Source organism: Xiphophorus maculatus, chromosome 3, assembly GCF_002775205.1.
Source record: "Xiphophorus maculatus strain JP 163 A chromosome 3, X_maculatus-5.0-male, whole genome shotgun sequence".
In the NCBI taxonomy this organism is placed as follows: domain Eukaryota; kingdom Metazoa; phylum Chordata; class Actinopteri; order Cyprinodontiformes; family Poeciliidae; genus Xiphophorus; species Xiphophorus maculatus.
In genome coordinates, this window is record NC_036445.1 from 33,320,850 (window position 1) to 33,391,911 (window position 71,062).

A 71,062-nucleotide genomic window follows, 5' to 3' on the forward strand; every position below is an offset into this window, starting at 1 on the left:
TTCAGATTTTTCTCACTTTTTTTTTCTGTGGTTGAAAATCATTGCTCCATATCTCAAATCCATTAACCAGCCACTCTGTGCGTCACAGCAGTGCACAAAGCATTGATTGTGTTAATGTGACCAGGACCGGCAGAAGCGGTCCTGGCATGTTTGGCGCCCTGGCCAAACCACTCTTCCGGTGCCCATCCCAGAAATCTCCACTGAGGACCGGTTTGTTTTCCAGAACGAACAGCACAAACTCTGTCATAATGTTCACTTGTATCATATGTGCACAGCACCAGTGGCTCGTTCTGTTTCACTCTGCGCCACACTACTCTGAGCTTGGATGCGACGCAAAGTGCACCGATGTGAAATAATACAGCCGATAGAAGTCCAGAGACCTGCTGAGGAAAGCTGCTATCAGGGAAACAGATTTTATTCCTAAATGATTCAGCTCCCATCTATCACCTAAATCTCTCCTCCTAGACTGATAACTACTGCAAGCTTGTAGTGACAGCTTAGCAAAATTCCACCACCTGCACATTATACTACTTTTGGCAATGCTGCATTCAAAAAATGTGGGAAATTCAGTATAAAAGAGCTGCACAGGATCCGTCAAAGATCTGCATGTATATACTGCATATAGAAATCCATCCATCCATCCATCCACCCACCCACCTTTCTTTCTTTCTTTCTTATCCGGGGCCTCCTCCCGGTGGGTCGTGCCCGGAACACCTCACCAGGGAGGCGTTCAGGAGGCATCCTGACCAGATGCCCGAGCCACCTCAACTGGCTCCTCTCGATGTGAAGGAGCAGCGGCTCTACTCTGAGTCTCTCCCGGATGACTGAGCTTCTCATCCTATCTCTAAGGGAGAGCCCAGACACCCTACGGAGAAAACCCATTTCGGCTGCTTGTATCCACGATCTCGTTCATTCGGTCATGACCCAAAGCTCATGACCATAGATGAGGGTAGGAACGTAGATCAACCGGTAAATTGAGAGCTTTGCTTTTTGGCTCAGCTCTCTCTTCACCATGATGGACCGGTACAGTGCCCACTTCACAGCAGACGCTGCACCAATGCCACTGTCAATCTACGGCTCCATTTTTTCCTCATTCGTGAACAAGATCCCGAGATACTTAAACTCCTCCACTTGGGGCTGGACACCCCCCCCGCCCCCCACCCCACACACACACACACACACACACACCCTGACCTGGCGAAGGCACTCTATCCTTTTCCTGCTCAAGACCATGGCCTTGGATTTGATCCTATAAGGCCACCAAAACTGATTCCCTCGGGCGTGCCGTGGTGGCGTGGGGGTTGGCGCGGCCCACGTTTGGAGGCCTCGGGTCCTCAACGCGGCTGTCGCGGGTTCGATTCCTGGACCCGGCGACGTTTACCGCATGTCTTCCCCCCTCTTCTTCCCCCTTTCCTGTCAGCCTACTTCATGAAAAGGGACTCTAGAGCCCACAAAAATACCCCCTGGAGGGATTAAAAAAAAAACAAAAAAAACTGATCCCCTCAACACCTTGGCTGCGCCTAGAATTTCTGTCCTTGGCGGAGTCCAACTCTCACCGGTAATGAGCCCGACTTACTGCCGGCAATGAGGACCAGACTCTGACACCGGTCATACATATAATTATCCAGAGTAATATTTTTACTTTTCCTGTCAACTTAACATCCTTTATTACAAAAACACGGTGGACCGCCAGTGGGCTGCCTCGGTGCCCTGACCACCGGGCTTAGCAAGTTTTCTGGAGGAAACCCTGACACTGCTCTTCTTGAATCCGAGGTTCGACTATCCGACGGACCCTCCTCTCCAGGACCCCTGAATAGACCTTGCTAGGGTGGCTTAAGAGTGTGACCCCTCTGTAATTGGAGCACACCCTCTGGTCCCTCTTTTTGAACAGGGGAACCACCACCCCAGTCTGCCAATCCACGGGAACAGCCCCTGATGTCCATGCAATATTGCAGAGTTGCGTCAGCCACCACAACCCTACAACATCAAGAACCATAAGGACCTCAGGCTGAATCTCATCCAGGGTCACCCTCACCCGGTACCCATCAGCTGCTTCTGGAGTCCCACAGGCCGAAAAGGCAAGATAGGACTCCTTCAGCCTGACAGCATCTCTCATTGAAGGTGTACACCAACGGGTTCGAGGGTTGCTGTCACAACAGGCATCAACAACCTTGCGGCCACAGCTCCAATAAGCCGCCTCGACAATGGAGGCACAGAACATGGTCCACTTAGACTCAATGTCCCCCACCTCCCCAGGAACGTATTCGACGTTCTGCCGGAGATGGGAGTTAAAGCTCCATCTCACAGGAGCTGGGAACTGTTGTGAGGTTCCCAGCAGACCCTCACAACACGTTTGGGCCTGCCAGGTCTGACCGGCATCCTCCCCCACCACCGGAGCCAACTCACCACCAGGTAGTGGTGAATGGACAGCTCCGCACCTCTCTTCTCCTGAGTGTCCAAGACACATGACCGCAGATCCGATGAAACAATGACAAAGTCGATTATCGAACTGCGGCCTAGGGTGTCCTGGTGCCAAGTGCAAGTATGGACACCCTTATGCCTGAACATGGTGTTCATTATGGACAATCCATGATGATCACAGAAGTCCAATAACAGAACATCACTTGAAATCAGATCGGGGGATGTTGTTCCCCCCAACCATGCCCCTCCAGGTCTCACTGTCATTGCCCACGTGGGCTTTGAAGTCCCCCAGCAGAACAAGGGAGTCACCACGAGGGGCACTCTCCAGTACCCCCTCCAAAGACTCCAAGAAGGGTGGGTAATCTGAACTGTCGTTTGGCCCATAAGGACAAACAACAGTCAGGACCCATTCCTAAACCTGTAGGCTGAGGGAGGCTACCCTCTCATTCACCGGGGTAAAACCCAACGTACAGGCGGCGAGATGGGGGGCAACAAGTATGCCCACTCCAGCCCGACTCCTCTCACCATGGGCAACTCCAGAGTGGAAGTATGTCAAGCCCCTCTCAAGGAGACTGGTTCCAGAACCAGAGCCATGCGTTGAGGTAAGACTGACTATTTCTAGCCGGAACCTCTCGACCTCACACACTAGCTCCGGCTCCTTCCCCACCAGAGAGGTGACATTCCACGTCCCAAGAGCCAGTTTCTGCAACCGAGGATCAGACCGCCAGGGTCCCCTCCCTTGGCTGCCACCCATCACACACTGCACCCAACCCCTTTGGCGCCTCTCATGGGTGGTGGGTCCATGGGAAGGGGGACCCATGTCTCCTCTTTGGGCTGAGCCCGGCCAGGCTCCATGGGTACAAGCCCGGCCACAAGGCACTTGCTATGGCAAGTGCCCCACCTCCAGGCCTGGCTCCAGAGTGGGGCCCCGGTGACCCGCATCCGGGCAAGGACTATAAGTTCAGTACATTTTGATTGTACGAATCTCTAGTTTTACTTCTAGTAAAGAAATTCTGATTAATTTTAATATAACTTTTTAATATTTTGGTGAAAATTTGCACAGACACCTAATGACAGAATGCAAATCTGATTTCATCAGTAGCAAACTTGTCTTTCAGCATTTCCTGGATGTGCAGATGGTTGGAAAAAATCAGTACAGCTCCAGTCTTCTTCACTCTCATGATACGGACACACGCGCCACTATAAACATGGCTGTTGGTGATGGTGTGATTGCTGCTGGACAGGATGGCACATGCAGCCTCATGAAGTTTAAACTCTGCCAGCAGAAAGAAGAAAATGCTACGCATAGAGATGGTATGGTTTACAACTTTCTGATGATTACTTGCTGTTTTAAAAAGACAGTTAAAACATACTTTGAACTAAAGGACTGTTATCTTTCCCATTTGGAGTCAGAGGTGGAATTACCTTTTAAACTTTTGATTGTGATGCAGAATTTATTTTCTTAATTTACTTTTGGTTGTTTGTTTTTTTTGTGTCTGTGTGTTGCTTTTCCTTGATAAGTCTTTAATAGACCACACATCTTTATATAAGCCACCATATATAATGGTTTGTAATCTGATTGAAAGTTAGTCAGAGTCTTTAGTGTGAAACCTGAAATAATTTTAACCTTAACTCAAATGTGGTTCAGTAAAAGCTAAGACTTTAGCAACATTATTATTGAAATGAAACAAACAGTGCCACTGTATTTCACTCATAAATGGATCTACTTATTTTAAAAGACTCAGTGGAGGAAGGGCAACAGCCTCACATGCATCCTTTACATTGGTGTATAGTAAATCAATTATCCTGTTTTTCCTGGTGGGACAGTTGACAACCTGGTGAAAAGTAGCCAGAATGAAATCCAGGGTAACACAATTAAAATCTCTAGATATTATTATGAGGGCCTCAGGGTGTTGTGACAGGTTGTATCCTTTGACAGACAGCAGCTGGCTCTGCCCTCAGAAGAATGTAAACACAAATGGAGATCATGTGACTGAACTCTCGAGGAAGATGGTAGGGATGCAGGCTCACAGCTATCAGCTCCAGATCAGGGCAACACACTGCCTTGACTGTGACAGCCAGGGTTACGAAGGTTACTTAGATGATCAAAGTGCCACCCCTTCTTTTCCACATGCCAGACCATTGTTAGGTCCATCTCTGGATGGCAAAGTCTGTCCATATTTTTTGAAAGGATACATGTCTCTAGTAGGGATGCTCCGATCAGGTTTTTTGCTGCCGATTCTGATACTGATCATCCATGAAGCAGATCTTTGACGACCAATCTTTGCCGATCGCCTGGAATGGCTGTTAATTTTTCGATTTAGGTATAAATGATACTATGTTATCTGGCAAAATGATAACATATCTGGCAATAAATTCACCTAATTTAGACATAGACATATTTTAATACATATCGAAAATCTTTTAAGTTACAAGCTGCAGCTTTAAGCAGATGCTCTGTGTGAGAGTTCACTGTCTGGTGGAGGTTGAGCGGCGCTCCATCTGTGAAAAATTACTACCTGTAGCTCGTAGTGGCGGTCCAAAAGCGAGAGCAGAACCAGCATCTTACGCTGCCAGCCCTTAAACTTGAATTATTTTTTGGGTTATTTGTTTAGCTTTCTGACCATCATGCTAATCCGGGTTAGGGTTAGAGACGGTTAGAGAAAGTTACTTGGAATCAAGAAAAAGTAGTTTCTTGGATTTGTTTGTTTTTTTCCATCTCCCCTTATGGGCTCCATATTAATTAGCACATTTTCAGGATCCCTGTTTTTGCTAAGAATATTGATTCATGCAAAGAAAATGCACAACTATATACGAATACACAACGATCAATGAATATATTCTAAAGTAAGTCCAAACCCGTTAAACTGAATAATAATTATATTATAAAAACACCAAGGGAACTGGGCCTGGTGTCTCTGGGATACCTTTGCACTGATGTGGGTTCATTTGTTTGGTTGCGGGGCTGTTGGCCAAGTCTCCAGGTTGACTTGTATGCTCTCTTTTCTAATTTCCCTCCACTACTCCTATCTCCTTCTTTCCCTTTAAGTCTTTCCCCCACTTTTTTCCTCTCTTTTCCAACTCTGTGTCCATTGCAGTTGAAATAAACCCAAAGCAACTTCTCTCACCAGCCACTTTATTAAGTACACCTTCCTAGTACCAGGTTGGATCCCCTTTTGCCTTCAGCATCCTCCATGGCAGAGATTCAACAAAGTACTAGAAACATTCCTCACAGTCTGGTCCATAATGACATGATAGCATCACACAGTTGCTGCAGATTTGCAGATCCAAGATGCAAATCTCTCATTCCACCCAAAGATTCTCTACTGGATTGAGATCTGGTGACTGTGGAGGTCATTTGAGTTCAGTGAACTCATTGTTGTGTTCAAGAAACCAGTTGGAGAGGATTACTCAGGTAGGCTGTGGTGTTGACACGATGCTCAATTGGTACTAATGGACCTTAAATGTGCCAGGAAAATATCCCCCACACCATTGCACCACCACCAGCCTGAACCGTTGATACAAGGCAGGATGGATCCATGCTTTCATGTTGTTGACGCCAAATTCTGACCCTACCATCTGAATGTCACAGCAGAATTCAAGACTCATCAGACCAGGCAACTTTTTTCCAATCCTCTATTGCCCAATTTTGGTGAGCCTGTGTGAATTGTAGCCTCAGTTTCCTGTTCTTAGCTGACAGGAGTGGCACCTGGTGTGGTTTTCTGCTGCTGTAGCCCATCCGCCTCAAGGCTCAACATGTTGTACATTCAGTGGTTATTTGAGTTACTGTTGCCGTTCTATCAGCTCAAACCAGTCTGGCCATTCTTCTCTGACCTCTGGCATCAACAAGGCATTTGTGCCCACAGAACTGCTGCTCACTGGACATGTTTTCTTTTTCTGACCATTCTCTGTAAACCCTAGAGATGGTTGTGCATGAAAATCCCAGTAGATCAGCAGTTTCTGAAATACTCAGACCAACCAACCATTAACCATGTCACGTTCAAAGTCACTTAAGTCACCTTTCTTCCTCGTTCTGATGCTCAGTTTGAACTGCAGCAGATCGTTTTGGTCATGTCTACATGTCTGCATTGAGTTGCTGCCACTTGATTGGCTGATTTAACATTTGCTTTAATAAGCAGTTGGAAAGGTGTACCTAATAAAGTGGCAGTGAGTGTGTGTGTATGTACTTATATGCACTTAATCTGCTGCGGCTGTATAGTATATATTACTACACCTTGATTCAAGCGTTGCAAAATTTTCAAAACATCATATTGTGTTTTTTGTGTTATGTTGTTAAGAGTGTTATTTCTGCTATAGGTAACACCCTTGAACTTAGCAATGCCAGACGGAGATGTGGGAAAGCTGGCAAAGGTAATCTCGAGAACCGTTCTACTACTGGAGACATGTCTGATACAAGGAATGAGACGGTTCAGATCACAGTGACCAATATAGCTGAAGTGCTGTCAGACCTAAACCCACATGACCCTCTTCAGAAAGTTGTTAGGTTCAGTCCTGACATGAACCTTCTGCTGACCGGAGGCACCGATGGATACATCAGAATTTGGGAGGTAAACTTTGATCAGTTTTTAAATGTGAAAATATCCCCACATTAGCCAGCTGACGTTTTTATGTTTTAGAATCTACTTTAGGTAATCAGAAACCAAAAAAAATCTTTTGGTTTTTCAAAGAATAACATTTCAAGATGGAAAAAAGCATGTTTTTTTCCATCTTCCAGTTTTTCTCTTAATTTAGCCCAGAACATTTTAAAAACTTGCCTTTTAGGTCATGAAATCATATGAAACATTTGAAAATCAGACAACAGCTTATCTCTATTTATTTATTGTCCAATCTAGCAATAGCGACAAATTCAAATTATTTAGATAAAGAATAAAACAAACAAAAAAAATTCTTCAAGTTTCTTTTGCTGACACAACAAAAATGTTTAATAGTTATGCATTTACTAACAATGGTATTAATAATGTAAATAATAATAAACATTAAATATGTTTAGCAGGTTTTTGTATAAACTTTGTAGATGCCTAAGTGGTGTGTTTTTGTTTTGACCTTGTCACTTTGGATTTTTTTTTAAGTTTCCATCCCTTGAGAAAAAGTTTGACTTTAAAGCACATGAAAAGGAGATTGAAGACTTGGATATGAGTACAATAAGCAAGGTGAACTGTCAATTGCTCTTAATATTCATTACTCCGAATGTAATGAATGATCAAAATAAATGTTTCCTTTTGCAGCAACTTGTGACTGTGGGGCGAGACTTTGTCTGCAATGTGTGGAGTGACAACCAACTGGTCACAAGTCTGAACTGGCTTGAAACCATGCCTCAAATTGCTGAAAAGACCTATCGATATATGGCCTGCAGGTGTGATAATAAGGAAATGGGAAAAGGGTTTCTTCTCTTTAAAGGTCCTTCTAAGTTGTTTTCATGTCTTAGGTTTGGAAATGGTGAAGATGAGAAAGATGCCATAAGGCTTTACACAGTGCAAATCCCTCATAAACGAGACAAAAAACCTCCTCCGTGCTATATTACCAAGTGGGACGGCAAGATCTTACTGCCAATGTTAACATCTCCCTGTGGTACTGAAGTTATCTCCTGTCTGGCTGTGAGGTAATTGAACCAGGACAAGCAGAAGATGAAGATTCCATTTTTTGGGAAAAAGTTGTACTATAATTATTTCTGACGTGTTTATGTTACTGGCATCATGTGTGTGTGTATATATACAGTATATATGTACTGTATATATCGGTGGCGTGCGGTGAGGTTCATGGCTGGTGAGGCACTGACTTAGTCAAAATCATAAGACCCCCTGCATGTTATTGTTTACATACGGAAATTTTGCGCATGCGGACAACATTGAAGGGCAAAAAGACTATACTTTCACATGCCATTTATAGACGCGCTGCCACGGTAGAATAATTCCGTTAACTCAATGAAATTTGGAAATATAGATATTAATTTAGTGCTATGCTTAGTGCAGCAAAGGGCAAACCCGTTGAAGTACAACTCAAACCACATTTTTCTCTCTCTCTGTATCAGCCAAGCTACACGTAGACTCGTTGCGTTTAGCTTCCCTTATTTACTGTATGGCTAGCTCACTGTCGCTTACTCTGTAGACGCGGAGTCACAATGTGTGGGATCATGAGCGCCCCCTGCCATGAGGCAAGAGAACTGCAAAAATTCAGCGATTTTGAAGAAAAAATATTCAAAATTGCTAAAATAAAAAATAAATGAAAAATAAATACTTCACAGTAGAAAACACAGGGTGAAAATAACAATATAAATTATCTTATCATTTATATAAGATGACACAAGGTATGATGACACACCGCACGTCACACACACAAACACAACACATGCGTGTTTGTGTGTACATATAGAAAGTAGATCAATCAAGTGTTTGAGGATGGCAGATGGAAAATGTAATCTTTGACTTATCTGCAACAGTGACTCTGGGAGGTTTCTTGGTCTTGGAACAGTAACTGGATCAGTAGCAGTTCATATTGCTTTTTCTCTACAGGTAACATAAACATCATACTAATCTTAACATATAAAGTGTATGCATAAAAGTTTATTTGTATGTCAATTTTTGCAGAAGCTGTACTATGTTCATGAGTCACATGGCATTGTTGTGACAGATGTAGTCTTTCTGCCCAACTTGATGAAAGGCCAAAATATCAAAGGGAACAACAAAGCAGCATTGCTGAGTGTAGCTGTGGATAGTCGATGTCAAGTACATACTGTCACCAAAGAAAGTGAGTCTGGCATTTTAAATTTTTCATTTAAAATGCATATCTCTGAGCTACTCATTTTTTGCTGTAAATTTTTTTCCATTTATCTTAGGGCCTATCCCTCCCTGGCTTTTCTTCTGTGGGCTCGTCGTCGTGGGAGTGCTCTTAATTTTGCAGTACCTTTTTCCAGTGTTGCTCTAAATGATGCATAAACCTCTGACAAATTGTCAGCATTAGCAACTACTGGTTTAACAGTTTTCAATATGGATCAAACCCAAACAACTGTATATTAAGTAAATTGTTTGTTCTGTGAATACGGTTCAGATTCACTTTACTCTTTGAGAAACAGGCTTTATGAATGGGTTCATGAAAATGTAGAATTTGTACAAAATGTAAAGGAATTATTTTCACATCTTTGTAGGAACACACACACAATAACCACTATTCGAATGTTTTCCATTATTGTAGAGATTTTGAGAGGAGAAATATCTTTATTAGATGGGCCAACTTAGAAATTAAGTAATAACTTTAAGGTTTAGTTGTAAATATACTGTGTCTTCGAATAATTAGTATGTACCGAAAATAGCAGATTTGAATTAAGTTGATGTGACCACAGACAGTTTTATTAAAAACATTATTGATTGTATCAAACACATATGTTGATATACAATCATATGTGTTTCAGTAATCCCCATATTGGTGTTTTATTTAAAAAAATTTTTTTAAAGATTAAATAAAAGAATCAGAGGCACAAAATTATTTCTATATAATTCTTCTTCCAATCCTCCTGATTCTTGTAATATTTTTCACATCTTCAGTAATTCGTTTGATTCACAAGAGATTTGTGGACAATGTTGACCACAAGATGGGGAAAATGAAAGGGACAAGACCTAGAAACCTGGACTGATCAGTGGTTGGGAAATTGTATTCAAACATATGTTGACTTTTCTCAACATACAGTAGCTTCTTTTTTACGATTAGCCTGATTTAAAAAGCATTTTTTTCAAAATTCAAAACTCAAAAATACTTTATTAATCCCAAAGGGAAATTAAATGTTGTTGTAGCTCATTAATTTAGATTCTTTCTACAAAGTTATTGAAGATGGTGATCGCTGTTGGCAGGAAAGATCTTCTGCAACGCTCTGTACTGCACTGAATCTGAAGAACAGGACCAGAACTGAACCAGCCTTCTTTATCAGGCTGTTGAGCCCAATTAAGATGGCTGAACCACAATGTTTAGAATTTAATTGAGTGGTAGACCTGTGACACCAAACCTCTCTGTAATATGGGAATGCCTTTCATGCAAATATGTGTTTTCTGTAAGAATATTACCTCTGATTTCAGTTTATTCATATGAGAACACTGTTGCGTAGAAAAAGCTTCTGCAATTGTAACGAGGCTCAGATGTTTTCACTAAACATTTTCTGTTCAGTTTTTATTGAACAAAAAACAGCAAAAGTTGAATAACAGCAACAGCCGTTTGTATCCTAATTTCCTGTTTGAATTATGATGCGTTTGGTTTGAAGCGAAAATTTCTTAGCTCCTCAGCGCAAAGGCAGCGGATAAAACACCAAACAAGACAGGTTATAAAGAAGATAACCTCATAAAATGTATCTTATTAGCAGCTCGCTTAATAAAGACAAAAGGAATATTTATCATGTAAGCATTTGTTTACAATATTGTGTGAATTAAACTGCATTTGTTTAATTGCAAATTTTAACTTAAAATAACTTTTACAAATTAATTTTAGTTTTGGCATATAACTAAAGTATGTGAAGTATACTTTAGTTATACTTCAGTGGCTTGACTTGATTACAATATTTTTGTTTATGACCAATTTTTCGAATACCCTCAACTCTGCAATAGTCTATTAAAGGCCTTTCTGCCAAACAGCGGCGTTCAGAAACACAATTGAATGGTGAAAGAGCCAATGTGGGTCATTCTGAAATGGATAATGGTAGTTTCTACTGTCATAATATTAAAATAATAAAAGTACTTGACTGAATACTATTACTTTTTTGGTGATAAGAAAGACTAAAACTGATAAAACAAAATCACAGACAAAACACATAAGTTTCTGATGAGTGTGAGCACAGACTGAACAGATAAGGCTCCAGGTTTAACTAAGCCTGGCCGTTAGCCTGGTCTGGAGCAGGCTAACTTCACAGAATAAATGACCATGGTAAGTTGTGTTACCTCTTTTGTGAAACCAAATTGAGTTTTTGCACCAGGGATGGTGCTGAAGGCCAAGGAGGAATCCAAAACTAACAAATGGATGTCCTGCTTTCCATGTGGGTGAGGGCTCTGTTTATCACCAATGAAACAGCATCAGAGGTGGAGCAGTTCTTCCTATTGGCTAACCCTTACCCTAACCACTTACTTGATGTGATTCATGACTATCCTCTTGTAGCACTTCCTGACTACCGATGTTAAGGCTATATGTTGGTAGTCAATCAGGCCTGTCACTGTGGAGCACTTGGGGACAAGGACAATAGTCTTTAAGCAGGTGAAGACCGCCAGTGACATGGATGTGTTGAAGATGTCTGCCAACACCTCAAACAGCTGTAGTGCACAGTCCCTCAGTACCCGCCCTGGGATGTTGTTGGGGCCTGCAGCCTTATTGGGGTTGATTTCTTGGAGGAACCTCCTCACATCTGCTGTGGTCACATAGACAGGTGTGTTACCAGGTGGTGGTATAAGTCTGGTACTGAGGGTGGTGTTAGGATCCTTAAAGAAGGTGTAGAACTTATTGAGTGAATCTGACAGTGAGCATCTTGGGCATTGTGCATCCCTGATGTTTTAGTCTGTCATGTTCTTGATGCCCTTCCACATCCGCTGGGGGTCGTTGGTGGTGAAGTGGCTTTGAATTTTCTTGGCGTATGTGGCTTTGGCCCTCACAATGCCTGCAGTCAGTTCTTTCCTAATGCAGCGTCCCTAGCTGTCAGCAGAGCTCTCACCTCAGCATTCAGCCAGGGTTTCTGGTTCACATAACACCTTACTGTCCAGGTGGTGGTGACGTTATCAGGACACTTAGAGATGAAGCCCAGAACAGAGGAGGCGTATTCCTCCAGGTCCACCTCTCCTTCATGCATTGTAGAAAGAGTCAGGCGGCCTCTAAATTGTCACTGGTTGCCATAGTTAAACGCATCTTGCTGTTTTAACGACAGCTAACATATTGTTAGTTTACTACAACGTTTTATCACGGGGGGGATAAAATTAGTTAAGCTACAAAATTAACATTAGTGAGCCATTAATGGCCTGTATGCATTACATGTAGGTGAGTGGATAATGACAGGAGAAAATAGCCCAAACTTCAGTGGCAGGTGTTATCACTTACTAGCAATATTAAAGCAATTTTGTTGGCAGAGAGAGTATTACCTCTCAATGAGATATGTGGAGTCCCTCTGAATAACATGTCCATGAGAGCAAAGGCACCTTAATAGGGTTTTCTTTAAATGTTAGTTTTCATAAAAAAAGAAAATACAGAAATTTTATTTTGCTGGCAATGGACAAATAAAATACAATAATTCCTTCCAATTTTGGTCAGGATTAGCGGGAAAATGAAGATATAGTAGCATCCATCAAGGCACGTGATAAACTAAGCTTTCAGAAATTAAATTAAAAGTGCAGCAGTCGAACCATCACATACCTGCTACTCCATGACAGCGGGCATTCTCATTTTGTGTTTTGTGATGTGTGAGGCACATGTAGCTCCTCTGAAGCCTGTCACTATTCCTTGTAAAGATATGACTGCTGCAGTGGATGCTAGGAGGATGGACAAGTTATTGAGGAAGGAGTTACAAATGGATCTGTCTAACCTTAACCTCTAACCCTGTCTTTTGGACAGACAGCCATTCTGTTTTGAAGTACGGTAAAAATTAGACTTCTAGATTCCAAATCTTTGTAGCAAACTGAGAGTCAGAGATGTTGAAACTGTGCAACACATCTTAATGAATGTATGTAAATACTTCAAGAAACCATGCAGATTTAACCTGTAGGGTTGCAGAGGTTCAGATTCTTAAAAACTGATGAATGGATTTCTGGTCCAGATTTTTTGTGTGAGCCTGAAAATCCCTGAGATCTTGAAAGACATTTCAAGATCCTGAGGTCAAAATACTGGTGATGAATTTTACTCAAGCTGGATAAGATAGTCCGGTAGAGAGGCTTTTCCTTATGACTTAGCCTTAACAGGGCTGGTAGTGGCTTCTCAAGTGTAACACCTTGTTGCTGTTTTTGTCACATTGAAAGCTGTTAAGAGAAACACTTTCTGAACTACATCTAAGTGATGAGCAGCTGGAACTAGTTGTCAAGATGAAAGATGACAAGGCTCAGGTACCAAAGAGTCTCCTATGCTTAGAAGATATGATTTAGATATGGTAATAAATAGAGGCATTTATTACAGTTTGAAATTAATATCTGTAACATGGCCAGATGTGAAAAAAGTGATGTGCTGTGAATACTTTTCTGATGCACCATAGTGCCGAAGTTTATTGTTTTGGTGTAATGTAATTTTAAATGTCACATCTTTAGCAGAAAAGTGTATGTAGAAAATAATCCTTATTATCAGAAATAAAGGCTTGACATCATCACTGTGTCTGTAGTGAATATATGTAGTGAATCTAATGACTGACATGAATAAATTTGTCAGTAAGATAAGTTGATTGAATATGGATGCATATATAGCGATGCATTTAGTAATTTAGAATTTAAAACGTTCGTTCAGTAAATTAATTCACTAAGTCAATCACATTATTAATTACCTATAGACTGACCTTTTAACGACTTTATTTCTTTTGATTATTTTTCACTCATGGACTTAAAGCATTTTTAATCTGACAAATGAGCCTCATCAGAACATATTTAAATGTATTGAATATGAGTGTTTGAATTTACATTTCCGAGAGACTAGAACGTCATGTTAGAGGGAGGAGCCCTCTAACCCGTACCAAGATGGCGACGGTATTGCCGCATCGTTCGTATCAACAGCAGTAGTCAAGGCGACATCACCGTGAACATCTTTGAAAGCTTCTGCTTTTCCGTTTTCAGCTGAGAACACAGATGCGGTGCTAAGTCATAGTGACTCTCTCTTTTACGTTTATTTTCTCTCACGGAGTTATTTATTTTGATGAATAATATTCCCTCCGTATGGCTGTGTTATTGTAAACTGCAGCATTTCAAGAGGACTGCGAGAAGCCTCGTTATTCTAATGGTAATTATATTTAGCACAAACAATGAGACGTGATCTGGCGTTACTGAAGGTAAGTGGAAGTAGGAGGACATATGATGTACATAATTTCCCAAATATCCAGAACAGCTTATAGAAATGAAATGTGTCCTGCATTGTCGGTTAATGGAAACATGCAATAGAGATTGGAGAATAAGGGGATGAAGGAGAAATCCTAGTCAGAGGAGTGTGTGAAATATGTACATGTTTTAATTGAGAGGCTGTTGCAACCGAAGATGGGGTTGCCTGTCGATAAGTAGTGAAAAAAGTAAAGTAATGTATAGGCTCTAGGTATGCAAGAATAGGATGTTAGATTTTAGACGTGCTTCCACAACAAACCTGTGTGAGGGAGCAAACATGTTGCTATGCAGGCCAACATCCACATGTTGTCTATGTATACAAAATTATTGCAAGAGAGATACTTTATTCTATCTATCTATCTATCTATCTATCTATCTATCTATCTATCTATCTATCTATCTATCTATCTATCTATCTATCTATCTATCTATCTATCTATCTATCTATCTATCTATCTATCTATCTGTCTGTCTATCTGTCTGTCTGTCTGTCTGTCTGTCTGTCTGTCTGTCTGTCTGTCTATAGACATTATCTATGCTACAGCTATTGTTGGATGGGTATAAATATCTATTTGCTAAACTTTCTGTCTGTCTGTATTCAGGCATGGAAAGATGAAGAAGGAAACACTATTCAGTTCAGAGAAATGATGGAGAAACAAATTCTTAAAAAATAGACAAATATGGGATATAGCATAAAGTCACTTATGTTGATGAACTTTGAAGCATCTAATCAGTATTGATTCATCTTTCTGATAGACGATAGAGCTACCCTGTGCTGGTGACGGAACATTGATTGACTGCGTTGGACTAAGAGGACACCAGTGCTGTGATGCAAGAGTACATCTCTCCAGTGCTGTTGTAAATTGTGAGAACACTCGATTGTGTGTTCTGAGAAGAATCAAGATTACTCTACAAAGAGAGAAGCGATACATTTGAACATTATTTTTATATTACTCCACTGCTGCAGGACAACATGCCTTATATTCTTTGATTAAAAAAGACTGAAAATTTTGGCTCAGAGTTTTCACCATGCCTCGCAATCAAGCTTTTTCTGAACCAGAGTACTCTGTGGAGTATTCGGCAGACTGCTCTGTGACATTGCCTTCTGATCCGGGGCAGGCTGTTGGACGAACACACGAGGTTACAGTTCGAAATTCTGGATCCTGCCTTTGCCTGCCACGGTTTATGCGCCTGACATTTGCACCAGAGTCGTTGGAGAATCTCTACCAGACCTACTTCAGAAGGCAGAGACATGAAACACTTTTGGTGCTGGTTGTGTTTGCTGCTCTTTTTGATAGTTACATCCTCATCATGTGTGCAGTGGTTTATACCTCTGAAAATCTTGCATCCGTTTCTGTGGCAACTGTGGGATTGGCAGGAGATATTCTTCTCTACCTGCTGTGCCGCTTTGGGTTGTTACCAGACCGGATCTCAAGGCGTTTTGTGCCCTATTCCCTCTGGGTCCTTATCGCATTACAGATATTTTGCCACTTGGGTCTAAACTATGCTCGTTTCCACCAGGCTAGTGACACAGTGGGTTGGCAGGCCTTCTTCAGCTTTTCTTTTTTCCTTACTCTGCCTTTGAGACTAACACCCATTGTGCTCATCACTACTGTATCCTGTGGGGTTCACACCCTGGTTCTTGGAGTCACCATTGCTCAGCAGCAGCAGGAGAACATCCAGGGCTCAGCGCTTGCCAGACAGGTAATACTTGAGGGGGGAAGACGGGTCAGTGAGATTGTCTCACACTAGTGTTTCTCAATTGTGGCTCTTATGTTCTTGTGTAATTGTTTTAGATGTGTGTCTGTTGCAGAACAATTGACTCAAATGATTGCATGACCCCCTCTGCATGCACTTGATTGCATGCAGAGGAAACACCTAAAACATGCAAGGCAGTTGTCCCTGAGGACGGGGATTGAGAAATGCTATTGTAAAATTACATGAGTTAATAAATGTTCTTCAGTGATAGACAGGTATGAACTTTTGTGCAGAAATAATTACAGTGTTCTTCTGTAATTTCTGTGAGTGACTGAGTTTAATGTTGCACTTAAAATGTGGAGCTTATAATTTGTGATGATTAGATTTAGTTATATGGGTTTTTGTGACAGACAAACATGGCCTACACCAGCTTTTCCATGCAGGGTTGTGGGGATGCTGGTGCCTATCTCTAGAAGCTCTGTCCAGTTGGAGTTACCAGATTCAAAAGTGGCAGAAGTATTCAAGACATAGTCCTTAGTTGAGGTGAGAAACGGGCCACGGTCATAAACAATAGGTCAAGGCAAGGCAAGAAACCATAGACAGGCTCTCAGGCATTATACAGTCTAGCAGAAAATGTCTGGCTGGAAGGAGCATATTTAGGTGGAGACATGGGAGAGAGACAGCAGGCAGTAATCAGACACAGGTACACATGATGAGAGTAATAGTGGAAAATAAGTTCGTAGGGTTGTCATCTTTCAGAAATAAAAATAATTAACGCTTGCCACAGCTTCTTGGGGGCCAGAGCTATTCAACTCTAACTCAGTGGAGTTCCCAGAGCTGTGGTACGCTTTATTTTATGTCTGTGTTTTTTGTAAAGGAGTGATCAAGAAACCAATTAGTCATACACAGAGGTGAGGAGCGAACCAACACCCTGTCTTGGTTCACAGTGTAAGTTGCAGTAACTGGATCCACCTGGTTTTCTGAAACTGAAAACCCAGTGTATGTACATCCCTACCCTTGAACTTACTCTGCGTTGGCTCTTACCCTGCTTTCTGAAACGGTGCCAGATGGCTGAGGTGGTTTTGGAGACAAACAAAACTTGGTTAACAAGCACAAACCCACATATATTCATCTTCTTGCTGGAAATGTGATTGTATAATAGACTAATTAATAATTTGAAATAAACTGGAACAAAAAATTATAAATGTGTGGTCTAGGAATGGGAAAAGCCAGGTAGAAAATCTGGAAACAAGTTGGTAAAGTTGGGAATTGATTCAGAGGCAGCCCGAGGTATTTTTTAGATCTCAAATGACTTGTTTTAATTTGAATCACCATTTGGTCACTAAGATTAGAGAAACAGTATTTGTTTTCTAACAACATTTCATTTAGACATTTTCAAGAGTAAAATATGATTGTGAATTTTCCACTCAGCTGTTCACATTTTAATTAAACATAGCTAAATATTAAACTTACTTATAAACTTTATACCATTACAGTTTAGCCATTGAAAGTATTGCCATTAAACACTGTTTAAAGAAGAAACAACACTTGTCCTGGCTACTTCTAGTCTATGAACTGCTGAACTTCAGAGTTTTTGCAGCTGCTTCAGGAGTCACTATTGCTGTTGCCGTCGCTCCCGGTCAGCTCTGGTGAGCTCTGGTCAACTGTGGCAAGAAATCTTTGGCAAAAACTTGCTGATGGCTTCAAAAATGTGGGCATAATGTTTCCTTATTTATGTCCAACTATGTCCAATTAATTAGAAAACAAAAATCCCAAAAATAAGCACCCAATTCTTGTTTTTTTTATTTTTAAATACTCCACTATGGAAATTTAAGAATAAATAAAATCCTTGAAAGCAGATATCAATGATATTCTTGGTCACAGTGATTGCATGTACATCTCTGCTGTTTGTCCCTATCAATTTTTGAAAATGTATTTATTTATTTTTTGTAATCTGCCCAGGATTGAAAATGTTATAAACAGATTTAACACAGATTATAACGTTAATAGCAAAAGCAGCCTGTTCATTAGGTAGTTAACTATATCGTATCATGAGATCAGAGGGAGCTTCGCCACATTGTCTGACATACTTTCCTTCTCTATCTCATATGGGTCCATCCTGACTGCAATAATTTTATTTATGCACTTTGGTTGAGTGTCCAGATATTTTCTTTTCTGTTGCTCTCGAGGCCATGGGCCATGGCTATGCATTGCGCAAACAAACGGTCTTAGTATACTAAGACAGTGTGGATCACTTCTGTTCAGACTTGTGGGAACTATGTATAGGGCTTCTTGTAGTCAAATAGTTCATAAATACATGTATATTCATCTCATCCTGAGTTCTAATTTCAAATGTCTCTTCGTGTTTGTTTTCAAGCTACTGGCCAACATTGTGATCTATATTTGTGCCATCACCGTGGGTGTCACATCGTACTACATGGCTGACCGGAAGCATCGAAAGGCTTTTCTGGAAGCAAGACAGTCACTGGAGGTTAAACTTAACCTAGAAGAGCAAAGCCAGCAACAGGTCAGAAGACCTATAGACCCTTTACATCTGGAAATTTTGCATATGGGCACAATGCTGGAAGGAAAAAAGACTGTTGCTTTTCATGCCAACCATAGCCATGCTGCTGCGGTGCAAAATGAAACTGAAGATGTAGGTATTATTAATTAAGATGTAGGTATTAGTGCAGCGTCACGGCATTGGAAAAATTAACTCAGAAAAACTTTTGGAAGCAGTTGCATACTGGACCAGAGACTCCTACGCAACTCTTATGAGCCTGTCAAGTGCTGCAAATAAAGCTCAACCATCATTAAGGTTTTTGTTTTATGATTTCAGCAAAGAACATTTCCCTTGCATGTTTTAGTGTTGAGTGATAGTTATGCAGTCTTTCTTTATAGATTTCATAATAAACATGAAGTTGAGTTTTACACCATTTTCGTTCGGTCCTTTGGCAAAGTTGTCTTGCAGATCTAATTGTTTGTGCATTTCTCCATGGAGATTTCTTCCTACCAGACATGACCTTCATTTCAGTGGGAGCATTGAAATCAATGGTACCTGAAATTTTAGAATGTAAATTATCTATCAACTCACCTATGTGGTTACAGCTTAAAGGCGAGGAGGAAGAGTGGATTTGATGAAGTGTTTCTGCTGTGTTGTCTGTGAAAGAGTGTTTTGTGATAGTAGCTGATTGGCTAAGAGAGTGAGCGGAGATTGCACTGACAAAGATAACGGTGTCATCTTTGTCAGACAGGGCGACAATCAGTTACAGATATTGGAAATATTCACATCCTTACTGATATCCAGGTCCAGTGTGTGACCTCAATTGTGTGTTTATTTAACAAACTGAATTAGACCAAGTTTTCAAGTATATCACGCAGCTTTGTTGCTAGGGCTAGGGTTAGGGTTAGGGTTTCTTCTTCTTCGGGCTTGTCAACATGGATGCTGAACTCTCCCACAATTGTTAAACAGTCACTATCAATGTATATATAAGATAAAAGCTCATTAAAGTCAATGAAAATTTTTTTCACACATGTTGAGCTTTTGCACAAAGTTAGCATCAGAGTTTGTGTATGGGTTTTTACCTCAATTCTCAGATACTCAAAGGAGTTAAAGTGGCCTATTCTGGAGGAAGACAGGTGTAGAGCTACTGTCTGAAATCTCAGACCTCTGATGCACAGAGCAGTGGATGCTCTGGGTAATCAGAACCAGGTGGTTTTGATAAAGTAAACTCTGCTTTGTGAGCACTAAGAACAGAAGTAGCTTTGATAACTTGTTGATTCATACTATCCATGAATTTGACAAACTCAGGTCCAGAAGAAGACATTTCTTCAGAAGTGGACTGTCAGAAAGTGAAGAGCTTATAAACTGGGAGCATGATTACTGGACTGAATACTGGTGGCTGACTGGGAACAGGCTGCAGCTGAGGGTGGAGACCAGACAGGTAGAGTGAGGGAGGGGGGGTACTGACACAGGAGGAGAAAATATTAACCAGGAAACAGGCAAAACATAAATCTAGCTGTAGTAAAAATATAAACTAAATACAAAGATGAAACTACACACACAGAACTAAACCTATGTTTAAAGATAATCTAAAGGCAGAAACTAAGGCTGAGGACAAAAATAAACAGTGATGTAAAAAGCAAATATTAAAGAAACCTGAAAATCGATTCAACCCTAGATCCTGGAACGTAGTTGTTTTCAAGTTTATTGTGCTTTTTACACATTATAAATACTTTATAGAAGGTTACACCTCTACAGGGGCCTGTAGAGGTCAAAGAGAAAGAGAAAGCATGGAAAGTCAAAGTAAATCAAAGTATGTGTTCAGTCACAAGTATGGTCCATGTCTGTGATTTATTGTCATGGGCTCTGTGTATTTAACCTTTCTAGGAACGTCTCCTGCTCTCCATTCTTCCCAAGCATATAGCTGATGAGATGCTTCAGGATATGAAGAAGGAGCCCAGTCAAAAAGAGATGCAACAGTTCAACACCATGTACATGTACAGGCATGAAAATGTCAGGTAACTTGGCTGTATGTTGCGGTAAGTCTGTCTAAAGCAGTACTTCTCAAATAGTGGGGTGCGCCCCCTAGGGCAGCGGGCTGGGGGGCTGAGCATCTATGGGCGTCAGAAGAATGACTTTATAGTTATCCTCCTTTCTCACGCTTGTCTGATAAATAAGCCTCCAGTCACTAGGTGGCAGCAGTGTTCAAATCAATCAACAGGCTGCCTGTTCAAGCCAGTAGAAGAGGTAGTCTACTGGTGCAGAGCTGAGGATAGAAGCTCGGATGTTTGAAAAACATCCACCGCCATAGAGAAGAGATGGAGAAGTTTGTGACAGTAAAAGAAAACCGTGGGTTATCTTTTCACTGAGGGTTAGTAAAGCAAGCATGATGGAGTTTAGGGGCCAGACTAATAATTTTTTTTAACTACAAGAATAAAGTCATAATATTACGAGAACAAAGTCATATTACGAGAATAGATATACTACAAAGGAGAGAAAAAATTTAATTTTAATAAGAAAAAAGCTTTGATAGTTATGAAGATTTGATGTGACCAGCTCAGCAAGACTGGTTATTTGAAATAAAAAGTTGTTTAAATAATCGTATCAAAGTCCTGTGGCTGATGATTTTATTCTGATGTGTTAAAAGATTAAGTATATAATTATTTGAAAAACCAATACCAACTGTAACTTCACAAGACCCTCAATATTCCTCATTTTATCACAAATGTGGTGTAGAATTCTCATGAAATTACAACTATATTGTATTATTACAACTTTAGTGTCATATTTCAAACAAACAAGCAAAAAAAATCTCTTAGTCTGGCTACATCTTTGTAAGCAAGTAACTGTAGCGCTCAGAAAAATGAAGCCTATTTACTGTGAATGTAAAATGTTCTGCATGTTTCATCTCCTCTGACAAACTGGAATATAAGTAATATAGTTGCAAATTTTGCACAAAAATGTTTTAAAAACTATATACTTTTTGAAAAACAAGCTGAAGAAGTTGAAATTTATTTTTTTACAAAGTTTTTCTCTTAGACTAAAAATGTACGTCTCAGGGAATCATTTGCACTTTTTTCTGTTGAGAATCTCACAGATTGAGCAGTCTTGATTAAATGTTACTGTTTTAGTTAATAAACTGAACTTGGAAATTGTTTGGAAACTTAAAACAATAAAATGAGCTACTACTTCTCATTTTAGCTGTTTTGATACTCTGGTCATAGAGTGGTGGAGCCAGTAAATACAGATAAATTAATCAAATTCAGTTATTCAATATCTATAAATTGAAGCCCAAAGAAAAGAGGTGGCTATATTTTTTCTCATCAATTATTTTATGAATGCTTATTTAATCACAGATGTGGTCTTGCCCCTCTTCTTTACTTTTTTTCTCATGTAGCCATGGCAGCTTGACATCATGAATGCCTGTAACACTGTGGTACATCCTGCCAGCCAGGGGGAGACTCTTCTGTCTCACTTGCTTTATAGAGTACAATGTAAAACTCATAGCATTTTGGGGAAGTGAAATGGTAAAGTTGAAGCCCTTGTTTGCACATAATATATTGTGTTTATTTTTTAAAAAATCAAGCATTAATTTTCTTCCTAGAAAAAATGGGAAAAAAAACCCTCAATTGGTAAAAAGCTATTTGCAGTAGCGATAACAATAAATGGAATCTGCTAATCATGTTCTTCTGACTGGCAGTACTTCCAGTGTCTTGCTAGATGCTATCAGGGTTTACTATCGATAAAACCAAGGCCAGCTGATAAAGTAATGAATAGTCTACATTTTGTCAACCTTTCTCAGCATGTATTCAGTACCAACCATGTGTCCTGCAATACAGAATATCTAATATATAGCTATTATGTTAATATTTTTAACAACTACTACAGTTCTCTTGATGGAATAGACCTACTGTACTGACTTGTGTCAGTTCAATGATTCAACTTTTAACTTAGGTATACAAAATGCAATTTCTTACTAAACATTGCTATTATTTCCACATTCATGCAACAAACCTAGAGTAGTAATTAGTTTCAGTTGCTATTTCATGAGTAAATTATTTAGAGGCATGAAACATTCTTCTTTTGAGAGATATTGCCTATAAATGCTGTGCATTTCACCATAATATGGAGCTAAAACAGTCTCAGTATCCACACATGCACAGGATGATTCATGCACTTTTTTTTTTCCTGTTTTGGGTAACTTTTGTATAAGCCAATCACATGAACCCATTACAAAAGCTCTGTCTCTGACTGGTTGCTGAAGATTCCCTGTTAAAAAAAAAGACATTTGTGGATTGAGCCACTTAGAAGAATCTCACAATTCACACACAAATGCAGCGAAGCCCACAGGCCAGAATTAGTGTGTAAATCAAGATGTATTTATGTTTGCATCAAAAATCTAAGTGTGAATCCTTCTGTGCATTTGTAAATATTGTTTGTGCACATATGAATCATTCTGTGCATTTGAGTTGTTTTGTTCATTCATAAATCTGATTCTGTGCATGTGTGGAAAAATGCAATGTGCATTTGTGACTATTGAGATTGTTTTAGCTCCATATGTCGTAGTACTTTTTAGTTTCAATAATGCGTCACGGGGCGTGCTGTGGTGGCGTAGCGGTTAGCGCGACCCATGTTTGGAGGCCTTGAGTCCTCGACGCGGCCGTTGCGCGTTCGATTCCCGGAACCGACAATATTTGCCGCATGTCTTCCCTCCTGTTCTTCTCCCTTTCCTGCCAGCCTACTTTCATATAAGGGACACTAGAGCCCACTAAACACCCCCTGGAGGGGAGAAAGAAAAAAAAAAATTTTAATGCGTCACTCCAGTGGCTTATGAAATGGATTATGTTTTTTTTTACTGTTTACATCTGTGATAATGAAGAACATAGGAAGAATATGGATTACTTATAAACATTATTTCATTTAACAAGTAATCCCATAAATTGGTATTAAATATTGTATTATCATGCCATAAATGTTTTTAATTCTAAAAAAGTGCAAAAATACTCAGAGATTTGTGCTCTGGAGCAGCATGTTGTAGTAACATGCTGTCTTGTGTGTCTTGTTGTCATGTAGTATTCTGTTTGCAGACATTGTGGGTTTCACCCAGCTGTCGTCATCTTGCAGTGCCCAGGAGCTGGTGAAGCTGCTCAATGAGCTTTTTGCTCGCTTTGACAAGCTGGCTGCTGTGAGTTTCCTGCTTTCATATTAGCTTGGAGATTTATTTTGTTTAATTTATGAAAACGGTTTAAGTTAAGATCAAATTTTTTTTTACATTGAAATAAAATACTACACTTTTGTGCACCTCAAAAAAAAAAAAAAAAAAAAAGCCAGCCTGATTTTTTTTTTTTTCTGTGCATTTTTCACATATTATGTTTCTGCTTACAGATTAAATATCACAGATTAATCAAATATGTCATGCTCCTCTTTGGCTGGTTTGCAAAACTTCTAATTACAGGGGCAGAGGAAGCATAAGAGTTGAACATTAGATTATTTTTTAATGTAACTCCCAATAATTGCAGAAAGTCTATCTAACCAAAATTTCAGCCAGACTAATCCATGTTGTAATGCACATTGCTTTAACAGTTTTCTTACCAAAATGAATGTCACTATGCAATATTGTTTATATTAATTTGCCTTAATTCATCCATATTCAGTCTTCATCAGAGTAACAAGGCAACTTTTTATCAAAGCACATTATATATAGCATGCTCTGATCTAATTGCAGAATATAAAAGTGAATTTAAAAAAAAAACAATGAAATTGAAGAGAAAGTTTATATAAAAATGCACAAAATGAAAATGAGGAAATAATCCAAATTTAATAAAATTATCATCTGGGTTAATAGCCAAAAGTGATGTAGGTGTGTAGGTAACATGGTGTTCACACTTTGTTACAAGGTGCAGAGACATTTTTTTTTCCAAAATGGAGGAAATGAAAGACATTATTAAAACACAGACAGGCACTCAAAGAAATAACTGTTCTTATTATACAAGCAGAATTAAAAAAAAAAAAACAACTAACAGAAATACAGGACCAATAAATATACTCTCCTAAGTAATTTCATGTGAAGTGCTTAATAACATTACTTGAACTCAAATTATGTAAGCAATTTTCAGGACACATACAAATCTTTGAGTTCAGTAAGCAAACAATCACTTTTTGTAGCTTTTGAAAAATTTTGTTTTGGCATAACCAATCATTCCACACAAAAGTCATCTTTACAGTCAGTCTAAAATATCAATAGGGTGGCATGGTATCAATCAATGTAGATTTATTTATGCATTTATTTATTTACGAAAAACGAACACAAGGATTAGTGAAGTAGAGGAGAAGATGGAGGAGAGAACCCAAAACATGGATGAAGTGATAGCAGAGCTGCTAAAGTTACACATGAGTCTGGAGGATAAGCTGGTGGACCTGGAGAGCCGATCTAGGAGAGAGAATGTCAGGATCTATGGTGTCCCAGAGGGGGCTGAAAAGGTGATTCATAGAGTGGGACAGATTAATATCGCAGTATATTTGGCAGGGAAACAAGGCTAGAGTGAGGTACAGAACCCTGCAGTTAAGAGAAAGAAAGAGAAAGGTGGACTGGGTCTTCCCAATCTACATGTCTGTTACCTGGCAGCTCAGTTAAGACCAGTGATTTGTCTATGCTCTCCATCTTATGATGCAAGATGGAAAGATATACAAGGCACAACAGTGGAAGGAATACCTTTAATATCAGGTACTAAAGGATTTACAAGAGGGGCTGAGTAATGCTACAAACAATGCTAGATTATTGGAGAAAGGTAGCTTAACTTTGTAAATGAGATATTCAGATAAAAATACTCATATGGTGCGCCTTTGATTAAGCTTTTAAACTAAACCAGATTGATGGGAGATTTAGAGGATGGATCCAAAAAGGATTAACCACTTACTATACGTTTACCCAGAAAGGGATGTTTCAGAGTTTTGAGGAACTTCAGAAATCTAATGGCTTGGAACAGGATGACTTCTTCAGATATCTGTAAGTTAGGGCCTATTTCAATGAAAATATATGTGACAATTGGGAAACAGACAAACCAGGACTTTTTAATGTGTTTTTGTCTTTGTTGAAGTCAGAAACATGTTTCCATACTATATGATGGTATTCTGTCTTCTAAACAAGGTGACACAAACTACACAAGAAACAAGTGGCAAAAAAAGGAAATTTATCTATATCATCTGAAGGCTGGGAACAGATCAACAAATTACACTGGATGACCTTGAGCTCCAACACATGGAGAGAATTCTGTTGGAAAATCACGGTTTGATATTTTGTAACTCCAGTTCAGAAAAAGCATCGGGGCAGCGGAGACACATGTTGGAAACTCTGTGGATCAAATGGGGCAAATCATCATCATATCTTCTGGGGTTGTCCAGTGATTAGTATTCTGGGAGCAGATATGTGTTTACCTAAATAACGTCTTTACTGAGAGAATCCCTGAAAATGTGAAGCCCTGTACTTAGGAAACATTCAATTTGATAACTGGGCTCTGAAAGATAAAAAAACTGCTGTTAATGCTTCTGGCAGCAAGCAAAAGACAATCACTAGAAAATTGTTAAAATCTGAAGCACCTAAAGTTGAGGACTGGTTCAAAATTGTACAGGACATTTACATTCTGCAGAAAGTTATTGATCTCTGTTCAAGGTCGAAGGGAATTATTTTTCAGGATCTGGTCTAAATGGACAAACTATGTAAAACCAATAATCCCTTTGAACTACATATGTCTGTCATATGAAAATACTGTTGTGCTGTATAATGTACGCTGGTTCTGACTTCTGGCAAACCTTTAGGAGAAAACTTGATTGTGTTTTCTCCTAATGTAAGAAGGGTCGGACCAGACCCCTCCACTCGTGTGTTAGAATTGTTTGGTTATTAGATTACATAATAAAAACACAGCCATGCTACATAGAACCAACAATTAAAACATAAATCCTGTAAAGCACTTTGTATTGCCTTGTTGCTGAAAATGTTCTATATAAATAAAATAACTTCTACCTTTACATTTAGTCAAAAAACATGCAGGGTAGCAGGTGGATAAAGGGGCTGTGTTATGCCAGAGTCATTAACTATTGTTCATCAGTCTAATGCCTGAGGGAAAGAGACTGTTATTGTGGTGGGAAGTTCTGGTCCAGCTGGACCTGAGAATAGGAGCTTAAACAGGTTTTTTGTCCAGGGTGAGAATGGTCAGCTGCAGTCTGACCTGCACCACATGGAGGTGTGAGGTCAGAGGGTGCAGCTGATTACCTTTTCAGCAGTGGGCACAATGAGTCCATGTAAAGTCTATGTATGTCCCTGGTTAGTGTTAGTGTACCTTAGGGTAATGGTTACTGGGGAAGGGCACTAGCCATCTTTCAGTACTGCACAGGGCAGTATGAAAAGATTAATGGATTCATCAGAAACAACAAAGAAAATGAGGCAACAAACATGTGGGCAGCCGCAGAAGGAGGGTGAGAAACAAAAAAACATAAACAGAGTTCAGGAGGGTGAAGTCAATGGAGTTCAGATGGATGACCAGAGCATCCAATTAAGATCCTCTGGTCTTAATTGGATCCTCTATGGATGATGGCTGTGTGGTTGGGGGATTCCACAAAGAGTTTATGGGAGTTGTCTCATTGAGACACATTTTGGGCAGACCAGTCAGAGGTCGTCCTGTGGAAACACAAAGTTCATGCAGCCGTTGGAACCAGCAAAGACACCTCTGAATGCCTCCGCTGGAAAGGCAGGGGCCTACTCACCATCACCTTAATCTGTAGTCCTTTCCACAGATTATCTGTCACCATACAGTCCAGACTGTATGGTGGATGTTCTCAAATTTGTCGAAACAAATATTATAATTAAAAAACTGCTTTAACTCTAAACCAGCCAGGTATGTTAATGTTTTGGGCTTAACTGTAACTCAAGCTAATAGAACAACTAAAAGACTCTTTCATTTTACAGAAGAAAAGACATGTCCAAAACAGATCAACAAACATTTTAAATCTTGGGGAAAATAAAAAGACTTTCACTTCATTTTTCAAACAAAATAGAGAAAACATTTCCTTTACAAAAAACAAGGAGACTTTTACATCACATCATCTATAGCAATAGAGAAGGTAGAGAAAAAACCCCAAAGATGTTAAAAAGCCTGTGTATGTTTTAATCTGGCTCTATCTCCAAACACTTAGACAGACAGACAGACAGACAGACAGACAGACAGACAGACAGACAGACAGACAGACAGACAGACAGACAGACAGACAGACAGACAGACAGACAGACAGACAGACAGACAGACAGACAGACAGACAGACAGACAGACAGACAGAGGTGTGTGTATACGTATTCTCTTTCTCTGTTTAATTAAGATCAATGTACATTTCTGTCAGAAATATCATCAATTGAGGATCAAGATCTTGGGAGACTGTTATTACTGCATCTGTGGACTTCCAGAATACCGGGGAGACCATGCTGCCTGTTCCATCAGGATGGGCCTGGCTATGGTGGATGCTATCTCGTAAGTGCAAAAAATTATTGATTCTAATTTCCATCTATTGGAATACTTTTCTGGCTTATTCTACAACACAGCATTTTTTTTAAATTTCATTAATTTAAATGTTTTGATTTGTCTCTTACACTTCTTGTTTATTGTTTTGTTGTCAAGATGTTGATCTCTAGCATTGATAGCTAGTCACATGACACAGGATAATAATTCCTTTATACGTAAAATTATCTCATTATCTAATAATAACAAAAGTCATTTTCACATTATACCAAACTTATTGGTGAGCAAAATTAGGAAATCCTTAGATTGGGAGTGAATGAATTGATTCTAATTTAAACATCGGAGATGGTTGATTTCTGTTCAATATAATTCTATAATGCCTCTGGGCTTCAGATCAGGTGATTCTGGTTTGTCTTCCTGTTGAGCTTTCTGTGGCTGCATAGTGACCAGGCTTGTTGGGATTGGTGTGGTCTTTTAAAATGAAGCTTACTGAATATTATATATATATCCATATATCCATATACCCATCCAGCCATCCATTCACATATACTGTATATATATATATTTCCATATCTGTAAGGATTTGGGTTTTTCTCTGTGTTTTTGAGTTGTCTGTGTGTTTATTTTGAGTTTTCTGTGTCCTCTGAGTAGCTGTGCTGTCCTGTCTTCCCTTTGATTGTTCCCAGGTGTGTCTCGTTCCCTGATTACCTCTTGTGTATTTAATGTCACCTGTGTCCTTGTCTCAGTTGGGGTCTTGTCGCTGTCGTTTGTGTGCCCAGTCCGTCTCTTCCTTCGTTTAACCGGCTGCTACTGGCGTTGAGACCTGGTGTCTGCTTGGCCATGCTGCCCGGTATTCTGGATTGCATTGGACTGTGTTTATTCTGGATATTCTTCATTAAGTCTTCATTTCATCTACTTCAACCTGGATCTACGGCGTCTGCCTCACCACCACACCCCACAGCTCATGACGATATCCATATTTCCACATTAGGGTGGTTCACAATGATGCCAAATACTGTCCATGAATGATGACCTGGTGCTGTTTCATGTCAGTCATCTGTCCATCTATAATGGACTTTGTTGGTGACTTTGCCCTCAGTGTTATATTGATCACTCTGATGGAAAGTTATTGACTCTTTCCAAGCTTAAAGAGATCATTGAAGAAATTGATTAGGATGCAACACTTTGGTCAGGCTAACATGTATTCAGTGACACAGGATGGCATCTCTAATATACCCTAATATTTTTAATATAAATTCCTAACAGATGTTAGATAGTATGAATCATTTTTGTTAACTGATAAGAGGTGTTAGAAACCGAAAACATATCAAAAATCACAAGAGAACAGATTTTCCTCTAATAGTACCATCAGGTCCATCAGCTTTCTGAGGGCTCACTGCCCTCAGGGTTCTCCATGCCTCCTGTTCACTGATGGTTGGGCTGTGGAGAAATTGACAGCTACAGTAATTCGCCCTCAAAATGGGCAAAGAAATGAAAGAGCTCCTCTGCCAGTGAAGTATCCCCAGAGATTTTGGTGGTGTTGTTTGATCTGAAGTTGGTGAAGTGCTGGACCCCTTGCCACACCTGCTGGCTGTTGTGCATCTGTATAAAGTCCTCGATTATGAACTCTTCACTAGTACTCCAGTTAGTTCATTAGTTTGTACGTTTGTTACATGATATGTTATTTGGCTAATTTTTGTTTAAAATTCTTGTTAACTTGTGTACACTGCTTTTAAATGTATCATTTTTACAATGAAGGATTGCAGACGAAAACTAGCCTTCATGGCTAATTCTTGCATATTTTCTAATGTGTATTGTCCTATAGATGGGGAAATAATAACCTTTCATCCATTGTTGGTTCAAAATGTATTCTAGCTGTTTTCAGTTTTTGGATATAAGAAAAGAAGCTTTTGCTCAGGAACTTTCTCTTTTAAGGTAACCTTCTGTTTAGCATACTTTTTGTGAAACTACCCTAGGTATGTCCGTGAAAAAACCCAAACCAATGTTGATATGAGGGTTGGAGTGCACAGTGGAACAGTACTTGGAGGAGTGCTGGGACAGAAACGCTGGCAGTATGATGTTTGGTCTACGGATGTCACAGTAGCCAACAAAATGGAAGCAGGAGGCATTCCAGGGTAAGAGCAAGTTCTGTTCATATAACCTGAGGGTGTCAAACTTATTTTCATTTCAGGTCATATCAAGAGCATTAATGTCCACAAAGGGCTGGTTGTGACAGAATATATCGATAAAACTAACCATTAACCCTCTTGTGCTCTTAACTGACCCACTAATTGAGACCCCACAAGTTTTTTACTCTGTGCTGGGGTCACACTGACCCCATGTGTGCTTCTGTGAGGTTTTTGTTTGTGTGTGTGTGGTTTTGGAACTTGATGATCTGACAGGGCAACTTCCCATTTCCCCGCTGTCTAACATTTTCTCCTGAGCGTTACACTGAGACAGCATTTTGTAGTGAATGGCACAAATATCACAAACAAATCCATCTATAGTCAAGAAAAAAATAAACACAACATTTTTGTTTTTGTTCCCAATTTTCATTTGATGAACTCAAAGACCTAAAACATTTTTGATACATTTTCTATGTTGTTCACAAATCTGTCCAAATTTGTGATAGCGAATTCTCCTTTGCATAGATAATCCATCCCAGCTCAAGATGCTGAGTAGACAACATGATTATTGCACAGGTGTCCCTTAGGCTGGCCACAATAAAAGATCACTCTGAAATATGTTGTTTTTTCACAGAGCTGAATGCCACAAGTTTTGAGGGAGCATGCGATTGGGATTCTGACTGCAGGGATGTCGAGCAGAACTTGATCGACAAGAATGAACACAAATGTTCATTCTTTTTTTTTTGTCTCCCCTCCAGGGGGTCTTTTGTGTCCCTTGTATGAAAGTAGGTTGACAGGAAAGGGGGAAGGAAAGGGCATTAAGCTTAGTTTATTATTCAAATTAGCTTAGAGGAAAATCCTACTTTAGGAAACCCAGCAGAGCATCAAGTCATTGACTTGAAGCATTCACTCCTCTTGAAGTGAATGCTTCAACAATACTGTGGACAGTCCTGTGCAATGTGTTGTTGACTTTCCAGAGAAGAAACCACCAGTAGAACCAGAACCTGACTCAGTATTAACTACCGAATGGGGATTGGAAAAGACAGAGCAGATACACAAAAAAGCAGAAGCACTGATCCTGGAATCCTTTCTATGTTATAGAGAAGTCAGAATGTATCATTAGTAGGAACGCCTTTAGTGGTGTCACCTTTAGGAGTGATGTCTCCTCTGTGAGAGAAACACATCTTAACAGACGAGCTCTGAGATGGTTTAAAGGCAACACATACAGGAAAAGCTCAGCCAATGGAGACAGCACTAGACAGGGGCAAATATGTCATCTGTAGAAGGACACACTAGCTGTGACACCATCCTCATCGTGTCACAGCTTAACAGAAAGCCAGGTCGGATGGCTTTCTGAGAAAATAAGACAACAGAAAACATGTCCTTCAATTTGATAAAGGTGTACTAAAACAGTGGTCCCCAACCACCGGGCCGCGGACCGGTACCGGTCCGCGCAAGAAATAATGAACTACTTCCGCATCTTTTATTTTGAAAAATCCTAAAAAAAATCCTAAGAAATGAAAGAGCTCCTCTGCCAGTGAAGTATGCCCAGAGATACTTCACTGGAACTATATACCGTATTTTCCGCACTATAAGGCGCACCTAAAAACCCACAAAGCCAACTTGCAGCAGAATGAGTAACAAAACAACATTGGAGTACTGCCCCCCCGGTTCGCAGCAAAATTGCGAAGGGCTGACCGGTCCGCGCGACTAAAAAGGTTGGGGACCGCTGTACTAAAACACAAAAGGGCACTTTTTTTTTATCACACCAGACACCAAAAGGGCAATTTTCTCTCCAAAAATGGTTTTTGGAGTGGTAAAACATACAAAACAATAACTGTAACAAAAAAAAATCTGATGTTTCATTCTTTTGTGCTATTGGATTAGACGTGTTCACATCTCACAAAGTACCATGGAGTGTCTCCATGGAGAGTTCGATGTGGAGCCGGGAAATGGAGGTGATCGCTGTGACTACCTGAGGGAGAGAGGTATTGAGACCTACCTGGTGACTGTTCCTAAAGATCCCCTGGGAAGAAATGGAATCAGTCCTGTGGTTAGTTAAACATCCAGACACTCACAGCTAGTATGTTAATGTTCAAACATTTTCACTGTTCTCATCACCAGTATGTACAAGAAGACAGGAAGGAAGAGGGATGTAATTTTGAAAATGTTTAAACATTTTTCTTTTAAAAGGCGTGAAATAAGGTTTTGGAACTATATACCGTATTTTCCGCACTATAAGGCGCACCTAAAAACCTTCAATTTTCTCAAAAGCTGAGAGTGCGCCTTATAATCCGGTGCGCCTTATATATGGACCAATATTGACCCACAACAGGTCTCGCAACTACGGTAAGCAGCCGCTGACTTCATTTTCCCCCATAGAAGAAGAAGCGCGCGGTGCACACTGGGTTTTGTGTAAAGACACCAAAATGGCTCCTATTAAGAGACACGCTTACGACGCAGAGTTTAACCTCAAGGCGATCAGTGACGCAGTAGAACACGGGAATAGAGCAGCAGCGAGAGAATTTAACATGAACGAATCAATTGTTATAGTGGAAGTGGATATATATTGTGATTGCACTAACGTTTGATTTACCGTAACAGTATCAGACTGTTTTTTACGTGTTTATTGAATCGAGGAAAAGTTCCCCTCCACTATATGTTATACCTTGCTGTTGTTAAAAGATAAACTGTGTCACGAAAATACCACGTCACTGACTACCTCCGGGAAAATAATCAAACAGCTGTTTATTCATTTTGGGAATGAACGGAGTTTTCAGAACGCTGGTTTGTAATCTATTAATAAAGTTTGACTGACCTATCTGACTATTTTGTTGACATTCCCTTTAGCGCAGCTCCATCTAATGGATGCATAACGTAACCCCAGCCTCTACTGTGGCGTCTATTCTATGTGTCTTATAATGCGGTGCGCCTTATATATGAAAAGTTTAAAATATGCCATTCATTGAAGGTGCGCCTTATAATGTGGTGCGCCTTATAGTGCGGAAAATACGGTACATACAGTACATATATTTAGTTGGTAAGTTTTCACTCATAATCACAGAGGACCCACTTTTTGCTTTTTTCTCAGAAGCTGTCGGTAACCTCTTCTAATGGAAATTCCCCACTATTAATCAACACAACAGAGTGTAACGGCAGCGTGGAGGCAGCCTGCAACACACCTGAAGAACCAGAAGAGTTGGACACAAGGGTAAGCAGTCAGGTCAAATATAAAAGATTTGATATTTTGATCAATTTGATGATTTTTTTTTCCTATTATGTATGTGAGAACCTGCTCTGAACTATTACCAGAGGAATATGGTGTAGTATCATCAGCAACTAAAGTAAATGTTAACAATTTAGATTAATTTCATATATCATTAATGTAAAGTAAAAAAAGTTTAGGGCACAGGTAGGGCACAGGCCACAGGTAACTCTTAGTAAATCAGAATGTATGAGACTTATTTGTACATTGTCATGTTCCGTGTTTTTCTGTGTGTTTATTTTGAGTTTCCTGTGTCTCTGAGTTGTCCTGTCTCCCTTTGATTACTCCCAGGTGTTTCTCATTCCCTAATTACCTCCTGTGTATTTAGTCTCACCTGTGTCTCTGTGTTTTGTCGGGTCCTTGTCACTTGTTACGTGTTTCTGTTTGCTGGTTCATTTGCCACGCGTTTATTCTGTTGCTACCGGTGTGAGCCCTGGCTTCCTCTCAGCTGTGCCGCCAGAATCTTGTGGACTGTATGGAACATTATTTATTATTAAAATTACCATCTTTACTTCAACCTGGGTCTACAGCGTCTGCCTCACCACCTTCACCACCGCAATTCATTACATACATATTGACACCTTTGATGCAGGGAACTTTTTATCCAAGACTACAATGCCTCATACTCCATATTTCTCTAATTTATGTAAAAGTAATTCATTGTCTATAGTGTCAAATACTTTTTAAAGTCTATATAGCACTCCCACAGTATATTCTTTTTAATCACTGCATTTTCTATGTCTTCTATTTTTTTGCATTACGGCTATTGAAGTTGATTGTTTGGCTCTAAATCCATATTGACAATCAGATAATAATTAATATTTTTCCATGAAATTATGAAAATGTTACAGAAACATTTTTTCTGAAATTTTGGAAAATTGAGAGAGAAGAGAGGTAAGTCTATAATATGAGAATTGATGTTTATTACCACTTTCAAATAAGGTTATGACTTTTGCTGTTTTTATTTTACTTGGAATGTACCTTTTTGAAAGGACATATTACAGAGACATGAAAGGCTTAAGTACTGATACTATAATAATTTTTACTAGCCACATATCCATTCCAGCCAAATTGGTAGACTTTTTATTTTTTAAGATTTGTCACAATATCATATATTTCTTTTTCATTATCTCCTCTAGTAAACATGAGTTGATGTTTGTGTTAATGTTACCTCCAGCTGAACGTTCTATCTTTATCCCTAGACACCATTATAGTATTTGATAAGTCATGTCCAACATTTACAAAATACTGATTTGCAGATACTTTGCTATCATCTATAATTGTACCATTTCTACCAAAAAATTGTAATGACTTCTGCTTAGTGCATGTTTTTTAATTAAACTATTGACACTTTCCATGTTTCCTGAATATTATTATTATACCACAGTGGCTCTACCATTGAACACTCTCAGTACTGTGGTGAGTCCGGAAACCAGACTGAAAGACATCAAACCATAACTCTTCTCTTGTATTAATTACTACTTGAAAGGCCTTTAAATGTATATTTATTTCTCTGTGTTTAGCTTAGTTTCTTAGTTTATTTCTGTATTTAGTTTTCTTAGATTAGTAAGGTTTATTGTTACCTCCTCTTTAGCTTCTCGTCTGTTCTTAGTTTTTCTCCCGTTTTTATTGGCAAATGGTCAGTGATATCATTTATAAGAAGACTAGATTCAGGAACAAACGGCCCTTTAAGAACATTCAGATTTTTGATGTGGCTCAAAACGAAAATGAGTTTGATGCTCCTGTTCTACTTGGTTTAATAATTACTGAAAAAAGTCAGATGCTATACAATATTAAATCTGTGGCTGTTTTTTTTTTTTATGTCTGCTGGGACTTAAAAAGTCAATATTAATGTCACCACACACAATTTGAACCTTAATAAAATGAATTTTGCTAAGTATAAATGCTAAATTATTGCAAAATGTATCAATACATGTTCCTATATTCTGTATACACAAGTTGTCCAGATTTTTTTCCTTCCTTTTTTAACATTGATTTCTGCAGTCAAACACATTACATAGTGAAGTAGGTTTGGAAAGTTTTTATTTTTTATTTTTTGGATGCAATATTTGGCACAGTAGTTACTTTATAAAGCAATTTATTAATTTCTATATGATTGTGGCCTCCATTCAGGCTAAAAAGCATTGTCATATAAAGTTAGGTTTTCATTATGTTGACAAAGTGCCAAGATAATTATTCAATCTCTTTTATTCCAGAGTACTGTAATAGTCATAGTTACTGTAGTAAAAATAACATTACTCTTTGACAATGTCTCATGCAGATGTTTGGTGTTTTCAGCACTTTAGAGCTCCTTTAGTAGGCTTCTAGCTTCTAAATGCACAAATGAGCATTATTGTATATGTATGTAATGAATAGACCAGCAAAGAAACAATAGTAACAATAGCACACAATATTGTTTTTATTTTTCTGGGACTTCAGGTAGTGAACCCATCTTTTCCAAATCCACGGAGGAGGCTCCGACTGCGGGACCTGGCTGAACGGGTGATTGACGCCCAAGAGAATGAGCAAGAGCTCAACAAGTTGCTTAATGAGGCTCTGTTGGAGAGAGAAACAGTTCAAGCGTAAGTGTCAATTTTTTCCTTTTGCAACAGAAATGACCAGTGATATTGAAATTTTCTTGCGGTCAGAAAACTGAATTCCCAAAATTCTTTTTTGACTGCTAAATAAGCGCATCTTCTATATTCTTCCACTGTTGTATCTATACTGGTTGTAGTTTCAATGAAAATGCTCTGCCAAAAGTTGTGTTGCCTGTCCGATGCAACAAATGTTGATATATCCCCAAGGCAATCAAGTGCAAGGCTGCTTTCAGCATATTTGAAACTAAAATGACATGCTTTAATTCTAAATTATATTGTTTTTGTAAAGGTGTAATTCCTAATTTATACTAGAGTCCTGGTCTGTGTTTGGAAGAGTGGTGAGAAGTTGAGAGATGAGCTACAGTAAGCCATAATGTGCTTTTTATGTTACACAAAACAAAGTGTTCAATGTCTCTCTCTTCATGTGGTGCTGAAAGAAGGAAGATCAGAACCTTTTTAAACACAGCAACCAGTTAAACCTTAAGAAACCTAGCTGTGATTGAGAACTGGCTCCCTTAATTTTTTTATATCTACATAAAGCCACATCACAGCACAAGTAATCTTAGGGAACATTACAAAAGAATGAAAAAAGTCAAAATTATATATAAGCCTACACTCTAAAAAGTGTGTTTTTGGGCTGCAGTTCATGTTATGGACTTTACATAATCTCACTTAATTCTTTTGGTTTAGTGATCACAACTTAGTTTTTGTGTTGAATTAATTTGAAAGTTACAATTGTTTTACTTAAAGGAACTTTTTACTTTCACTTTACTTGAACCAATTAAATGCAAAGCTGCGTTCGTATCCGACGTCTGACATCATGACACAAGCTTCACCAGGAACAGATCCTGTATCAACCAGCGTGCTGTGGAGGCGTACAGCACAACTCACATAAGGAGACCTAAATCCTCAAGGCGGCCGTCACAGGTTCAATTCCCGGCCTGATGACCTTTGCCACATGATTTCCCCCTCTTTCATTACCCACTTTCCTGTCTAACTACTCTCAAATAAAGGCAGCCTGAGCCAAAAAATCCTGTTAGATTACCTTTTATTTGAAGTAAGCTACATGATTTGAGTAAGACTGACTTAAATTTGTTAACTTAACTTAATGAATTAAGTTGGATAAACATAATAGAATTACTTGTTACCAACTGAAGCAATTCAATTAAGTTGGTTGAAATATTTTCTTTTTTCAGTGTATGCAATCCATGACAAACAAAAAGTTAATTAGTGAGTTATTTGCCTCATAAGAAAAAAATCTAGATTTAGAAATAATTCTGGCATAGCCCAAATATTTCCTGGTATTCATTTATAGGCATTTATGCTTGCCAGGAGCCAAAATAGTTCATTTTTGCATGGTGCCAATTCAGAACAAATGTAATCTCGACATTCTACATCAAAACAGATCTAATTCATGAAACATATATGGACATCTCCCTGACTAACACGCAAGACATAAAACCTGATTCAGTTTTGGGATTGAGACAATAGACACTAACAAACATAAAAAACATGGAAGCATATTAGAGAACAGATGTGCAATTATTTCGAATAGTTAAAAAATATTAGAGAATGCCAAAAATGTAAAGGCTCTTATTAAAACGCCTGAACTTTAATGTCTTGACAGTCTGAAGGGAAAACACACCAACAGGCTTTCTTTGAGGTTTGTGGATCCAGACCTAGAGGTTCGTTATTCCATTGAGAAGGAGAAGCAGAGCGGTGCTGCCTTCTGTTGCTCCTGTGTTGTTCTTCTCTTTACTTCAGTAATGGAGGCACTGATAGACCCCAGGTCAGTTTTACACTAAAATTATTTCCCATAACACTTCATAACACAGATAAAAAATAATTGTGAAAAAGTTTCATTAATGTTTTTGACAAACTGCTCTTGGTGCCAAATGTTATCTGGTATGTTTGTTTTTAAACAGGCTCATTATAAACTACATCACCTTTGCAGTGGGAGAGATTTTGCTGTTTATCCTGACAATCTGCTCTCTTGCAGCCATCTTTCCAGGAGTGAGTTACAAAGCTATTTCTACACCATCATACACTAATATAACTTATTAAACTATTGTTATCTACCTATAAAAGAGTAGCTTTGGATGCCACATAACTGTTGGGGTGTTTGGGTTTTATGTAATACTTTTGATTTTGTCTAGTCATGTAATGTTATTTCCTGACATTTACCAGGCAGGTCAATATGGGGATATTGACAGATGCTTTCACAAACTCAGTTTAGGTCAACAAGCTACACAAAGTAAGCCAGTCAATCTCATGAGAACAGAAAATATAGACTTGGTCTAAATAGTGCTTGAGGCTTTTTAATACTGTCAATACTGCATTAAATATTGTAATTTTACATGCCTGCAGTGCCACAAGAGTTCATAACTGACTGTGAATGTCAGTCTACCCTTAGTTTACTTTAGCTAAATGATTTTTACCAATCTCTACAGATTTTTAAAAATATTTTAAAATTTAATTTAAAAAAAATTGCTACTTAAAAATATTAAAAAAACTAAAATTGCTGTCACGCCACCTGTCAATTAGTCCAATGGGTTTGTCAGCAACTGAGCAACAATCAGTGGACACAATTTATCCCGAGTTACATGCCCTTTACCTGGAGGAAAGTAACTTCTGATAAAATGTGGGCTTTTATCAGTCTTATTATTAGGAATGTGCACCAGTCATAAATTTAATGAAAAATGATTAAACGTTGTCAGTGGGGCACATGCACTTGACATGCTTTACCCAGAGCATTTGCAGTGATCTTGCCTTGGCATCTTGTCAATTTCAGTCCCAAGGTGAATGTCTGATTGTAAACTCTGGTCCCAAAACTACAGTGCTAGTCCCAAATGAGCTGCCTTACAATCATTGACTGTTTTATGAAAGATCACTGCAGAAGGGAAAAATATGTCACAACAGTGTCTGCAAAATGCAAAATTTCTCATTTATTTTACAGGAATTGCAGAAGTGGCAGAAAGTCTCATTCCAAAATAGAAGAATTGTTTGATTTGTGTAAAGTACAAATCACAAATGCTGTGGTGATTCCACCCAGTGTTACATGGGAGAGTCACATTCCGTTGACTTTCTAACATGAAAGAGATTGGGCTGACCACCTGCAGATTGAAAGACAATGGACATCTGCAGCATTTCCATTTGGCTGTAGGGTATGGAAGCAAGATGAGGTGTGTTAAGACAACAAAATAAATACAATCTCTAATTCTCAGTTCTAAATAAAAAGAACTAAGAAAAATAAAGCAGCAATGCAGTATTTTGCTCCTCAACTTCTTGTCTACCTAGGCTTTGGGAAGCAAAACTAATCATTAAAGCTAGATTGTGTAAAACTAATAAAAGAAACCAGCTGTGTACCGTTTGTTGTTTTATGAAAAAGGTAAGTTGCAAATGATTAGCTTAATTTTCTAAAGATATTCTGTCATTAAGGTCTTTCCCAAAAAGTTGGTGTCTTTCTCAATCTGGATTGACCACACCCGTTGGGCTCGAAATATGTGGGCCATTGCAGCTATTTTCATCTTAACCATGACAGACCTTTTAGATATGGTAAGTGGCTTTGACTTATTTCTACAACAAAACAAGAGGGTTTTGTAATTTTTGTAAATTCATGTTTACATAGAAAACTCCTGTGTATCTAGAGCAGCTGTTGATTAGAAAAGCATGATAAAATCCTAATCTGAATGAATCATTTCTGAAAGAGAAAATATTTAGAAATAACAATTGATTTCCCTTTATGTCTCTTTAATATTTAGCTCAGTTGTACACCTGGAGTCCCAGATTCAAGTAGCACCACAGCGGCTCCGTTTTCTTCCTCATCTTCACAGTCCATCCTTGGAGGATGCCTGAATAATCCTAAATATTACAGCTTCACAGCAGTGCTTGCACTAATAGCCACTACCATGCTAGTTCAGGTCAGCCACATGGTCAAGCTTACACTGATGCTACTTATAACAGCAACAACTGGCATCGTTAACATCTACAGTTGGAAAGACATCTTTGACCACTACGACATGGTCCGCTTCCAAGAATACAGGTAAAACTTTCTGAAAACAGAAAACGTTCTGAGAGTAAAGGGCAACGCAAATTCCACAGAAGTAGTCAACTCTCTTTTATTTGAAGTAGTAGAAATAAGTACAAAGTTTCTGCAAAGTGTCAGGTTCTTAGGAAATACTCATAGGTCTTATGTGTATATGAAGTTGTCAGACTCCACATAAGCAAAATCAACCATCCAGACAAAAAAATTGTCTGGATGATTGACCAGCAGTAAGCTGCAGAGCTCCCAGACAGACTGCAAAACTGAATTATGTAATTTTGTTCTTCCATCACTGGGACAGAGAAGAAACTTCTCTGAACCTGAGGAGTGCAGTCCTTAAGAAAGCATGAACATTTTATGGCACTATGGACTCAGCTGTTGCACATGTAGGAGCTTCAACACAGAGTTTCATGTGATGTGTATAATGTAAGAAAAATTTCTGGGTTACACAAATTTTATGTTCCCCAGTTCTATGTTAGAAAAGCAAAATAGGGGCATTATACAAAAGCCCCACTTTGCAGGAAATATGAAATATAAATAGCAATTCATCCTTTAACTTGGAATGGAACATTGGTTTTCACCTTGATATTTTTGAATGACATTTTCTTTTTCCAGCTCAGAGATGGTTCCCTCCAAGTTCACTATGACAGTTATGATCTTCATTATGATGGTCAGCTTCTATTACTTCTCCAGACATGTAAGTTCACATGCATGCAAGAGGCACTGTTGTGCAAGAATCAAACCACATGTTACCACCCAGGGTCTTTGTTGGAAATGAGTTTCTAATTTAATTAAAAGACATAATATTTAAAACATGTAAGAGAAATAGAAATTAAAACAATTTCACCCCCCCCCCCCCGTCCCCCTGTTTTACGGCCCTGCCTGTCTGCTGGTCCCACCAGATGTTTACATAGGATGGACCCAACTCTGACAATCTGTAGCTGACATCTCTGTGTTTACGTACAGACAAACCTACATGATCAAGATCTGGTCAAATCCATTAAGGCTCCAGATCGCACAACAGTCACCTGGGTTAACGTATGCACCAGCTCTGGGTTGGGTTGGGATCATGAACCGCTCTGACACTTCAGAAAAGCTTTGGCTCTGATCCAGTCCGGGTCTGGACCAAATCTGCCTAAAAATGAAATAATAATTCTGTATTTGCGCCACATCTGGCCCAAATGCAGTATTTATAGAACTATGGCGATATTTTCTTTCCATCCATTTCGATAAAAAAAAAAAGACATCAAGCTCATGTCTGTATATGGATCCAGACCAAATGCTCATCCACACTTTGCCCAGAGCAGATCATTTTTTGCTGTCAAGTCGAAAAATAATTTCCTCAATAGTTTTCTTTCCTCTTTGCTTGTCCGAAAGTCAGCCATGCAAAGAGGGCAAGACAAGTGAAATATTTTGAACAACACATGCATCAGGCCCATGGAGTTATTTTCGGAAACCACAGAGAAATAAATTTTTTGTAAAAATGGTTTCTTTTTACTTATTTTATTTTCAATATCGATGGCTACTTACCGGTCGAGACTTCGCATATTTGCTGCGGATGCTAGCGAGGAAACTTCACGACTGGATTTGTTGCACAGGTGGCATCCTATCACAGTTCCACACCGGAATTCACTGAGCTCCTGAGAGCTACCCATTCAAAAAAACAGTCTGCATGCTTAGGTGCTTCATTTTATACACCTGTTGCTATGGAAGTGATTGGAACACCTGATTCTGATCATTTGAATGGGTGAGCAAATATTTTGGCAATATAGTGTGTATATCTCCAAGTTAAGTAAACATAACAGGACAGTGTTAATAAGAGTTCATCCAGCAATCGGTGGGTTGCCAGTTCAGTTCCTCCTCTGTCAGCCTCTGAAGTGTCTTGGCGAAGGACACAACGATAGAGGGCCTGGTGGTGCCGGTGAATGGCAGCCTTGTTTCTGTCAGACTGTCCCAGGCCAAATGTGGCTACAATCCAGCAGCACCATCAGCATATGAATGCATATGTCAATGGATGAATTAAAATGTGAAATGCATGAAGTGCTTTGGCCGTTTACCCAGACGTGTGGTAAAACAAGCTCTTATGAGCCTTTAATTCTATGCATGTCTGATGCTAATATTAATATTATTAGTTAATAATGCTTATATCAACTGTCCTGGTTGAAGGTGGAGAAGCTTGCTCGCACGCTTTTCTTATGGAAGATAGAAGTCCATGAGCAGAAGGAGAAAGTATATGAAATGAGGCGCTGGAATGAAGCTCTCGTAACAAACATGTTACCTGAACACGTGGCTCGACACTTCCTGGGTTCCAAGAAAAGGGATGAGGTAAGACTTTTGTTGTTACAATTAGTTTTTACTTTTCTAAACCTCAGGCCAGTGCACACCCCCTGAGATCATAAATCCAGTTCATTATTTCCATTTGTGGAAAATTCTAAATGGTCTAAAGGTAAAGCAAAACTTGATGTGCAGAAAATTATTTTAAGTAAATCTGTTAGGTTCGACATTGATTGCCCTAATTTATTAAGAACAATTTTGTTTTTTAAATCTTGTACATCTTGTTTTATATAATTCAGTAAAAAGTTGGACTTTTACTTTAGTTGTCAATTGATCGAAATTACTTAAGTTACTCATGGCACCCAAGTGAGTTCTGAGCCATTTACAGCTCAATTAGGGTATGCTAAGTGAAGACTTTACGGTGACCCTCTATGATAAAAGAAACTTGAAAAAGAAAATGAAATAAATTTGAGAGTGATGATCAGAAAAGATAAAGGCTTTATGAGAAGACATTTTGTGAAGAGGAGTCACTCTAAAACATACTAAACTGTGGACTAAACTATCAGATATATTTATATACTACATTTCAGCAACAAGGCAGTTCAAAGTATATAGCAAAACAATAGATGTTCAACATTGTTATGAAAGTTATTTATGTAAAGTTAGATTCTGGCTAGTTTTTGGGTTATGCTTTTCTAATTAAAAGAAAACTAAAAAGTTGCAGGAGTTTTAAATTAAAAAGGGAGGCAAATAGTATACTGATATTATGTATTGATGCTGGTTCTACAGTAGTTAGTGGGGTTATAGTAATACCCACCAGCATATGCTCACATATAAGGTTGCAACGTTACGTTCTGTTGTCTTGGTTACCAATATAACTAACTGAAGCATCCACATCAGTGTCTGGATCTGTCATGTTTGTTACTAATCATTTGACCCACATACAGGACACACTCAGGAGACAGATGAATCAGTGAAATAAAGTTTATTGTACATAAAGAAATGAATGAGCTTTCTTTGTCCGGGGACCGGAATGGCTGGGGGGGATCTGGAGCACTGAGGACAGAGGAGATGAGAAGTGAGCTCAGCTTGACAGATTGGAAATGAGAGATTGAGAGGATGACTTCACTTCTGCTGTGGAGATAAATCTGGCAGGGGGGAAGTAAGGCTGGTGCTTGGTTTCTTGAGGTGTTTGGTCCAGGTGGGGGTGAAACTGTTTCTAGGGAATCCAGAGAGACAGAGCGGTGATGATTGCTAGGTGGTTGTTTTCATTGGAGGGCAGACAGGTAGCAGCACAGGAAGAGGATTATTGATTACCGTACTACCCTACCCTCTGGTGGAATCTTGAACCAGAGGTTTCTTTATGGAGTTTCTTGTTGTCGAAGGGGAAGGACTCGGGAGACACAAACGGTAACACCCAGAGCTCCACTAGAGAATCTGCAAGGAGATCACAAAGGAGAGTTGAGTAAAACTCTCAGAGACTCGAAGAGCAAACACTGAGGAGCTTAGAGTACCATGAATGGCTTACGCTCAGGCACTGAAGGACTGGCGACTGGCTTCTCTTATACACTGGCTGATGATGCAGATTGGTCTCAGGTGTGTGGAATGAACACCTGAGACCACCCTCTGGGCAATGCAGCCTCCTGTCTCCATCTGGTGGATGACTAGAGGAAATGGAAGAAAAAACCCAAAGAAACCAAAACTCCAGCTTCCCAACAGGATCGCTCCTTCATGTAAAGCATTAGACAAGAAGCCAACTATATTACAATGATCATCCAACTCAATTAATTAAGTTTGTACAACTCAATTTACTAGTTTTTTTAAAAAAAACTGAATTCAGTAAGTGTGTTTAACATGACAAATTTAAGTCACTGTTACTCAAATCATTTTTTCTAATAATTCAAATAGCTTTAACTTAATTCTACAAAAAGTTTCAGCTCAAACTTTTATGTTGTTCTAAACTAAAAAACTAAAATATCCATAATTACATTATCACTCACATTGTAATTCCAACTTGTTTTTATTTCACTTACTTAACAAGGTAAAACCCCATTGAGATCCAGATCGTATTTGCAAGAGGGACCTGGGTAACAAGTAATGAGAGTTTTCTGTGTACATTAACATGCTTTTATAATAATAAGAATTATACATTTTATTTCTCATGCCCTTTATAGCTTGAGATCTTAAAGAGCAGAAAGCGCTAACATAAAGAGGATTACCATATGCAAACGTTTGAGAAAATGGAACAATTGATTTTACAATGAAGCCTTAAAATACTCAGGAAATAACAGATTGAAATGTCACTTTATCTTGCTTCCAAATTGATTTATGCATTTCTTTTTTTCAGGAGTTGTACAGCCAGTCATACGATGAGATTGGTGTCATGTTTGCCTCAATTCCCAACTTCTCTGACTTTTACACAGAGGAGAGCATCAATAATGGTGGCATTGAATGTCTACGGTTCCTCAACGAGATCATCTCAGATTTTGATAGTGTAAGTATTGTGCCCCTAAGATGTGGGATAGTTAGTTTGTAACTAAAATGTATTCACAATTTAAAGGTTACTTAAACCTTAAAGGTTAGGAAGGTTATTTCTAATATCCTTGATAGTTATTAAATAACAGGTGAGGTAAGTTACTTCAATGACTAATACCTATACTACAGACTTGTAGGGGATGTTGGGCCTGATCAGAAAATTCTGAATTTGTGGGAGCCTAGGTCTGAGCAACAACAGAGGAAAACATACAGAGTTTGTGAGAGAAGAAAATTAACTCATTGAAATATTTGGATCCAAGTTTACAAATAAACAAAATTGAGCGAGAGGCGGGGTCACCCTGGACAGGTTGCCAGTCCATTGCAGGGCAACACACAGACAGACTGGACGAACAACCATGCACACACACTCACACCAATTTAGACAGGCCAATCAACCTGACAGTCATGTTTTTGGACTGTGGGAGGAAGCCGGAGAACCCGGGGAGAACCCACCATGCACAGGGAGAACATGCAAACTCCACGCAGAAAGACCCCGGGCCGGGAATCAAACCCAGGACTGTGCTACTAACTGTACCACTGTGCAGCCCAGCTAATATTTGGTATTTATAAAAAAATATATTATTGCAGCCTTTAAAGTGCTAATGAAGTACATTCACAACAACACAATGATTTAACATCAGAATATGGATTGGAAGCACACATTGGCAGTAGGAAGGAGAGCAGCAGAAATGGACTGAAGAGGGGACAGTGGGAGATCGAGATTGAAGTGGAGCCGTGCCAACAGCGTGAGCGGAGCTTTTGAGCATAGATAAAAAAGAAGAACAAAAAAAAGCTAGTGATCTCCATGAAAAGGAGTGAGAACCCGGCAGATTGTAAGGTCGTATGGAGGTTGTGCAGCAGCTTGCTTGACACTCGACTGAGGAGCAGGACGCCGGACTTTATGAAGGAAGTGAAGCCTAATGATTGGAGGAGATGGCTGGGTAGGAGGAGCCTGATTAGGTGATTAGCTGAGCAGGTGAGATGAAGAGTCTTCCTGATTGAATTTACACTGGGCTTCATATAAGGAACATAATAAAACTAAAGGACTGAACTAAGGTAAAACAGAGAAAGTTGATCTAATCAAAGAAAGAGACTAAGGAACACCAACTACGGCTCCAGCACCAAGACTGGATACCAGAACATTGGCTCGCCCGAGTCTGAGCTATGATCTAATGAGTTCCAACGTCCTCCCACTTACAAACAAAGCCCTCTCAGCTAGAGGAGAGGGAGATAGAGAAGGGGGAAAAAATTCAATTCTAGACAAGGAACACACATGCCATCTCACTGTACAATAAAAGCTAAATCATTGTTCTGCACTAATCAGTCCGATTTTGCACAACTGCACTGTGGCACACTTGCTGTACATATATTTACATATACATATCTGCATTTTTTTCTGAATCTTTGCAAGGACTGCTCTTAAGTTGCTTTTTATATTAACTACTACTCAGTGGTGTCATGAAGTGCGGGTGGTGAGAGTGGTGAGGCAGACGCAGCGGACCCAGGTATGATGAAAATGAGATGTTTAATGGTAATAAGTCCAGCACAAGCAGCAGGCACAAGGAAACACTGACCAGGACTAGACTGAACATTGACGACGACAAACTAGATTCTACATTGACGAGGACCCGACGAGGAACAAGGAACACAGGTGGAGTTAAATACATGGGAGGGTAATGACAGAACGAGACACACCTGGGAACAATCAAGGGGAGGACAGGACAACGAAGAGACGCAAGGACACAAAAAACTCTAAATGAACAAAGAAAACACAGATCCTGACAGTACCCCCCCCTCAAGGGCGGCTACCAGACGCCCACAAAACAAAAACACAACAAGGGTGGGCGGAGGGGCGCTGGACGGGGGGCCAGAGTCCAGAAAAAACCAAAAACAACCCACCGTTGTGGGCGGAAACACCGGGAGGGCCAAGAGTCCAAAAAGAAACAAAAAACTACCCACAGGGTGGGCGGAGGCAAAGGAGGCGGGAACCACGGAGGTGGTCCGGCGGTCGTCCGCGGCGGCGGGAACCGCGGCGGCGGGAACCACGGAGGTGGTCCGGCAGTCGTCCGCGGCGCTGGAGGCGGGAACCACGGAGGCGGTCCGGCGGCCGTCCGCGGCGCTGGAGGCGGGGACCACGGAGGCGGTCCGGCGGCCGTCCGCGGCGCTGGAGGCGGGGACCACGGAGGCGGGATCCACGGAGGCAGTCCGGCGGCCGTCCGCGGCGCTGGAGGCGGGAACCACGGAGGCGGTCCGGCGGCCGTCCGCGGCGCTGGAGGCGGGAACCACGGAGGCGGTCCGGCGGGAGGCGGGAACCACGGAGGTGGTCCGGCGGCCGTCCCCGGCGCTGGAGGTGGCGATGAGTCCCGGGGGCCGCCCACAGACGGCGACGACGAGCCCCCCGAGGCAGGGTCTCTGGTGGAGCACAGGGGGTCTCGGTCGGAACACTGGGGGTCTGGGTCTCGGGTGGAACGCTGGGGGTCTCGGTCTCGGGTGGAACGCAGGGAGTCTCGGTCTCGGGTGGAACACAGGGAGTCTCGGTCTCGGGTGGAACGCAGGGAGTCTCGGTCGGAACGCAGGGAGTCTCGGTCTCAGGAGGAACGCAGGAGGTCAGGGTCTCAGGAGGAACGCAGGAGGTCAGGGTCTCAGGAGGAACGCAGGAGGTCAGGGTCTCAGGAGGAACGCAGGAGGTCAGGGTCTCAGGAGGAACGCAGAAGGTCAGGGTCTCAGGAGGAACGCAGAAGGTCAGGGTCTCAGGAGGAACGCAGAAGGTCTCGGGAGTCGGGGTCTCAGAGGGAACGTAGAGGGTCTCGGGAGTCGGGGTCTCGGAAGGAACGTAGAGGGTCTCGGGAGTCGGGGTCTCGGAAGGAACGTAGAGGGTCTGGGTCTCGGTAGGAACACAGGGAGTCTCTGGAGGAACACAGGGAGTCTGAGTCGGAGCGCTGGGGGTCTGGGTCTCGGAAGGAACACTGGGAGTCTCGGAAGGAACACTGGGAGTCTCGGAAGGATCGCCGGCTGGAACGCCGGCTGACTCGGCCTCGGGTGCGCCGGCTGGAACGCCGGCTGACTCGGCCTCGGGTGCGCCGGCTGGAACGCCGGCTGACTCGGCCTCGGGTGCGCCGGAGCGAAGCCTTGGAACCGGCCGCGTAGGCGAGCCGCAGCGAAGCCTTGGAACCGGCCGCGGAGGCGAGCCGCAGCGAAGCCTTGGAACCGGCCGCGGAGGCGAGCCGCAGCGAAGCCTTGGAACCGGCCGCGGGGGCGAGCCGCAGCGAAGCCTTGGAACCGGGGGCGAGCCGCAGCGAAGCCTTGGAACCGGCCGCGGAGGCGAGCCGCAGCGAAGCCTTGGAACCGGCCGCGGAGGCGAGCCGCAGCGAAGCCTTGGAACCGGCCGCGGGGGCGAGCCGCAGCGAAGCCTTGGAACCGGCTGCGGGGGTGACAGCTCCGGAAGGCGACGAGGGGCCGGGTCCACCGGCGGCTCACGTCGCTGTCTCCGGGCTGACCGTGGAGGTGGCGGCTCCGGAAAGCGACGAGGGGCCGGGTCCGCCGGCGGCTCACGTCGCTGTCTCCGGGCTGACCGTGGAGGTGGCGGCTCCGGAAAGCGACGAGGGGCCGGGTCTGCCGGCGGCTCACGTCGCTGTCTCCGGGCTGACAGCGGAGGTGACGGATCCGGAAGGCGACGAGGGGCCGGGTTCACCGGCGGCTCACGTCGCTGTCTCCCCCGGCGTGAGTAACGGCGGGGGCCGAATCCGGAGGGCTTTGGGGTGGTGACTGGAGGGATCTGACATTTTCCAAATGCCAGGGTATAGTCTGAGTCCAGTCCCAACTCCTCCAGCAGCAGCGGAGATGGCAGGATCTCTACGTCCTTGTAGAGATCCCGCTGAGCCAACTCCAACTGCTGCTGGAACCATGCCTCCTGGTCGTGCTGGGCCATATGCTGCATTCTCACCGTTCGGTCGGGTCGGGTCCTACTGTCATGAAGTGCGGGTGGTGAGAGTGGTGAGGCAGACGCAGCGGACCCAGGTATGATGAAAATGAGATGTTTAATGGTAATAAGTCCAGCACAAGCAGCAGGCACAAGGAAACACTGACCAGGACTAGACTGAACATTGACGACGACAAACTAGATTCTACATTGACGAGGACCCGACGAGGAACAAGGAACACAGGTGGAGTTAAATACATGGGAGGGTAATGACAGAACGAGACACACCTGGGAACAATCAAGGGGAGGACAGGACAACGAAGAGACGCAAGGACACAAAAAACTCTAAATGAACACAGAAAACACAGATCCTGACAAGTGGTAGTTGTTATTGTGTCTTGTCTCTATGCTGTAACTGTGAAGTAATTTCCCTGCTGGGATGAATAAAGTACTTCTATTCTATTCTATTCTATAATAATAAAGCTAGAATCAAATCCCAAAACAAATCAAGACAACGCAGGTCCTGAAAATATTCTTGATATCATGTTGAATTAATAAAGTTCTTATCTTTCTTTATATGCATCAATGTCAGCTACTGGATGAGCCCAAATTTCGCTACATCACAAAGATCAAGACCATTGGGAGCACATACATGGCAGCATCAGGTGTCACCTCTGATGTCAATGATGGTTACAAGTGCATGAAGGTAAGCAGATTACCTAATTTCTCTTAAGTAATGTTTGGGTCACTGGTGAGTGGCAACGGTGTCTTTGTTAGCATTGCTCCCTTGTATCTTAAATCCGTTTTTTAGTGGTAATCCTTCATTTAGTTGTTTGCCAACTGTCATTAGACAGAAGTAAAAGAAGAGGAGCCAATCGCAGTCCCTAGAAGACAGCATCACAATTTGTAACAGGGTCAAACACCTCTCCTCAATAAAAGAATACAGTATATATATAAACTTATTATGAATGTCATCATTGTCATGATGGGTCCTAGTTTCTTTACCCACATACAGAACACCACAAGGAGAAGAGATGATCAGATAAATAAAAGTTTATTTTAACAATGATGAAAAGTGAGATTGTGTGGTTCTTGTTCTTGGGTTGGTAACCAGGGTTGTCTGTACGCTGAAGAGCAGTGAGAAAGAGATGGTGAGTGTGAGGTTGTCGGAAAGTGGAACTTCAGGAAGAACTAGACTGATGTTGCTTGAGATGAAGATGAATGTCCGCCTGGGGGATAATACAGTGGTTTCCGGGGTAGGGTCTCTTTGTAGGTGTCCTTGAAGTGAGCCGGGTTCCAGTGTGAGGTCTTGATGAAGTGAGTTCTTTATTAGTGATGTAGAGGCTGCAGTGGAGGGCAGACAGGTAAGTTCAGGTGCGGAGGAACGAGGAGCGAAACGACTGCCAGCTGAGAATCTAGGAACGGTTTATGGCTAATCTGCTGAGGCGAACAAGGGACTCGGGCAACCAGTGGATAACAATCCATGGCGTCTCGAGGGGAGAAATCCAGAGAGCCATGGACTTGGGCTTCACAGGGATATTTCCAAGGCGTCTCAAGGAAACACCTGAGAGAGAGGCAACAAGAATCTATTACTAGAAGCAACTTCAGAGAGCAAACTCGGAGGGGCGCAGAGTACCATTACTGGCAAACACTCAGGTGACAAAGTGCTGGCAGCCTGCTCCTCATATACTCCTGGATGATAGGTGATGAATCACAGGTGTGCTGACCTGAGTCAGGGGGCAGGCCCTCCAGGAAGTTGCAGCCTCTAGGCACCATCTAGTGGATGAAGAGGGAAGCAGCAGGCAACAGAAAAATCCCCACAAAGAGCCAAAACCCTGGTTCCCAACAATCATAATTCATTGTTATCTGCTTTTCACAAATGTTAATCATCTTTATGCTACAGCATTGTATTTCTCTCTTACAGAAGGAAGAGCAGTCTGACAGAGAGCGGTGGCAGCACCTGGCAGACTTGGCAGACTTTGCTCTGGCCATGAAGGTGACACTAATGAACATCAACTACCAGTCATTCAACAACTTCATGCTACGCATTGGTACGACCTTTTCCTTTACCTAGGCATTATTGGAGCATGTTGTAGAGTATAAGCCAAAGGTTTGCAAACAAGGTCTGATTTGTTTGCAAATCTGAAATAGCATAGTTTCATGCAGAGTGAAACTATGCTATGTATAGAAATGCATGTCATAACCAGAATAGGAAACAGAATTCCTTTTAATGTCATTGTGCACAAATAAAGCACAACGAAATTTAAAAATAGCAACTCTCAAAGGCAAGTCAGATATTGAATAAAATAATAATAAATAAAAATATATCTTAATTTTTTATTATTTATTTTTTCCTGTATTTAACCAGGTAAAACCCCATTGAGATCTAGATCTCATTTTCAAGAGGGCAGAAATCTGCAACACACAACAACCTGGTTACACAAAAGAAAAACTAATTAATATAAATATAACCAATGTAGCATAAACACAGAACTGGGATGTTAAAAATAAATAAATACATAAATAAATAAATACTTAACATTGGTGTGTACGATGACTCAAAGAACTAGTGGGACGCATTATTTAATAGGCTGTTGTGTTTTGTGTTCCCTGTAAGTCCTTAACATTTTTCAAGATAGGGATCAGAATAACATTCATTTCTACATGAGTCCATGGCTCTCAAAGGACTAAGTTTTCACACCTTAAACTTTAAAGGTCAAACTAAATGTTTTCCTCTATAATTTTCTACTTTTTTGATAATTAAATTAACACAACAAAATGGAAAACTTTAACAGAATCAAAAGTTGAAACAAATAAATCAAATGTAAAAATTAAAAAAAAATTAAGTAAAACCAAAGTAAGTAATATAAATCAGCAGTTAAACATTCTGGTTCACTGATTAGGAGTAGAGAAAATAAAGTAACATGGAAACCTCAGACTGCAAGTGAAAACTATTTAAAATACAAATAAAATGTTTAAAAGAACAAATGCACACACTGTATTAGTACTACTGGAAAGCATTCAACATAAATTTTACAGAACATCTAAGCTCTCAGACAGGAACTAATACAAAAAATGCTAAGAATAAATAACACAATTAAAACTTACCATTTTTAACAAAATGTATAGTAAATAGTTCCAATTGTATTATTTTATAGTTATTCATACTTCACCAGGAACAGTGAGCAGATCCATTCACTGGCTAACACTGTGACACAACAGAAACAGAGACCTCTGCTGAAAGCAAAAAGTTTTTTCAGGCCTAAGGAAATGTTCAATGTTTTATTTATAAGGTTACTCCTTAGATTGAAAATTCTGAGATCAATATTTTCTTTTTCTTTGTGAAATTCACAAATGGAACTTCATTCTGCTCATAAAAAAGTAACAGAATTTTAGTTAAGTAAAATTTTATAAGTACACCCCTCACAGTTTTGTAAATATGTTATTACATCTTTTCATCAGACAACATTGAAGATTTGTCATTTTTATACAGTACAAAGTTAAAGGAAGTGTAGTCTTCCTTAAATTACAAGACAAATATGACCAATTAAGTAGTTTATAATACAGCTAAACATTCAATTTACTTTCACACCACTCCTGAAAAATCAATTAGCACTAATATGATCTTTCATTTAACATAAAACCCTCTCATACAGGCCTGAACAAAGGAGGAGTGCTAGCTGGAGTGATCGGTGCTCGGAAACCCCACTATGACATCTGGGGAAACACTGTGAATGTGGCCAGTCGGATGGAGTCCACAGGAGTGATGGGAAACATCCAGGTACAGCTCTCAGCGCTCCAAAAACAACTTGGTTACTAAGTTTATTCCATTTTTGGTGATTCTTAAGTGTTGGAAAGGTACTTGGTACAAATCATAACCGTAATATATTTGTGCAGTTAATGACTGAGGTAAGTAATTACTTCATGGACAACACTGATGTTTTAGCTTAAAAAACAAGTATTCCTGGATTTATTTGAGAACTAAATAAGAATGAGTTTTCTTTTAACTGACCAAATAATCAAGATTACGTTCATAATATGAAATATAATACACCTAAATATCAATTCACAAAATGTGAATTAAAATGACAGAAACAGAATGTCAGCACAAAACAAAACAGGCATTGTTATGCTTTATTTTCATGGTTCCTAAATCAAAATCACATGTTCTCACATCTAGTGCATCACATGTCCACCTTGAGTGTCATATAGACATATTTATATGTATACCAAGTGGTGGTTTCTGAAATGGGCGACGTGGAGCGGCAAAGCGCGGCTTCTCGTCTAGGGCGGCATGAGTTTTGTTATTTGCTCCTGCAGTCTTAAAACACAAACCAAAAAAGTATTTTTCTCTCTCAGACTGAGGAGTTTTGATTCAATGTCACTGACTGACTTAATAAACCAGGGGTGGGCACTCCTGGTCCTCGAGGGCCGGTGTCCTGCAACTTTTAGATGCATCTCTACTTCAACACACCTGAGTCAAATAATGAGGTCGTTAACAGGACTCTGGAGAACTTGACTGCACTTAGGAGGAGATTCAGCTGTTGGATTCAGGTGTGTTGGACCAGGGAGACATCTAAGAGTTGCAGGACACCGGCCCTCGAGGACCAGGAGTGCCCACCCCTGTAATAAACTGAACTTGGAAATTGTTTTGAGACTATTGAACAACAAAACAGCTGTTTTGATCATCAGAACGAGCAAACTGTTCATACTCCAGGTCATACAATGCTGGAGGGGGGTGACACAGGGGCGCCATATAGGGGGGGGGAAAGTTAGGACAATTCCAAGGGCCCCTGACCAACAGGGGGCCCTCCACATTTTTTTTTGTTCATAGAAATAAGACAAATGGGACCTTGTCAATTACAAAATTAATCATATTGTGTTTTCTAAAATTGATTTTAGCAGTAAAAATTAAATGTTACCACACCCAGACCAAAAAGCACAGATTTAACCCTGAACACCGCCCTGGATCGGCATGAAATGGTTGGATCCTGCTTGTTGCTTGACGGTGAGCAGCAGTCAGTAGAAAACCAGAACCACTGTGGCGGTTACTATGCTACTAAGAAAAATAATAGAGTTAGGTTTTCAAAAAAAAAAAAATAGAGGAGAGAGAAAAAGGCAAGCGTGTCAATTTGAAATCTCAATTCTCCGAGAGAAATGAGTAGACGTTGGGAGATTAGTTAGCTTAGCTACAGGCTACTGTTTACCTCCATTTCACTAGCATTTAATGAATTAAGGAAAGAAATGAGCAACATATCCATATATTTAACGTGTCCCTGTAGCTTTTACCACTGAACAACAGATGAGTCAGTCAGCAGCAGCTCTAACCCACGTCCCTCCTGACCCGTTCTCTCCTAAGTGAAATTAACGCTGCAGTATGTAACTTAAAAATATATATATTTTTACATATTTGTTAAAACTATCATTATGTTGTGACAGTATTGCATGAAAGATAATCTGTGAAAATCTATTTCCTCTGCTTTCTCCCACTACTATCTAGAAACAACTAATCAGAGACAAGAGAGTTTTAGTGCCATCAATCACAATCATATGTGGCTGCTCATCCTCCCTCCCCTTTTTCTGTGCTATGCTGTCGCTAGCGCAGCCTATTGTGAATGCTCAGTGTAGTTAGCATAGCTACCAATGACGGCAGATGAACAATTTTCTTGTAATGATAAGTTGTTTCTTCACCTTTAGCACATCTAGCAGTGAATGAAGTTGATTGACAGCACTAAGACCCTCCTCCTTGGTTGTTTTTGGTCAGAACGGTGCATTACTTTAGCTAGCAATAGTTGTTCAGGGAGCAGGTGGAGCAGATTGATATTTTCACAGATTATCTGTCTCATAGAAACTGTCATGACATGGTGACAACTTTAACAAATATGGAGAAAACATTTTTTTCATTAAAGTTCTATACTGCAGCTGAACAAAATGTAACAACATAGCATTTTTTGAGAAATCTGGATTGTTTTATGTATACTTTGCACATTGTGACTGTTGCAAGTGGGGAGAGACATTCAGCAAACTAAATCTAATAATAAAAAATTTAAGCAACCTATTTGCTGTATTGTATGCAGACTGTTGCATGTAAAATTCCCGAGCAGTAAATATTGTGCTAGTATCAGTATTGGACCAAAGAAAGCAAGGCAGTTGTAACCCTTTAAAATTGTGATGCTTTATCTGGGTCAGATAGACTCAAGAAACTGTAACAGCTGCTGCGCAGGGGAGGCGCAATTTAATTTTTTGTCATGAGGCCCAAGATTCCTGGCGGCGATCCTGTGTGACATGACAAAACAAGGTACATTGCTACTAGTCTATGTCAGGCCACTGTTAATTGGCAATTGGTTTATGAGGCAAAAATAATCTGTTTTGCCTAATGTTATGAAATTATAAAGTACAAAATGTAATAAAATGAAAGTCCAATATACCGAAAAGAAAACATGAAATGTAAAGATGTGAACAAAATGCAGAATAGATGGGAGCATATCTAACAGATATCAGTGAGAGCTACACTGATTTCACCATCATTTGGTGAAAGCCTTAAGCAAAAATTGTCAGAATGGGTCATCCTTGCTGCAGAAATTGGTCCAGAAACACGCAGATTGAAGCAGAAAAGGTTTTAATAGCTCAAACCGACACCTTACAGGGAACTTACTGACTTTGACACGAATTGGCAAACGCAGCTAACCAACGACTAGGACTCCACAAACACTGGGGATCCCAGCGGAACTGAAATACACCGGGAAGCAATCAAGACAACAAAAAACAGCCGTGGGTAATAATGCCCCGGTGGAGGACTGAAAACGACCTAAAAAGAACACAAAAACACATCATGGCAGAAAAACTCAAGGGAACAAAATACAGTTCATGACAAAATAAACAAAATCTCTGAAGCAATATATAACAGAGTAAATTCACAAATCCACAAACAGTCTGATAAAAAAAAAATCATAAAATTAAGTTGTCAAGAGAAGGATTTGTCTTCCTTTTTTGTAAAAAGGTGGAAATTGCCTTCCCAAAACATAAACATTGATTATAATAAGATTATTTTATATCCCAAGTTGTTTTTGAAGGAAATTGACATTCAAGTTATGGGAAAAATACCACCTGAAATATTTGAGTCCCTAGTGATGGCATATTTCTGTTTCTAATTTCATCAAATTTACATTCAAAAACAACAATATTTTGGGGTCATTTCAGGCCCGGCTATGGGGCCCTAAGTGAAATTTGGTTTTGGGGCCCTCTAGTTCTGCTAACAATGTGAACTGGCTGCAATGAGCAGTCATATAATTAGATCATTCACATAATTGCTATAAACGTATTTCATCTCTGGCAGTGCTGTTTTAATTGCATCCTATTAGTATGTATCACATAGGACTCATTTATCCAGCCGATTTATCTGCGACGGTTTCCTGAATGTGTGAGACCAGTGAATGGCAGATAGTTACATGTGAATCCCATCTTATCCCCTGATCTTATCTTAGTCAGCAAAGGTTTCAACATCAGCCTCTTTCATCTTCTGCTCTACAGTGAGAGGTTTGATTGACAGACCAACCAGGTCAGGTCTGCATGTTTGCAGTTAACAATATTCATCCCATCGTTTCCAACTCAGGAACTTTCGTGCTATCTTTACAAACATTTCAGACAAAAAAAAAATGTTTTTGGCCAAAATCAGTATCGGCAAGATTGGTTTAAGATCTTTTTAAAGATCGGTAACTGGGGATCAGCCAGAAAACTGCAATCACACACCTCTGATTAAGATGGACTAAATGCACACATATTCATGAGAAACTCTGATTAAATTAATTTCTCTTAAGTGCAATTAGAAGTGCTAAATTTTAATTGGAGAAGTTTCACATAACTTAGAAGTTGATGTAAAAATAATGTTTGTTTTAGCCACATAAATTACCAGCAGCAAACAATGTATCACCAACTACAGCTTAGAGTAGCTCATTGACATATTAATGTAGTAGCCTGTAGCCTGATTAGAAGTTTTAATTATCAAATGTTATCAAACATACCGTTTTGAAGCCAAAAAACATCAGAAACATTTAGGGCTGACAACAAGAATCAACTCATTTAAAGTTAGAACTCAGTTACAAAGAAGCTACCATAAATGTTTGGTTGACGCATTAAAACAAACCTTTATCATGTTTTTTTCTATTCTTTCTCTTTCCCTGAACAATAAGTTCTTTATTGAGACATTGTTTAATTATCTTATCTTCCACTGGAGCTTTGGACGTTTGGATGCGCTCTGCACATTGCGATGCAGGTCATATTACCGCTTAAGCATGACCTACCGTGGCCACAAGGGGGTCACTAATCAGTAGTGAATTACTTTTTGGGGGTTTGCGGTATGTCCTCAAAATAATCTTAGCCATATTTTTAATAAGGTTTGTAAATTGTTGTTTACAATCTTGTAGTTTAAGATGTCTCTGATATCCAACATCACTGAGCAAAGATGTTGGATATCCATGAAATAATTCTGTTTTCAATTAATTTTTTGTCTTTCATGATCTGTCTGACAGCACGTTTTTTCCCCAGGTAGTGGAGGACTGCTATAATATTTTGAAGGAGTATGGATTCCGCTTTGTGAGAAGAGGACCCATCTTTGTAAAGGGAAAAGGAGAACTGCTCACTTATTTTCTTAAAGGAAGAGACAAACAGGGCTCATTTATTAATGGTTCATCCGTCACTCTACCACATCAAGTAGTAGATAGTTAAAGTTCTTGGATCTTTAGTCAAACACTTCCTTTTCCCATCAGTCACTTCTACATTGTTGTGAATGCTGTAACAAGCAAAGGAGAAACGATTTGACAACCCAATTTTTTAAAAAAGATTTAAAAGTCCAATTATGTATCACAATTTCAGAAATGTCTGTCAGTCTGCAACACTTCAGAAAGATGGAAAGATAGATGACCAGATACAGTGGGGGGGGGGAGTATTTAGTCAGCCACCAATTGGTCAAGTTCTCCCAATTTAAAGATGAGAGTGGCTAGTAATTGACATCACAGGTAGACCTCACCTATGAGAGACAAAATGTGAAAACATCTAGAACAGTGGTTCTCAAATGGGGGTACGTGTACGGTTTGACTGGTTTTATACCTTCCTGGTGGTCACCGTCTTCTGGTTTTCTCTTTTGTTTAACCATGCAATGTTTGCAATATGGATGTATTTGTCAGGTTCACTGATATAAGTTGTTTGGCTTTAATAAATCAGACAGTGATTTTACAGCACTGTACCTCTTTTTAATTCCAAAAATGTTTTGCCCGTGTCAGGGGGTACTTGACTAAAAATATATTTTTAAGGGGGTACATCACTGAAAAAAGTTTGAGAACCACTGATCTAGAAAATCACATTGTCTGATTTTTTAAAAGAATTTATTTGCAAATGATGGTGGAAAATAAGTATTTGGTCAATAACAAACAAGCAAGATTTCTGGTTCACACAGCCCTATAACTTCTATTAGAAGAATGAAAGGGGCCATGTGTTGTGAGATTTTGAGTGCAAACCTAATTCCATCAGGAAGATGGAAGTGACTGGGTCTTTCAGTATGACAATGATCCCAAGCACACTGCCAGGGCAACCAAGGAGTGTCTTTGTAAGAAGCATTTCAAGGCCAGTTTCCAGATCTCAACCCCATAGAATACCTTTGGAGGAAGGTGAAAGTCCGTGTTGCCCAGCAACAGCCCCAAAACATCCCTGCTCCAGAGGAGATCTGCAAGGAGGAATGGTCCAACATACCAGCAACAGTGTGTGCCAACTTTGTGAAGACTTACAGAAAATGTTCGACCTCTGTCATTGCCAACAACAGATATATAACAAAGTATTGAGATGAACTTTTGTTATTGACAAAATACTTATTTTCCACCATCATTTGCAAATAAATTATTTAAAAAATCAGACAATGTGATTTTCTAGATATGTTCTCTCTTTCTGTCTCTCATACTGGAGGTCTATATGATGAACATTACAGGCCTCTCTCATCTTTTTAGGTGGGAGAACTTGCACAATTGGTGGCTGACTAAAAACGTTTTTCCCCAACTGTGGTATTTTATATTGAATTTTTATGCAACTTTTAAATTAAATAAAATAATTCATAACAGTATTACTTAGAAATGCCATTTAGTAGTGCCATGTGTAGCTTATACCATATATTTAGACAAACTGTTTAAAACAAACTGTAACTGTTTGTTACTGTTGTTGGAGGACAAAGCTTTTTATTTTTTAGGTCAGTTAGGATTAGAGAAATATTAACACAGAATTAGTCTGTGGTATTTGCTGTATGGGTTATCACAAAGCAACGGCCAACACAATGTCCCGATTTGAATCCCAAAGAAACCGCAGAGGACAGTGATGTCACCTCAGACTGCAGTCTGTGGAAATGCAGTCTGTGGATGTATCAGAAATGAGAAAGTTGAGAGAGAGCTGGTGGACTGCTTCGTACAAAGTGCAATAACAACAATACATCTCAAATGTGAAAAAAACTGGAGTTGATTTAGACTTTTGGGAAAATACAGTATGAGTACCTAAAATACTATTTACAGCTTGGGAGTGGATGAAAAGAATAAATACCTTGTTGTATACTGAGACAACATACTGGACAGAATCTGTATACAAGAGGGAACTGTATTTGAGAAAGTTTAGGTCCTTTAGGACAGTGTTAGCGTTTCCAAGTTAAGTCTCCAACCTCTGTAATAAATATTTTCTCATCAAATCCATGACATCTAGTGCACCTCCAACTACATCTTTATGGTATAGGAATCCAAACCTGTGCTGTTTTTCCTCAAGCTTAACTACTATATGAACATTTATTACTTCTCTTTAAATCTAGTAATTAAAAACTAATTTTTTAAAAAGACTGGATTAGAAGAAGTAACAAATTCATTAAAACCTTGCAGGATTAAAAAAAAACTAAAGTCAAAGCAGTCTGAAACCTGCTCTAGCCAAGAAGAAGAATTTATTACAGCCGGCTGGGACTGTTTGTGTATGACTTTATATTGTTTTAAAAGTCCATCAGATATTGTATTTACCCCTTCAGAAAACTAGTTTTCTTAAATAAGAGTTTGTTCCAAAATGTAATCTTGAATTGCAGAATTTGTTTTTATGCACTAACAAAATGACAGAGATTAAGACCTTCTAATGCCAAATTTCTAGATGAATCAAAAACAGAGTGTTTTGTCCGTGTGATTACAGTTAACACCTGTTTATCTGTGTCTTTGTATTTGGCACTTCTTCACTATTTATTGGATTAAATATTGTTTGGGGAGTTTCATTTCCTTCACTCTGAGCTAGAAATTTTCCAATAAAAATCTGGATTATGTAAATCCACATTTAAAACATTGTAAATGTTCTGAAAAAAACTACAAACCTTGCAAAACAATCAAAGTTGTTCAGATTTAAGGTATATGTGACAATATACTGAGTGACACACAGTGTAGTAATAAATATGATTATTGAACTTAAGGAATGACAACCAAAAATGCTTTCTTGCCAAAAATATTGTTGTAGTGAAAGGATTATCTTAACTTGAAGAGATTACCGGAGGTATTGTGTTGTGAAATGATCAATATAATTTAATACAGCGTTCAGTTGGAGAGATGTTCATGTGACATTATTGTAAAGTCACAGCTAACATGGACAGTCCATAACCCCAGAGTCCTGACCCGAATCCTATGGAGATGCTGTGGCGTGAACTTAAAAAGGCAGTTCATGCTGGAAAAACTTCCAGTATGGTTGAAGTACAATAAATCTCCAAAGATGAGTGGAACAAAATTTCTCAAAAGGAAGACTCACTGAAAGTTATTACAAATGCTTTATTGCAGTTGTTGCTGCTAAGGGTGGCCCAACCAGATCTTAGGTGTAGGAGCAATCACCTTTTTTTTCTTTTCTTTTTTTTTTACAGAGGGCCACAGAGATTTTTATTTGTTTTCTCCCTTAAAGGGGCAGCATTATGTATTTTCCAAGCACATAGTACCACTTTAGAGCACAATCAAATAACTGTGCTACCTTAAGTTGTTATAAAAATGCTACATCAAAAATGACTTAAAAGAAATTTACTTTGTAATAAATGTTTTGAAATTGGGCATCTGGCACCTTAAAAACTTACGCTCTTTCTGAAACTCTCTGCCTTCAGGAAGCTGTCTCAACAGCATTCCTTTATTAACTCTTTAAAATAATGTTTACCAGTGTTGCACTGAGATATAATGAGCTCAGCAGATGCAACTTTTCACCAGTTGCTTCCTAATTGCTGCTGATTAGTCTGAAAGAGTTGATTGGAGGAGTCATTTATTTTATACAATACTGCCCCTTTAATAAAAAACATCTTCATTTAAAAACTGCACTTTGTGTTTACCTATGTTGTCTGACTAATATTTTAAATTTGTTTGATGTTCTGAAACACTGACGTTTGACAAACATGTAAGAAATAAGAAATCAGGAAGAGGGCAAACACTTGCCTTTCCTCGTGGAAAACATTGGTAAGGCTCAGTGAAGACAGGTGACTCTGCTGCCCTGTAGCCCTGTTTTAGTTTCCTATTGTCGAGAAGAAGGCTATGTAAAAATGTTGATTTGAATTTAACTGCAGCCCTTAACAGCTCCTCGCCATTCTATAGGAAGATCCTCCTGACATCAAGTGACTGCAAGCAAGGGTCTGTGTTTCAGTGTAAAGGTTGGCCTGCTACTGTTTGATGAGTCAATGCTTGAGACCCTACCAATGTTTACCTGGGTACACTTCTAGAGCAAACAAACTGTATTTTACTATGTGTTGTATCTGGAGTTTAATTAGCTATTTTAAGATTTCTGGTGTTCAGATATTCCAATTTTTCTTTTTTGATGTTTGCTATTTGAACACCTTGGTGTTTCATTTTGTTTTGTTGATATTTTATTCACCCGTATCTTTCCCTATAGGAGGCCTGGTAATTAACTACTTTTCTGAAGATCGTTTACTTTTTGGTTGTTTCATTCCTTTTCCCAGCGCCAGTATATTTAAAATATTTTACTGTTCTAAATTAAATCTATTTTTGCTAGTGGTCATTTTTAACAATTTTATTATTTGTCCAATAAACTACTCATTTTTTGCCAGTCATGCTTCTGTTGTTTGCAAACTTTTTCCTATGGGCTATTTATGGGGGAAATTTTCTGCCATAATCCAAGAGCACACATTTTCAGTCTGAAAGCAGGATTTAATATCTTTTGTTTTCAAAACTTTTAATACTTTTGCTTATATTTTTATTTTGAAAGCAGGACTTCTTTTATTTCATATATTTCTTCTGAAAACTTGTAATGATTGTATACGCACACTTAGTCTCTGCTTGGATCAAATCTTCTCTTGCAAAAGTCTCTGCTCGCTTGGTGGAATTTTCCTGCCATAATCCAAGAGCACACTTGGATGAAATCCTGTTTTCGTTCTGAAAGCAGGATTTCATAGCTTTTGTTCTCAAAACTTTTAATATTTTTGCTTACATTTCCATTTTGAAAGCAGGACTTCATGTCTTTCTTCTCAAAACATTTAATGCTTACTCAAAACTTCTCCTCGCGCTCACATTTAGTCTCTGCTCAGACTCTGCTCGTCTACAAAACGTAGAATTGCGTTTTAGCACAGTCTCCAGGTAACCTCTCAGCCAATAGAATGAAGTTGTACTGGGTGTGTCTGTGTGGCTATCGATTGTAGCAACCTTCGCCACCTACTGGACATAGGGAGAAACAACGACGTTAGCTTTCTGCTCCGTAGTACACTAAGCATCTGCCAGCAGTGTGCTACTGATCGCTAACAGCTACTGATATGAGGCAGGATTTTGTTCACCCAACCAACTCCCTACAGGCTCTCCAATTTCTGGGGATGAGGTTGCCGAGGTGGTTAAAGAGCTCCTCCATGGCAAGGCCCCGGGGGTGGCAACAAGAAGACCATCAGCATCATCGTCCTCCTCAGCCAGCCCTACCTCAACATCAACCACAGCTACAACCCCAGTGAGACCACGTGATTCAAAAAGAAAGAGGTGTCAGGTCTGCCCTAGCAATAAGGACACAAAGACCAATACATTGTGCTTCACCTGTAGGGTTTGTCAGCCCTATAGAGCTTTCCACATATAAAGCTCTAGTAAATTTCTATAGGGCTTTACATGTGGAAACACACAGTTCTAATGATTAAATATTTTTAAATGTTATTACTAGTTCTGCTTTTCATTTTGCATACATATTAAAGTTATATTGTTTAAAAAAAAGCTTTATTTTTTGCCCTTTTCTTTAAGTAAATATATATGGGTAGAAATTGACCCGAAACACCATAGATATTTAAACTCTCACGACAACTCCCCCCACCTCATCTGACGACTGGGCGGTTGAAACTGGGGAGTCAAAGGCAACGCACAGGCCGTCCGCAGCTCCTCCATCCTCTGGTCATACCCAAGGAAATAAGACCTATCCATATTGATGTGTAAGCATGAGTGTCTTAAAACCCTATAGAACCCCAAAAACCTAAAAACTTCTAAACTGACTAATCTTTTTGTAAACAGCAAAATCAAAGTAGCAGTGCAAACCCCCAGAATTAAGATCCAAAACAGGAAAAAATAAATCAACATTGTGGAAGTAAATTTCTTGTTTATTGTAGAGCGATCCTGCTCATAAGGTGTTGACATGTAATGAAAGTCCAAGGTAACTTGAGTTAAGTCAGTTAGTAAAAACACCTTATAAAAATTATTTTATTAAAGTGCAAGGACACATCATCAGTAGTGCACTTTGATTTAAAGTGAATTAAACCTTTATTTTTAAAAGAACACCAGAATCTGGTTTTAAAGTGAGTTAAATCCAGCTTTATTTTTCTATTCCTTACTATTTTTGTTTTTAGTGATCCCAAAAGAAGGTACATAACTAATCTGACCCCGGAGAAGACTTACCCAGCGTTAGCTGCAGCGATTCAGCTGTAGCCTCATGCGTTCTCTGTGATCAAAATGGCAGAATGCAGCTGTAGTACGCAGTAAAGAAGGAACCGTAATTCACTCCGGGCAAGTCCAGCGGCCATATAGTCCAACTCTCATTGTCCCTTCGAGGTCTTTGCCGATCTCCAACTCGTTTCAATGCTTGTTCTAACCCATCTAGTTCGAAAGAGGAGCTCATGCTGATTTCAACAGTATATAGTTTGTCAGGCATTGGAAATATTAGTTTAATTATGCTAGTTTTAATGATGATGACTTTAGCGCATGTTGAAATATTAGACTGATCATGATTGTTTTGAGTTGCCCTCAATTTAGGTTAGATTTAGACTAATGATTTAATCAATAAATAACTATCAGTCAAACATTTTTTTTAGATATAATGAGCACAATTTGATTAAAATTAGTAGTAGTGCAAGGATACATCAGTAGTTATATTAGATCATAGTCTTTTTTTTTTCCCCCGAAGAGTTTTTGCGGCACTCTAGTGACTTGTACTTTTTGCGACAGTAGGCAGACAGGAAAGGGGGGAGGACATGCGTCAAAGGTCACCGGGACCGGGAGTCGAACCCGCGACGTCCACGTCAAGGACTAAGGCCTCCAAACGTGGGGCGTGCTGTGGTGGCGCAGGGGGTTAGCACGACTATGATTCATTAGATCATATTCTTACGAAGTGTATGTCATAAATTCTTCTGAAAAATATTTCAGTTCATTATAACCGAAGACGTAGAAAACTAATCATAAAATATAAAGTGTGATAGATGTTTTAGTCCTGAAACTGCTCAGGTCTGTTTTATAGGGGTTTGAAGATATTATATGAAACGTGCTAATTTTTAGAATCAAATCTGCTGTTTGATGCACTGGGTCAGAGGTCAGGAGAGCTCTGTGTGGTTCAGGAACCAGTTTCAGGCAGTTTGAAGGGATGAAAAACACGGATAGCTGATAAACTTTGGTCCCTTTCTCGAGTAAAATGTTTCTGTATGAAATGAACACATCTATTCTTCGTACCCTGGGAAAATGCGCAGGGAGGATAGCTTAGACAGTGATGAATTCATTCCTTGGCCTTGGTAAAAGCTGCATGGTCTCTGGCTTGCAAACAGCAACATGTCATTACGGGCTGTTTGAGTCCACCTCTAAACTGTACGTTATAAAGCATCAGACGGTAAAAAACCTTCACTTTTATATTTAATATAAAAGTAATGGAACTAAAACAACTGGTCAGATCACTGGGGTGGAACTGTCTTAACTGCCACACACAGTGGTCTCCGAAGGCGCGTCTTCGTATTTCTTCTTTGTGGCTTTGGTTTCTGATGATTATGTAGAGTTGTTGATGTGATTTTATGCACTTGATTATTTGATCATTTCTGGCTGATTGTGAAGTTGAACAATGACTGTTGTTTTTGTGGTTTCACTTTTACACACAACATTAACGGACCTGGAGAGACGAGATAACAACGAGCAACAGGTAGAAAATATCTCGTTTCACAAGACTGGGGACCAAGGACTTCTGCATAAATTCTCAGGTGCACCTGTGTGACAGTCATCCGCAGCTCGCCATGTTCGACTGACCTATAAATAATTCTGACCTTTCAATGCCAAAGGTCTGTTAGTGAAGTTCCCAGGGCTGGCAGACCAATTTCTCCTAATAAAACCGACAAGAGACATCAGGCTGGGAGAGGAGATCAACATGGACTATGCGGTGAGGACGTGCTCATTTGGGTTGGGGAGGTCAGGGGATGATCTTGGCTGGATGGGTGAGGTTGGTTCACCTCCCCCCCAAGAGAAATTGTGAAGTCAAATCAGAAAAAAAAGACATGCGCTCACTATGTTCCACACGGGCCTAAAAGAGGGACGGACAATGAAAGAAAAAAAAGCGGAAAAGAAAGCCAAACAGAGAGGACTGGAGTTTGGGGATGCTTCATCAGAAATCCTGGAATTTGTGCAGATCTGGACAAATCTGTAAATGAGCGGAGAGGCAGCCGGTTTTTACCTGCTTCTGGACCATTCATGGAATATCATGACACACATTAAATAAATGGAAGGATAAAAAATGAAGAAAACTGCTTGGTCCTTTGAGTAAAACCCCTGTTAATAAAAGTCTACATTGATTTGTCCATCCCTTCTCAAGTGGGGAAGCTGCATAGATTAGAAAATAACTTGACAGAAATAGTTTAGTCTTATGTTGACAATACTGTATTCAATAATTTATCACTTAAAATTTTATTTTTATTTGTTTGACTGTGGTGTTGTAGTAGTAAAAAGTTCTGTGTAACTTTTATAGTGTTGTAATTGCTCTTTTGTGTGTACTCCAGTCAAAGTTCATTATGACTTTAAATTGTGTTGTTGCAATTAAGATTTTTGTTTTGTCTTCTGCTAATAATAAATTATTTATTCCACTTTTTTTCTTCTGGTCCTGCATTCAAGATGGTTGACCAACCATGCTAGAAAATGTTTTCCTTTTACATTCGTTTTACACTTTGGCTTTGAGTATGTGTAAAATGTTTGGTCAAAATGCCAAGGCAGCTGACCTTCCTTGCAGTGGAGGACATTTTGTGAGTTCAACCCCCAAAAAAATCCTCCTCTTTGGGCTGCTTGCTGTTCCTTTTATTGTCCACTATATGGTGGCATTGCCATGTCATGTGAAATCTGGATGGCTGTGGTAGCTATTTTCAACTTTAGTATTGCTTTCTGTTGCATTAAGATGGCCCAAATGAAACACACTGTTTGTGGATTAGAGTTGAGAAAACAGAACATATTTTTTCAAATGAAGTCAGATTCCTTTTTTCAAGACACTGTAAAGGCATTTCACTACCCATTTCTGGGGTAGGGAGGGGAAAAATTACCTGCATAATCATTATAATTATAGAGGGCCAGTTTGATATTTGGATGTGTTTTGCAATGAAGCCAAGCGACCTCCCACTTGGTTCTGGACAACAAATGTTGGTTAGTATATGGGATGAAAACCTGTTGACATATTTCATAAACGGTCAGCAGGAGGATTCCCCTTGTACCCACCCACTGACCCAAAAACCAACCATGTTGGTGTTGTCTCCTCTGAATCACAGCTCCTCTCGTTACCTCCACCTTGTTACTCCTCATCACTTTCTGTGGTTTCCCTGGATCTCCTAGTGTTGCTGGTTTTTTGAGTTATATTTGGATTTTTGTTATTCCCTGGACTTCTACTTTTTTTTGTAAGTTTTATTGTTTTTGCATTAAATACACATCAGAACTATTTCATCTTTCACCTGATGCAATTGGACCTACACTATACCATAATCCTGACACTAAAGAAGGATTTCCAAAGGGAGACAATGCGTAAAAATAAATAAATAAATAAAAATATTTGACAAAACATACACTAAATAACCAAGGGAGGGTTTCCCAACCTCAGAAACACATAAAAGAAAATGTTTTAGAACACCTTCTACCTGTCAAGAAAATCCGAGCTCATCCCACTTCCCCATGCTGGAGATTTAAGTTTAACAGTAATAATAAATAAAGTTATCTTTTAAATGAATACCTCAAGTGACATCAAGGCCCAACAGTAGACTTAGGTGTCAATAAAATAAATCTGGTTGTGTGTGTTGTTTTTGTCTCATGCAAACTTTGCTTTAATTCTACTTTTCTCTATCTAATCATAAGAAATCATAGTCAGTCAGAGAGAGTCATTAAACAGGAAAAGCAGGTTTCCTGGAGAAAGAGGAAGTTTCCAGCCTGCAGATTTATAAAAATAGCTGAGACTATTCCTTATTTTAAAGCATGAAAGTTTAAAGAATGAAATCTAAACATTTTGAGTAATTTGATAAGATTCAAAGTAAAATACTTATATTAATATTGGTTTACTTGTAATAATATTTACACGTACATTTGTGGGAACACTTACAAGAAAAACAAGTAACTGTAACTTTAGTATTAAATAATTAGAATCATGTATTATTCTTGGTTTCTTTTCAGAAAAACATCTGTAATAACTCACATTAGGATTATAATGCGAGTGATTAATAAGTTATGGTTATAAAATCATAAATGAATGCTAAATCAGAGAAGCTGAAGAAAATAAATGTGATATAAGTTATGGTTATAAAATTATAAATGAATGCTAAATCAGAGAAGCTAAAGAAAATAAATGTTATATAAATGTGATTTTGACATTGAACTTGAAATGGTGTAAAAGGTGTAACTGCAATTAAACATCACTGATATGTTGGAGGTAGAGAGTAGGTGAAAGGTGAAAGGAAGGGAAAAAGGGGAACTAACAGGAGAGCAGAGATGATCAACGCCTTATTTGGAGAAAAGGTGAAAGGCAAGGGACATAGGAGGTTGAGCAACCCTGAGACATTAGCACAGACATCAGGACATAATGTCTGTAAGACAGTGATGGATATGAGATCATCTGTCTAAGCAGACAGCCAATGAAAACGCACCAAAAGGTGGATAAACCCTATAAAAGGTGGGTGCAAAAGAGGAACCTTTGGTTGGATCCTCCGGGCAGCTTCGAGCCAAGATCGAGATGGACAAAGAACTCTGCAGCTGAAGAAGAGCCGGGGCCACAGAGCCGAAGACTGTCCTGCTCATGGGGACCAACCCGTCAGACCCACAACCTGTGGCTTCGAATCGAACTTCTCTCATCGGCTGGGTTCAGACCCCAAAGACAAAGATGAAGACAAAGGCAAAGAAGAAGAACTGGTGCCTTTTTTCCTGCCAGCACCAAGTCCTGTGTGACCTCACCATCCATGTGGAGAGGAGGCTCATCAGATCTACAGAGGTCCCTGCCTTCGCCGATCAACATCTTCCTCCTGCTGCAACACCTTCTTCATCATCAGACCAGGTCTGGGGTTCGAAACGTCAAACTCCGTCCGTCTCTCTCAAAGGTTCCCTTTTTTAGTTCTCAGTATCAGCAGTAGGGAAAGATAGACTAGATGACTGATTTTACTTATTTGATTATTTCTGCTACTGAATTAAGCTGTACTGACCCTTGCAAAAATGCCTTACTAATAAAATATTTAGCATAAAGAAAATCTAAAAGATGTTGTGGACATTCAGTTAATGAGTCACCTTAAAGTTCTTTGATGGTTGTAAAATAGCTATGATGTTTGATTCTGGAGAGGAAGAGGTGGAAAATGTTTTATAGGTTGCTGTTAGCCCAAATGTAAAACAACATCCTTGGGACTCGCCCGAGTCACTAAAACCTACCTGGTTCAATAACAAATGCAAGTTGTAAAATAGAGAACGAGCGACCGTTAACAGGTGTGCTCTGTGAAACTAGTTGGCTGTAGGCTGCTCAGTCTGGCTAATTCACAGGGGGAAGAAGGGTGGGACACCTGGATGTTGGCCGTCAGAAACCAGGCGAATCGTTTCTCGAAACCAGCTTAAACAGAGTTTACTTCAGTTCTGGACAGGGTAAATCCCAGCAGATTTAGGAAACTCAATTAACCCGTTAGAAGGAGAGCTGGTAGCACATCTCCCCTCTCAGAAGAGGAAGTAGAGAGTGAGAGAGTAGAGACAGAAAGGAGGGGGGGGGTGTTGCGCAACAACATACCTTATTTTCTTATGGTTTCTTTGTACTTTTCTGTTTTTATAATTGTTTGTGTAGATTTTCCTATTTCAAAAGATGCAAACATTTGAAAAAACTGAACAAAAAAGATGTGCCTTGTAGTGGAAAAATTAAAGTAAGGTCACACCTGCTAGTTGTATTGCTATATGTTTTATTCTAAGTTCCAGTATATTCCCACCAAGTTAAACTATTTTGGTTACATGTACAAGGTTGGATGTTGTTTTTCAAAGCTGCATGGGAACCAGTCTGTTTCTCCCATGCCTAACCCTTATCTCTTTCTATAAAACTCATGTGTTGTCTCTGCCTGGCAGAGCTTTTCACCCAGACCTGCTTCATTACTGATTGTCTTACAAGCTCTCTGTATTGTGCACAATATATGAATAAACCTGATTGAGTGATTTCACCTGAACAGTGCTTGGAAATAGTATTTTTTCCGCGACATGCCCTAATGCAACATTTTGTTCCTAATGGATCTTCTTCAGGCCAGGTACATCAAATTGGCTGTGCTGAGCTGCCAGGGAGATGCTGAGTCTTTACTGGTCTAAGCAGAAATTAGGGGAGAGCTGCATGTATCTCCTCCTCTTACTTTACCATTTACTGTTTCTTTTTTTCTCTCTCTGGCAAATTTGTTAGGGTCAGGGATATAGGATCAAAACCCACTTGCACATTTGAACAAACAAAAAACTCTAAAACTGAAAGTGGTAGGGGCACCAAAGTTTGAACAGAGTCTGTGGGAAGGGCCCCCACATACCCTCCACGTTTGGTGGGTATGGCTTATTCCCTTGACATAGCTGCCATAGACTCCTGCTTCATTTGAAAAATTGATTACTGGAAATCATAAGTGCTCATTTGACCCTACTTGGAGTGTATACTCCCTTCAACCCTCTGCAGGTGCCCACTGCGTTTGGTGTTCCTAGCCCACTCCCTGCCATAGACTCCCATTCATTTTTCAGCCTAGTCAAAGTCTAGCTAGGGACGTCCTATCTACCTGGGACTTAATCCTAACCTCAGTGGCCTCTTACCTTAACTATACCAGATTTTATTCCATGTGTCTTTGTTTTGGAGCTCAGTTTTTTTAAATAAATCACAGATCAGCATGGATGAAGGATTTTTATGTTATTGCTGCTCTAAAGGCTGGAATTTGGTTTTAACAGTCTGATCTTTTAACCATGTTATTTAGTTTTGTCTCCATGCTGTTTTGAAGACAGAAATCACAGCTTAGCTTTAAAATCTCATCTCTGAGCTTCTGTTGGATGAAGAACTTCTACTCGAATGCTGCTCTGAAAATTAAGATTTAGTTGTGAAAGTCTGCTTTTTAACCAAGTTATATTTCATTTTTCTTCAAACTCTGTTTCTAAGCCAGAATCTCAAAGCTCATCTCTGAGCTTCTGTTAGGTGCCAGAAATGTGTGTTAATGCCGTTCTGAACATCAGAAATGGACTTTAAAATTGCCATCAGCATTACCCAGAATGCATTGCACGGTGGGGTTTCAGATTTCAGATTTCAGCTGATTTTGCTGCAAACCCAAACAAACCATAAACCGTTGTGATTAGCATGAGCTCCTCTGTCAAACTGGATGGTTTAGAATGAGATAGTAAACATGTAGAAAGGGTTAGGGTAGGGTAGGGTTAGGGTTAGGGTAGGGTTA

The 71,062-nt window shown here is 39.8% G+C and overlaps 2 protein-coding genes across 7 annotated transcripts in view; both read left to right on the plus strand.

The window, feature by feature from the left end:
• preb (prolactin regulatory element binding) overlaps nucleotides 1-10,814 on the plus strand; it is a 13,991-nt gene extending 3,177 nt beyond the window's left edge. For 2 of the 3 annotated variants that reach the window (XM_023330816.1, XM_023330815.1), the window contains exons 3-9: nucleotides 3,540-3,735; nucleotides 6,739-6,989; nucleotides 7,512-7,795; nucleotides 7,868-8,041; nucleotides 8,879-8,951; nucleotides 9,027-9,186; nucleotides 9,275-10,814. In XM_023330816.1, the coding sequence (XP_023186584.1) occupies nucleotides 3,540-3,735; nucleotides 6,739-6,989; nucleotides 7,512-7,795; nucleotides 7,868-8,041; nucleotides 8,879-8,951; nucleotides 9,027-9,186; nucleotides 9,275-9,363 (1,227 nt within the window). In that variant the 3' untranslated portion in view covers nucleotides 9,364-10,814. The remainder of the gene's footprint in view (nucleotides 1-3,539; nucleotides 3,736-6,738; nucleotides 6,990-7,511; nucleotides 7,796-7,867; nucleotides 8,042-8,878; nucleotides 8,952-9,026; nucleotides 9,187-9,274) is intronic. The other variant, XM_005816125.3, reaches the window with a different exon arrangement.
• A 3,292-nt stretch (nucleotides 10,815-14,106) lies between these two features.
• adcy3 (adenylate cyclase 3) lies at nucleotides 14,107-58,036 on the plus strand. 4 transcript variants are annotated; one of them, XM_023330943.1, is made up of 21 exons: nucleotides 14,107-14,419; nucleotides 15,222-16,169; nucleotides 18,541-18,690; nucleotides 20,554-20,684; nucleotides 23,740-23,851; nucleotides 28,057-28,184; nucleotides 30,149-30,307; nucleotides 32,186-32,351; nucleotides 33,390-33,509; nucleotides 36,003-36,145; nucleotides 37,788-37,949; nucleotides 38,086-38,173; nucleotides 39,599-39,715; nucleotides 39,922-40,202; nucleotides 40,818-40,899; nucleotides 42,369-42,527; nucleotides 44,824-44,970; nucleotides 49,523-49,636; nucleotides 50,855-50,981; nucleotides 52,587-52,711; nucleotides 57,475-58,036. In XM_023330943.1, the coding sequence occupies exons 2-21, from the start codon at nucleotides 15,495-15,497 to the stop codon at nucleotides 57,652-57,654; spliced, it is 3,366 nt and encodes a 1,121-aa protein (XP_023186711.1). In that variant the 5' UTR covers nucleotides 14,107-14,419; nucleotides 15,222-15,494; the 3' UTR covers nucleotides 57,655-58,036. The 4 variants fall into 4 exon arrangements, with proteins under 4 accessions (XP_023186711.1, XP_023186712.1, XP_023186713.1 ...); XM_023330944.1 differs by having other exon boundaries at nucleotides 33,393-33,509; XM_023330945.1 differs by having other exon boundaries at nucleotides 23,791-23,851.
• The last annotated feature ends 13,026 nt before the right edge of the window (nucleotides 58,037-71,062 follow it).

Bases quoted from the DNA above. Each gene is read 5' to 3' on its own strand.
- adcy3 (XM_023330943.1), top strand. From the start codon at position 15,495: ATGCCTCGCAATCAAGCTTTTTCTGAACCAGAGTACTCTGTGGAGTAT. The intron at 18,691-20,553 runs GTCAGAAGACCT...TAACCTTTCTAG, and splicing joins AAGAGCAAAGCCAGCAACAG to GAACGTCTCCTGCTCTCCAT. The intron at 28,185-30,148 runs GTAAGTGCAAAA...AAACTACCCTAG, and splicing joins GCTATGGTGGATGCTATCTC to GTATGTCCGTGAAAAAACCC.